We start from the raw sequence: 72,089 nt of genomic DNA on the forward strand, positions 1-72,089 counted from the left end.
TGTTTTGGGGCCATTTTTTATTGTCGCGGAAGTGAAATGGTCGTGTTTTTTCTGTAGATTTTCTTGATTTGATGGGTATATCCGAGTAAATTGCTTTTTCTCGACATATTTAGCACAGACTTATATATATTGTTAGAGAGTAACCTATTTTGGAGCTTTTTGATAGTTCAACTCTTTAATGTTCAGATGCCTGCCATTAAGGAGTGATCACTCACGAATGCATCACAGTTTTCATAGAGGGTTCATAATTGTTGGAGTTCATGGTATGTTTTTGGCATTATTACTTAACAATATATGCCTCGCTCTGTGTAAACCATTTCAAGATCACTGGGCTGCCTGACAGAGTGTGTACCCTCGTCACAACCCACCCTCTTCTCTCTCCTGCACCCCACAACAACCATCTCATCACATCCACCTCTTTCAGGACCCTCACACCTAGCCCGCCAGCCCATTTTGTACAGAAATTGTCAGTGTAAATCATTGCTGTGTGGACCGCCAGCACCTCAAGTAGCTTTCATCCAACTTCACTCTGGACCCCATCTCACCACCATCCTGGCCACCATCCAACAGTTCCATTTCATTATCACTCCACCTTACGTATTCCTCCTTACCAAAATTGCCAGTACTCTGAATTGCCAGTTCTGGATGTCGGGATACCCACTATACCTCACCCAAAACATTGTCACAATTCACTTTCCAATCCACCAACCACTTCAATTACACTTCAATTTCCACAGCATGATCTCCAAAACCACCTCTGGGAATATCCACACACAAATAAATTAAAGTGTAACCAGAATAATGGCTGCCAGGCTTTGCCAGTTATGGCAATAAATGAAATATATTGGTGGTCGGGTATCTCTTAAAGGGTCAAAGCTCTACTAGGCACCACCACAGAAATCACCCTTGACACACTCCACAATACATTGAATACGAGTAACATACGATCTTTGACGCTTTTAATGGTATTAGTGCCAATACATACATCATAATGATCTGACGCCAGTATCGGTTAAAGCTGCATTTAATATCCATTGCCAAAATGGTGAATCGCCAAACTGAATACTGCCAAAATTGAGATCCTACTGTATAAATGCAATTCAGGGTGTTGAAGCTAAACATGCAAATATAATGCTGTTTTTTTTTTTTTTTTTTTTTTTTTTTTTTTTTTTTGAACTGCAAAGAATTATGGTACAATGTTCCAAAATATTAATTTGCAGAGGTGGTAAATTCTGATTTAATCTCAGCATTTGCGAAAATTACCACTAATTATTCTAAGTAGAAGCCAAGCCTGTATCTTCTGGGCATAACATTGGTGTCTAAGGTTTTACCACACTTATTTACCCATTTACTTTTTTTTTTTATTATTATTATATAACCACATGTTTTCATTAAAGGATTTTAGTAGCTTTTAGTATAAAAGGTTGGAGGGTCTACTGCTGCAAATTTCACACACACATATTTTAAGCTTTTGTCGATGAAAACAGGAAATATGATGGTTATTGCAATACACTTGTCTATATACATCTTTCACTTCTTGAAAACTTATAGAACTTTGCAGCTTGCCTCTAGCTTTTCTTTACACTTTTAAATAAACATTTAATCACTTGTAGATTGTTATATCATAGCCATTTGCTTTAAAGTTTGCTGGTGGTGGTGTTACTGCAGCTGCTTTTATTGTTAAGCAATGTTAATGTATCCCCAGAAGATTTTGGGTGCATGCACATGGTGGAGGTGGTGCTTCCTGGCAGGCAGTGTTCTCGATCTGACCCTCAATAGCCTAATTCATTATTATGTGAAGAGTTAGATTTGCATGTACTATGCATATTGTTTCGATACATAGCTGAAAATAAATAGCAATTATGCCTCAGTAAGCTGTGACTTTTCTGCATAAAGGCAATAATTTTCATACTACTGAAAATTTATTGAGGCAAAATTTCAATTTATTGATGATCTTTCCAAAGATTGTTTACATGGGTAGAGGCAAGTTACTTCATGCAGAATTTTTTTAGTACAGTAAGAAATTATGTAAGTAACCTGGAAGGCAAAGGCTGCTCAAATTCTCCTCTTTCCCAAAATCTTTACTTCTAAACTGTTGAATATTCATAGGTGAAATACTTATCATTGCCTTAAGTCAAGATTGAGACATGTGAAGGCTATAACTAACACTTGTTTGTAATGCGGCAAAGAGATGCCATTAATACTTGCTCCTGTGGTCTCTGCAGAGCAACCCTGCCAGTGGGCATGGATGAAACCTCCCTCAGTGAAGCTAGTCAGGCACTTGATGAGGCCAATCATAACAGGTGGGTCAAGTTTATTCATGTGAGTGGCCTTCAGGGGGAAAGCATAGACACCACCAGTGATAAGAATTGACCATAATGTCCATGTTTCAAAGTTATTATGAAAGTGAACCTTCCTGCAGCAGATACTGCCAGGCATCACCAGGACGTGAACGAGGACATGCTAGAAGACATTCCAGTGCTGATGCACACCAGGAGGAGGGTGAAGAGCTAACGGACCAGACTGCTACCCTCACTCTGACTTCAGCCACAGCTCGGGCACGAGCCCAGAGTGACAGTCAACATGACCGCCGCAGCAGGGATGGTCTGTATCTCTTGTTGTGTCTGCCACAATCAGTTTGTAGATCAAGTACTGCTGCCATGTGGCATTAATTATGGCTGTGTAAATGTGTGTGTGTGTGTGTGTGTGTTTACCTAGCTGTAGTTTACAAGGCCTGAGCTAAACTCATGTGGTCCTGTCTCCATATCTATATTTGTCCAGTCTTTCCTTACACTGTTTGGTACTCTTTGCCATCACAGCATCTTCCCTTAAACCGTATAACTGCTAAATGGTTGCAGCGAGTGTGCGAGACACTTGGACCACCCTGCTAAATGATTGCTGCAAGCCACAATCAGTTGTGAATCTCCCACTCACTACTCTTGTTCCAGTACTGTTCCACACTCCATTGTAGCTTTACTTTAATTGGTCCACATCATATGATGAGCTGTCCATCCACCCCCATCACCCTCCTATACAATCACACCCCCATATGTGAAACAGCTGCCCTTCACATGTCTGAATATTTACTACAATGCATAGTTACAGAGATATGGAGGTGGAAAGAGACCTCTTGGTTTACTTGACTGAGTGTGCATAGCAGTATTGGTGCATCTGATCAACCATACATTTAAAGGGTGAATCTATTTCATGCATCTACTGCTCTATTCAGAAAGCTGAACTTCTTGACATTATTTAAGCACCTTCCTTTCTTTAACTTCAACTTCTCACTGTGTCCTCTTAGTTGTCTTGCTCATTGCTCTCATTAACAGCAGATCCTGTCTTATCTGTCTTTTCTTGACCATTCATTAATTTATATTTGGTAATTAGATCTCCTCTTACTCTTCTTTTTTTTAAAGTTGTCAAATACATTTCCCACAATCTGTCTTTATAAGTAAAATCTTTTAGTTCTGGAAACATTTGTTGTTATTCTTTATATTCTTTCTAATTTCTTTATATGTTTCTTTTTATGTGGTTGCCATACTACATATGCATATTTCAGTTTCAGTCTGACCAATAAGGTAATTAGCTTCATATCCTTGTACAGGTGATGGAATGATACTCATATTTCTTAATAACTCATATGTTTCTCCAAATATTTTGTTGATATGACTTTCAGGTATACTAAGTTTTCCTGTACGACAACTCCCAACTCTTTCTTTTTTCTCTCTTTTGTTAATTACTTATTGCCCAATTTATATCATCCTGTGGGTCTGATTTCACTCTTCACAATTTCCAGCACATGACACTTCTTTATATTAAAATCTGTTTCACATTTTTCACTCCATCTGTAAATAGTGGGGTTCCCAACTTTAGTAAAGTTCAATATTCAGTTCAAATTGTTGCAAAAGTTTAGTTTCTGGTATCATTTTGAGGGTTAGGGTATAAATAACAATTTTAGTCTGAGTGGACAACAATCCACTCCATGTGAAACAATTTTGGAGGGGGGGAAGAGGGGAGGGCTGATGACCCCTCATGAGCGAAATGGGAAAAGCTCAAACTGTTCTAACTTTTTTAATGAATGATCTGATTTGAACATATTTGACATCAGAAGCTTTGGTTTGAAGAGTAGCAACTACATTCCCAAGTACTTTTGGTGAGCACAGCCTCCGAAACATTGTTTTTTATATGCTGCACGGCATACTGTTTTTTTTAATACAGAATTGGACTAAGCTTTCCGAAGAATGTACCTATTGTGTATATATATATATATATATATATATATATATATATATATATATATATATATATATATATATATATATATATATATATATATATATATATATATATATATATATATATATATATATATATATATATATATATACTCTCTCTCTCTCTCTCTCTCTCTCTCTCTCTCTCTCTCTCTCTCTCTCTCTCTCTCTCTCTCTCTCTCTCTCTCTCTCTCTCTCTCTCTCTCTCTCTCTCTCTCTCTCTCTCTCTCTCTCTCTCTCTCTCTCTCCTACTCTCTCTCTCTCTCCTACTCTCTCTCTCTCTCTCTCTCTCTCTCTCTCTCTCTCTCTCTATACACATGCATCTATATCTATATATATATATATATATATATATATATATATATATATATATATATATATATATATATATATATATATATATATATATATATATATATATATATATATATATATATATATATATATAACATATACACAACCTCTCGAGTTTCGCGCTTTGCTCGTTCAAGGTATAGCCGCCAAACTTGAGGGATCAAGCAGAATTTCCTAGGTGGCTTGAAAACACTGAAAAGGGCTTATCTGTTCTGGACCAATGAAATTTTTTTTTTTTTTTTTTAACATGTGGGCAATGGCGCGGTAGACTATCCATCTGGGCCTGATGGTTGTCCCCGAGTCTGTAGTTTGAATTGCATGAGGCAACTGTTTATAGTGGCATGCTGCCCCCCGGAGCTCACTTTTTTCCTCCTTTACCCTCTTTGTTATCTCGCTAAAAATACGTACTCTTGAAAAGGAGGAAAACAGGAAGAGGGAACGTGGTTGTTTTAATGCCACAAGATGAAGTTTTACGATTGGCTGGAGCTTCCTGAAAACGGTTGCTTGTGATTCGCTGGGAGTCCGATGACGCTATCGCTGGCGCTTTCACCGTCAAAGCGTGACCTCGCTTCCCTTAAGGCAGTGTCACACTGGCCATTTTCCTCTAACTGTTGTGGCTATTGGTAACGCTGGTACGCCCGTCTGCACCCATCCGGGAGTAAGTTGTGGGTTATCCGTAACCTACAGTATCACACTGGGCCTTTTCTTCCACCGCATTATGGTAGCCATAAACCGCAAATCCAACTTTTTCCGGTAAAGGCCACACGGCCAAGGTCAAGCGTTCAGATCCACGCATTAAGCGGCAACGGGCAACACAACTAAATCCAACTTTTTCGAATTATGCGTCACTGACAGGTGGTTGCCGTATCATCCAGCAACGTAAACAAAGCACTTGCCTGTATGCGACGCTTAAATTGCGTTCTGCCAAAGTACTTGCCCAGAGCTCGCGGTTTGTGACTTCTTCCTTACCCATTTGTTATGGACTTGTTGCTGTAGCAGTTAAGCAATGGAAGAAGAAGCTGTTGTTGGTGTGGCGATGTCTCTGGTTGCTCCATGCCATTTCATTGTCACCATTGCTGCATTGAGCTGCCAACCTACTCCATCTAGAATTCCGTAATTACAAAACACGTGATCGAAAGTAACAGAAGATAATACACACACATTACGCACATTACATGCATGCACACACCAGACTCATCACGGGCGGTCCATAGCAGATGTTTCTCACAAACAAAATGGCTTCACATTTCCTAGAGTGGGTTAGGAACGATTTGTGAGTGGTTCATACAAAATCCAAACATACCCAATGGCAAAGAAGAGCAGTGTTAAGAGACGACTGTCGTTCTTTTCTTGCCAAGAGCTAGGATTTAATTCATGTGAGCCACTCTACCAAATACGGTTTTAACACACTCAAGAAATGGTAAAGTCGTTTCTGTTTGTCTGAAACATCTGCAATGGTTCCTAATGAGTCTGGTGTGTATTATTGACCGTGTGTGTGTGTGTGTGTGTGTTTGTTTGTTGTTGGTTGATCCATGGGTGGTTGGCTACATATGGGCAAGCAGAGGTGACAATGGGGAACTGGCATGGAGGGAACCACAGGCATGCCACACCCACAAATGTTTCTTCCTTCCGCTTAACTGGAGCAACAAGTCCATAACTTGGGTAATGGCAGCACAAGCCGCGAGCAGGCCTTACAGGGCAAAAGTGCTTTGTTTACGTTGGTGGATGTGGGATACGGGCAACCGACCTATGGCTGTGTGTAGCTGACGCCGCACCGGAAAAGTTGAGCGTTACGCCGTTGCCCTTGCTGGTTTCGATTTCGTGGGAAGAAAAAAGCCCTGTGTGACACCAGCTTCACGGATAACCGTGAACTCCGCTCCAGGGCGTGCGATACGCGCTGCCTGTAGCACCAATGGCTGGACTTAATCACGACCATGTGACACCGCTTAAGGCAGTGAAGCCGCTGATAGGGCCAGCGTCGGCAATGTCGAAGTCATCGGACTCCTGGCTTAATCACAAGCGTAGCTTTTCAGAACTGTCAGCCAACGCAAGGCAGGTGCCTTCAACTGTGGCTTTCCAAACGACCCGCTTCTTCTTCCTTCATAGCCACAATGTTGGAGGAAAACGCCCAGTGTGATAATACCTTTATATGTACCGCAGTACCGCTTGACAGGACTTGACCGTTTTCCTCTCTTGCCAGCCACAACAAGTGAGGAAACGCCCTAGGCAGATAATACTAATTTTATATGTACCGTATGCACGCTGATGCAGGCAGATCGATCAGACGTACAAAGCAGCGCAAACCTCGAGGTGATAATGTGCACAAAGTCGGATGGTATATATATATACTATATGTATATATATATATATATATATATATATATATATATATATATATATATATACTATATGTATATATATATATATATATATATATATATATATATATATATATACGTATACACACTATATATATATATATATATATATATATATATATATATATATATATATATATGTATTATATATATATATATATATATAATACATATATATATATATATATATATATATATATATATATATATATATATATATATATATATATATATATATATATATATATATATATATATATATATATATATATATATATATATATATATATATATATATATATATATATATATATATATATATATATATATATATATATATATATATATATATATATATATATATATATAGTACAGTACTCTCTTCTGGTATCTGGTTAATAGGAGCCACGTTAAAGCCAATTCGGATATGGTCAGGTGTAGGTTAGTTACAGACCCGAAAAACCCAACTTTCGATCATGGCCTGCCATAAAGGGCAATGTGATTGGAGTACTGCAGAGGTGCTTCTGTCCATACTCATAATATGGTATGCCCCATGGCTTTGTAGCAGTCAGTCTGGCACCAGGGAGTGAAATGCTGCCGCTGATTGGCGTGCTCGAGCGCTGAGAAAAGTGGTTCGAAAGCAGCATCATCACGGAGTTTAGCACTTGCGGCAATCTCTCCTGGCTTATCACAGTCCTGCTGCACCTTGGGGGATCTGTTACTTCAGGATTCAGCAATTAGATCGCGACAGCATCAGCCGCTAACCCATTGCTGCTGGGTGCTTAGCCCGGCCAGGCAGCAGCTAATATTCCTCTGCCAGGCCACAATCACAGCAGCGGGCCTGACCTGAACTCCAGAAAAGCCCAGGTATTTGTGTCAGCTTAACCGCCCAAGTCCTGCACCATCAGCGTTTACCATCGAGAGGGAAAACTTTCTAGCGCAGACCCAGCACTGCCACAAGAAACTTTTTATCGGGTCCAGTTTACAAAAACTGGAAGGCCGACGCCTGTGCTGTTCTTAGTGAAATTCTTTGGCGCACCAGCCGCTTTATCGCTGCATAGCTGTGTTAGCAACCTCATGGCTATGAGCACCGCGGGCTTTACCACCCTGGTCAACCAGAAGGCATACCAGAGCGATACCTGAAGCGGTCCGGGCCGGCAACGGTCGTCAAGTGCTCAAAGCAGGCTTCTATACGGACGCCCGGGCAGGCACCCCAGGGCACTACCCTTTTAAGCCCGGCAATGAGCCCGAAGGCCCACAGACGCTGGGCAAGTACTCCAGGCCGCCCCACTTTTGAGTGTGAGTGGGGAGGATAACCAAGGAGTCAATGACAACCTGGCGCATCCGCTTGCACGGTGATCTGTGGCTGTTTAGTTATACTGTGTTGCCCTTTCGAGCCAGGGGGGCGGGTACCCCCTGCACAGTGCATCCAGCGGGACCATGGGGAAGCCAGCCACAAGAAATAACCACGATATATGGCCAGCCCGCACCTCCAGATCGGGCTGGCCACGGGACTCCCAAACCCCTGCGACCCCTTTACTCGCCTTACCGTAAGCGTGGTAAAATCCTTCTTTCACATGTCGGACCGAGGGCGGTACTTATCCGCATTTCTTATTCCGCCCTCTCTCCCGCAGGAGTGCTAGCGGACCTGCACGCCTTCTCCACGGGTATGGAACCCTACTCACTTAGTCCAGTCTGGATTTAGGCAGTCATCAAGGCTTAAGCTAGGATTTGCACTGTGTGTTTCACTTAAACAGTCCTTTGACACTCCTGCCATTTAAAACTGCACTGCCTTGACTCTCATCATTTCAATATGGTTTGTAGCGCTCGGCAAGAATGTTTACATGCCAGTTGTACTGTGAAGCACACAGCTTTCCTGCGAACCTTCGCACCAGGACAGCAATATCATTGCTACGTGCAAGCTGAGGCGGGCCTTACGGGTGCGGTACGCCGCCCGGGCAGAGCTTAGAGGCATCGCGTGGGCAATTTGAACGACTTTTGGCAGCACACGACAATTTAAAAAAAATTTTTGGAAAAAATCAAATATTTTTGAAAACTCCCGGATACGGGCAAGGTCAGATATGGTGCACCCGGATAACTGAGTTTACTGTGTGTATATATATATATATATATATATATATATATATATATATATATATATACACATATACAGTTGTCCTTCAAATAGTACGGGGGTTAGGGACTCAGGACCCCCGTACTATTCGAGAATCCGTATAGAATTAGTGCTTCCCCTAAAAACACTACTGGGCTGCGTTTGAGAGAGGGAATCGGGACTCTCGGAACGTTCCGAGTGCTCTCAAATGCGTGACGCGGCAGCACGAGTTGCCAACTCGGCACGTCCGCTCCGCCCCCGGCTTTTAGAGGTGGAACGCCTCTGTGCTGTGATGACGTCATCAGCAAATATGGCGGCCCAAACAAACACATAAGTGCTTCCATTGCATCAGGAAGATCAGCGTACCCCATTTTACTGTGAGTGAGACGCCGTTACCATAGCAATGACGAGGCTATGTAAAAGGACGGCCTTTATCTTTACTCTTGCAGCACCCTTGGAGCATTGCCAGTTACTGCGGTAAGAATTTCTTTTACACTATGATAGATACAGTGAACACTGCTCTCATTCATTCAGTATGCCTCCTACTAACATAACTCATCCCAAACGTAACGTCCAAATCTGAATTCTTCTGCAGAACACTTTTCTAACACTTTCTTTGGGGTGTTTTCAGCAGGTGTTTTGGCAGAACAGTGTTGCTACCACGCCCATGGCTACTTGAAAGTGCGAAAGCGGAAATTTAAAATCCTAAAAATTCTTACATGACAATCCTCAAAGAGTAAAACTCGAAACTACTATTGGAAACTATATATATATATATATATATATATATATATATATATATATATATATATATATATATATATATATATATATATATATACATATACATATATACATATATTGTTGTGCTGGAAGCTTCCCCCGGGGTCTATGGGCCTCTGGAAGACTCCAAAAGGATCGAGCAGAGGGCGGGGAGCAATGGCTCTGCCCGTGCCCCGCGGGGCATGGTCAAGCACTAGGCGGGAAGTATTGCCAACTCACCCAGATTTTTGCTACATGTTCATTCTTGCATGATCGAACGTACTGTAACATTCTAGACTGTACTGTTCGGTATATATATAGGAGAAGAGGGCAAGAGGAGTCAGACACAGTCATTGTAAGTCATAGCCAGCTAGTAGTCAGTTAAGAGTCAGAGTGAATTGTACTAAAGAGGAATATTACACTACAGAAGCTGTGCAAGGTGTTTTACATAATCTCCCTCCCACTGAGTCTCCTGATGGCGACAGGGAACCCAAGTAACATGTCCAGCATTACATTTTGGCATCAGGAGTGTAGGCATTTGTTTTTTCGCCATGGAGACTCATTCCCAAGCTGCCCAGAGGGACGACATGTCGACTGAACTCTTGGAAGCCTTGAGACTACTGGGGGAGAAACAAGAAGAGCACACCAAGAACTCAAAGAACAACAAGAAAGAGCTCAACAGCAACAACAAGAAGGAACACTCCAAGAACTCAAAGAACAGCTAGAAGATCGCTTCACGGGACTACAGCAACAACTACAAGCAGTACAAGATGGAAGTGAGTCAGTGCGAAAAGAAATGACTGATTTGACCACGAAGTTGGGACAATGCCTGATAGAAGTGGAGAAAGAACACACAAATCTTCAACAAGAGATGGTGGTGGTATGGGAGATGACACACAAAGAAATATTAGAAGTAAGTGACATAGTGAAGGCCCTTGAAGACTCTTTGGCTGGAAACGGACAACCAGTGCCTGCAGGGGCTAGTTGTACCCAAGATGCTTCTCCTATGCAAGTCCGGGGTAGTTTGAGCCCTGTTACACCTGCGTTTACCCCCGCAAGAAGTTCCGTCAGCCCCATGAGTCTGCTGGGGTCGCCTGTTAGAAAGAAGCCTCAGGAGTTTGATGGCAAGGTCTCCTGGGAGGCTTACCGCGCTCAGTTTGAGCTGTTGGCAGCTCGGAATGGATGGGATGACCAAGAGTGCGCGGTTCAGCTGGCCAGTAGTCTGAAAGGGGCGGCGCTGGAGGTCCTTGCTCAGCTTGACAATGCGACAAAGGGCAGCTACAGCGGGCTGGCACAGGCGCTGCAGCAACGATATGGGACCAAGCATCAGAACGAGCTCTTCAGGGTTAGGTTCAGAACCTGCAACATGAGGCACGGCGAGTCTCTTCAGGAACTCGCTCAGGACCTTGAGAGCATGGCGCAAAAGGCATACCCAGGTGCCAGCCCTGACCTACTGACGGTTTTGCTGCGTGATCAATTCATCAATGCCCTGGACAGCCCTCAGCTGAAGATACAAGTGAACCAAGCTAAGCCAATATCAATGCAGGAAGCTCTGGCATGTGCCATGGAGTTTGAGTCCGTTGTTAGGTCTAGCTTTAGGGCACGAAAGGGCGCTGTCAGCGACACAGACAGGTTCCAAGGAACATGCTGGTACTGTGAGAAGGTTGGGCACAAGGAGCACGAATGCTATAAGAGGAAGAAGGAATATGAAGGTGGTGCTAGGAAGAAGCCCAGGGAAGGACCCAAGTGGAGAAAAGGGGCACTGGAAGAATGAGTGTCGGAAAAATGTGCCCCCGGCGAGGGACCACCACTAGGGCGAGGGAAATTAAGGAGGACTGGTTCATGGGGGCAACGACCAGTCTGTCCTGTACATACCCTGAAGATATCAATGTGCAGGAGAACCACCATGACAAACTGCCAAGTGAAGGGCAAGGTTGGTATTGTGGCCTGTGGTCGTCGACACAGGCTCGGAACGCACACTGGTGCAAACTGACGTGTTGAGTCATTGTCGGTTTCCTAAGACGTCGCATCGACTGTGCAGAGTCACTGGACACTATGCAGAGCTCAGAGGCCCAGTGGATGCGAAGTTTGAGCTCGGAGGAAGAGTTCCTCTATGTCTATGTGGCTGATATGGACGACCCCTGCATCCTAGGTATGGATTATCTGATCTCCCACAGGTGCGAGCTGGACTTCCGAGCTAAGCAGCTGACTGTAGGAGGGTCGTGACTGCCCATATGTATTTTTCCCCATAGGTTATTAAGTTTGCCATTTGCGCATTCACCATTTGTGCACCTTCAGACCGCTCATATGTGCGCAAATGGGGAGGTTTGACTGTAGGTACATTCTTCGGAAAGCAAAGTCCAATTCTGTATAAAAAAACAGTATGCTGTGCAGCATATAAAAAACAATGTTTCGGAGGCTGTGCTCACCAAAAGTACTTGGGAATGTAGTTGCTACTCTTCAAACCAAAGCTTCTGATGTCAAATATGTTCAAATCGGATCATTCATTAAAAAGTTAGAACAGTTTGAGCTTTTCCCATTTCGCTCATGAGGGGTCATCAGCCCTCCCCTCTTCCCCCCTCCAAAATTGTTTCACATGGAGTGGATTGTTGTCCACTCGGACTAAAATTGTTATTTATACCCTAACCTTCAAAATGATTCCAAAAACTAAACTTTTGCAAAAATTTGAAATGACTGATGGTCCTGGCCCCCACTAAAATTGTCCTATTGTTTACAGTACCCTCCCGAGTTTCACGATTGCTTTCTTCCTAAGGTATAGCACTAAACTCAAGGATCGCAAAACTTGGGGTATTGAAAACACTGAAAAAGCACTTATTTATTCTGGCCCATGGAGAAGCTGACTTTATTTTTTCTGACACTTTACTCCCTTGTTATCTCAAAATTCGTACCATGGAAAAGGAAGAAAATGGGAAGAAAGAACAGATCATTTTGAAGCCGCAGCTGAAGGCAGCTGCCTTACGATTGGCTGACAGTTCTGAAAACAAGTTTGTGATTCGCTGTGAGTCCAATGACGTCATCAATGCCGCACACCCAGTCTGCAGCCTCTCTGCCTTAGTGCGCCTCCAACTATGATGAAATGAAAGTTTTGTGAATCTGGTTAATGTTGATTGTTAAATCAATAGTACTAGCTTTAATAGTTTGCACTAGCTACTGGGTCAGAAGATGGGGCTGCTAGGAGGAGACGAAGGTTCTGGACATGCCAGCAATTGTAGCTAACCTTAAAATTATTATTAAATGCTACAGATCATTACTTGTGGAATGGCAGTACAACCACACTTGCAGACAACACAACATACACTCTACAAGGGAGTTGTAGGAATGCCCAGTCCAAGGCAGGCTCTGAGGTCTTCTCTGGCAGACAGCTTGATGAACAACTGTAGTGCGGCAACTATGCCTGATGAACAAGCCTCCCATAACCCACTTAGCCAGTAGGGTACCTCTTTGGCCGACTTGGTAGGGTGTGGCTCCCTCATCATGCTGGTCACGGGTTCAATCCCAGGTAGCCAGTGAATACCCTCTCCTTGTGATTAATTTCTCGAGTGTTTCGATACACGCATAGGACGTGTGGGACCAAGAGAGTAATAGGAAAAGAGAATAGAAAATCTCTTCATTAAAGTGATGCCATAGCAGTGGGCATCCTATCCTGTGGTTCTGTTGAGTTTCCCCGAAGGGGTAACAGGTAGGATGGCCCATGCTCTCCGAGGGTAATAGAAAATGGGAGAGTTGGAGGTATGTCTCTACGGGGACATTGTGGAATAGTGAACTGATAGTGGTCACTGTCTAAGGTCTCAACACACAGAAATTAATCTACATAGAGGGGAAAGTCGTGTAGTGCGGCGACTATGCCTGATGAACGAGCCTCCCATAACCCACTTAGCCAGTGGGGTACCTCTTTGGCCGACTCGGTAGGGAGTGGCTCTCGTCACGCTGGTCGCGGGTTCAATCCCAGGTAGCCGGCGAATACCCTCTCCTTGTTGTGATTAATTTCTCGTGTGTTTCGATACACGCAGAGGACGTGTGGGACCGAGAGAGTAATAGGAAAAGAGAATAGAAAATCTCTTCATTAAACAACTACAGTACCCTCTCGAGTTTCCCGCTTGCTTTGTTCCACAGGTATAGCACTAAACTCGTGGATCATGAAACTCAGGGTATTGAAAACACTGAAAAAGCGCTTATTTGTTCCGGCCCGTGGAGAAGCTGACTTTTTTTTCCCCACTTTACTTCCTTGTTATCTCAAAATACGTACTGTGTACAAAGGAAGAAAATGTGAAGAGAGAACGGGTCGTTTTGAAGCTACAGCTGAAGGCGGCTGGCTTCCTTACGATTGGCTGACAGTTCTGAAAACACGCTTGTGATTGGCCGAGTCCGATGACATCATAGACAGCGCTCATCCAATCAGTGGCCTCTAACTATGACGAAGCGAAAGCTTTGTGAATCTGAAGTCAACATTGATAGTTAAATCATTAGTTCGTACCTTTTACCGCGGGCCATTAGCACGCATCTCTGTGAATCCCACCCGGGTCACCCCAGCACGTGTGAACACGGTCACCCAACCGCTAGTTTCTTGAGAATTTTGTACACAGATTCAAAGTCGGCTGCATTTCAAGGGAAACTCATTGAAATTCTAGTCAGAAACTCAGTCACCAGCATGTCAGTTATTTTCTCGTGAGGTCGGTAAGTTGTGGTCACAAGAAGAAGAAGAGCGTGTCAGCCGATCGGTTCAGTAGCTATCCGCGTGTTTATTCCAGTACCACAATGAGTTCCATGAAGCTAGATAACTTTGGATTAACCAGGTTGAGCAGGTCTTGGACTTGTCTTGTCCAAGCGTAGCCACTGCCTAATTGCGTCTGGGTCCTCACTGCTAAGTTCTCGTAGCACTTAACAGTAGAAAGCTGTGGCAATCTCTCCCTTTGTCTCCAAGCTAACCACTCACGAACCAACAAATGCTTTCTTCTAATTTTTTTTCTATTTCTTCAGCAAACACCACCAAGCAAACTCTGCAATGTCTGGATCCATTGTTTGTCTTGCTTTTCAGCTGATACATCCCAGAATGCAACTGTCCTCTGTGTGACCAAACTTGAAGATAAATTCAAGGCAGAAAATTGTCGGGAGATAATTTCGGTGGGAAATTCCCGAGAAACCAGCTTGTGTGACCACGTATTTAAGCTTCTGGTGTCACACTGGGCCTTTTTCCTCCAACCGCGTTGGCGAGAGGGGCGACCGGTAACTCCAACTTTTCTGGGTGTGCGTCACACACAGCCAAGGTCGGTTGTCCGTATTCACAACGTAAACAAAGTGGTTGCCCTGTGTCAATTAAATAGTAAATAAAGCAGCTCTGCCAGTCTACTCTACGAGTTTCTTGGTTGGCCATTTTCCACTGCTCCTCACTCCTCAGCCACTGCCGTCGTCTGTTTGTTTACATACAGCCGCGCGGTTGCTCATACCCCTAACCATTTTCCATCCATACTGACAGCTGACAATGCGCTACCAAATGGGCGCACAGGCAACCGCGGTTGCCAGTAGCCCCAATGGTTGGAGGTAAAAGGCCAGTGTGACACGTCCTTAAGGAATCGTGCGTGATGCCGATGGTAGATAGAAGTGACCCGTACATGTCAAAGCAGCGTGAAACTCGGGGCAATAATGCGCGAAAGTCGGGATGGTAAGAATTTAGTATTGAGCGCGAAACTCGAGGATCGCGAAACTCGGGAGGGTACTGTAAAACAACAATTGATTGAATTCTCAACCGTCTGCTTGCATATTGAAGTCGCCCCCTGTTCACAATATCGTTTTGGTATGGGAGACTGCCATGCGGGGAAATGAAATAGTTCACAAAAGACCCTCAGATGTTCTCTGCAGTAGAAGAATACATATATTTGCCCCAATCTCTCAGTCATATCAGTGGGTTTGTTTACATCTGGGTGCGGTGGTGTTCATTATTGCTACACTTCCAGTTTTCAATGAAAATTATTTATCACCACACGTAAGAGACCTATATAATGTAAATACAGTGTAACCTCTGGTCACGATCAGACCGGTTCACAAACAAAATTTCTAAACAAAAAACGTCTCGGGTAACGAACGGTGTCTTGAGCTACAAACACTCAAGCCGGCAACATCGTGGGGTGACAGGCCGGGAGTATTGGCGGGAGAGCATCAATTGTTGTGTAGCTTTCGCTAAATACATAATATGGTAGGGGACTGTCCTTCCAAACAGTAACATCTCTTCCCTTTCCCTTCCTCACTACCTTAGACTTATTAAAGCTGGTGTCACACTGGGCCTTTTTCCTCCAACTGCATTGGCAGTAGATTTACCAGCAACTTCAACTTTTCCGGGTGTGTATCACACAAGGTCGGTTGCCCGTATCCACAACGTAAACATATCCGCCTGCTAAAGTAAGGGCTGTTACGGATTGTGCTATCGTTACCCAAGTTATTGACTTGTTGCTGCAGTTAAATAGAAGGAAGAAACAGTTGTGGTCACAATCATGGCTTCAATGACAGGAGAACAGGAGTGTTTACCCAAACCTCAACAGAGAACTGTGCTGTAAAGACCAGGAGTTCTACAATTTTCATAGAATTGAGAAAAAGAAAAAGATTTTGAACTGTGGTTCCACAGCACGGGATGTTCTCTTATCTTGTCAATTAAATAGTAAACAAAGCAGCCCTGCCAGTCCAGTTTACGGATCTCTTGGTAGGTCATCTTCCACTGAGCCTCACTCTTCAGCCACTGCCGTCATCCATTTGTTTACATACAGCCACGTGGTTCCTCGTACCCACAGCTGTTTTCCATTGGATGAAACCAACTGTTGGGGCGATGAGCAACCACGGTTGCCCATAGCCCCATGGTTGGAGGAAAACAGACAGTGTGACATTGACTATTGCGCCATCAACACTCCTCTGTATAGGTACGGTAAAATTAAATTAAGTTTTCATTATATTTTATCTGTTTAGTATTGTATTTATCTTTTTTTTTTGTTTTTTTTTGTTAGATGTATTGATTTCCATTGGTTTTGTTATGAACTTGTGCACAAAGTACTGTTGTAAAAGTTTAAATAAGCAATCATCTGGGGTCCAGGACTAATTAATCCATTTTACATTGATTCCTATGGTGAAAATAGCTTTACACACACACACACACACACACACACACATGATAATAATGTAACCCTATTGATATCAGTAAAAAAACTGATGCAGATTTTACATTACCTTCTCTTGTAGGAACCAAAGACAATGGACAAGCTGGGAGTGGTGGTGAAGAAGACGGGAGTGGTACACCCCCCATACCTCCCAGAAGGAAAGATAAACGAAGACACAACACGCCTCCCAGACCACAGTCAAATGGCCTGCCACCCACGCCTAAGGTTCACATGGGAGCATGCTTTTCAAAGGTAGAGCTCTCAACTTCACATTCCCCAGTTATACTGTGCTTCATTTTCAGCATTCATTATACAATAGGCATCAATGAAGCTGACAGCTTTTATAATGGAAGGTAGTCATAAAATCTATCATGTTTTAAAGTTTTTCATCAATGAATTATCAATGAAAAATTGATTCATGTGGCAATGATCAAAAGCTAGCTTCAAATGTGAATTATTTTTTTAGGAAGAAAGTGCATGCAAAATCATCTGCATCCACAGAGTTACATACAAGAGTGTGCTGAGGCCCTGCAGGTATTGCTTCTAGAACTGGGCCAGCAGCCATGAGTGTGCCCAGTTCGTCCAAAACCGATGACTTTAAACACCTCACTCCCACCCACTTTTCTAACCCCACCATTCATTAGTAAGAAAAACTGAGACCACCATCATCTTCCTGAGAAAATTCTGCATCACACTAGCATAAATTTGTAACAATAATATAAAAACAAATATAGGAAAATTTGGGGTAAATAAAGCAGTGCATACACAATTCTTGCACTTATTTCCCTTCAACTCCTTAATATTCAGCTATTTTTCAACGTATCACTTTTTAAGCATGGTTCCTGAATGTACATGCTTTTCTAATTCTGTTGATGTAGGTTGCATCCCAATGTATAAATATATAAGGGTCAAAACTGCCCTGAAACATAAGCTGTGCTGTGATGGCAGAGTGTCAATCCTTGCTCCTCTTCTCTAGCCTCTGCTGTCAAGAACGGTGGATCTTAGTAAACAAATGCCAAGGCAAATGAATTCCTTCACAGCACAGCTTATATTTCCAGGCAATTTTGACCTTCTATGTATTTTTTCATCGGGACATAACCTACACAAAAGAATCGGAAAAACATGTAGACTTAGCATCTGTAGTTAAAAAAATGATGTGATGAAAAATAGCTGAGTACTAAGGAGTTGAAGGGAAATGACTGCAAGAAAATGTTTATGCGCTATTTCATTTAACTCTGATTTTCCTATATTTGCTTTTACATTATTGTTACAAATTTATGCTAGTGTGATGCAGAATTTTCTCAAGGAGACAGCGGTGGTCTTAGTTTTTCTTAATAATGAATGATGGGGCCAGGAAACTGGGTGGAAGTGAGGTGTATGAAGTTGTCAGTTTTAGATGAACTGGGAACACCCATGGCTGCCACTTCGCGCTGCTGGCATCACTCATAACAATGCAGCGAAATAAAGGATGTGCGCTCTAGTATATAACTCTGTGTCTGCATTTGATTCACAGTTGGCTCTCAATTTTTTTGCATTTTTTGTAGAGTTGTATGATTTAAATCAAGTTGATTGAAATTAAGATTTACCGTATTTTGCGGTGTATAACGCGCACCTTTTTCACGTAAAAAATGCCTGAAAGTTTACCCCTGTGAGTTATACGCCGAAGGTACAAATTTTTATTGATTTGTTTTCTTTGGGGTGTTTTAAGGGTCTTTTTTTTCCATCTTGTCCAATAACAACTGCAAACTTATCTTTATTATTGTTTATGATCCTTCGTAGTCCATAGCTGTCTTATAATATGCTACCATAGAATGCAGGCCGATCAAATAACTACTATACAAAAATGAAATCGGTGGAGGATTGCCCATGCCTTGTTGTTATCCCGTTTTTCCGTCGGGCGCCGACACAACCTGGCCGCCATTTGCATTGTTTTGTATGACTTAAGGAGCACTGTTGCCAGTTCGAGCAGTACAAGCTACATAAAAAATCGTATTGGAAAAAAAATATCCATGTGTTCAGTATTAATTATTAGTATTAGTGAGAATAATGGGGTAAATATGATATCAGAAACTGTACATCATGAGTCTTGTACGAGGAGTTATTTCACGCAACACCAGCCCGGCCGCCAATTGCATTGTTTACAAACCACACAACCACACTCATACAACAAACAGCTGCATGCCACGTGTCACGAGAACTGCGTGAATTGTGTCTTGCCTGCTATGTACAGTACCCTCTCGAGTTTCGCACTTGCTTCATTCCGAAGGTATGGCGCTAAACTCAAGGATCGCGAAACTCGAGGTATTGAAATCCATGTAAAAGTGCTTATTGGTTACGACCCGTGGAAAATAATGACTTTTTCCGACTTACTGCCTTGTTATCACAATTTTTTCAACTTTACTCCCTTGTTATCTCAAAATACGTACCTTGTTAATAGGCAGAAAATGGGAAGTAAGATCAGATCGTTTTTAAGCCCCAGTTGAAGGCGGCTGCCTAACAATTGGCTGGCAGTTATGAATACATGCTTGTGATCCACGTGGTGTCATCTGCTAAAGTAAGGGTGGTAGCTTGCGGTCACCCGTGGGACAGTTGGACAAACCTATATTTTTCTGGTAGTTTTCTGTGTGTTATGAAATAATCTGCTAACTCTTTCTGTTAAAAATCATGAAATCCCTAATATCATGATTGACTTTTCAATGCCTTTTGAACATAAACTGCTGCCGCCGCCGCAAAATAGCTCGCAGAGAGATTCAACTTGCTTGCTGTTTCTATATTTCCCTCACCGCTCACAAAGATCACAAGCGGACAGACTAGACCAAAACCAGCCAAATTAATACTTTTAATGCTGTGTATTTCCACAGCGCGCATGCATGGTGGACAGCAGAATGACTAATTTCATCGGGGAGATATTTCTCGCTACACCGGCCAGTGTAGTGGACCTTCTTCTTCTCCTTTTGACCTGTAACGCTTTGTATCGCTTCTTAGGTCCTCCTTCTCCACACTTTTATACTTCACAACATGCACTTAGGGCCGCTTTCACAGTCATTTTGTTTGTTTTGATCGCTATGGTGGCGATCGCTGCTATAGTATTTCCACGTGAAACTGGCCGATGGGGTAGTGGCGGCTGTGGGGTTAGCCTAGCCCTGCACTTACCACTTACTCTTAACATCTCTCGCTTTGTATGTGAAACACTAAGTGGCGATCGCCGCCATTCGTAACGATCAAAACAAAGTGACTGTGAAAGCGGCCCTAGTTACTTAACAGTGCGCACTTATACACTTCACCCTGAACTTAGGTGTTTTTCTGTCCTTTTCTTTCCCTGATTTTGCTTTTCTATGCCCTTTTCCTATTTTCCACTGTTACTTTTCACCGTCGCTACCATGCATTACAGGTCAAAAGAATGAGAAGAAAAGGAAAACAACACTGGGAGATCTACAATTTTCATAGACTTGAGAAAAAGATTTTTGGACTGTGGTTCCACAGCACAGGGTGTTCTCTTATCTTCTTAATCAAGAAGCAAGCAAAGCAGCTCTGCCAGTCCACTTTACGAGTCAATTGGTGGGCCATCTTCCACTGCTCCTCACTCCTCAGCCACTGCCGTTGTCTGTTTGTTTACATGCAGCCGTTCGGTACCCAGGTACCCAGCGCTCATACTCACAACTGCTTTCCATTCATAAGGACAACCAACAACTCGCTCCTAGTTGGGCATATGGGCAACCGCAGTTGCCCATATGCCCAATGGTTGGACGCAGCAGCATGCATGACGCTGACGGTAGGTAGACGTGACCCAAACATGTCAAAGCAATGCGAAACTCGTGGCGGTAATACGCGAAAGTCGTGATGGTAAGAATTTTAAGAATTTAGGACTAAGCGCTAAACTGAAGGATCACGAAACTCGGATAACGCAAAACTTGTGGCGGTAATATGTGAAAGCTCATATACAATAGGAAATATTTATTTTGGTAATTCTTAACCATCAATTTCTTCCTGCAGGTGTTCAATGGGTGTCCACTACATATTCACTGCACAGCTTCTTGGATCCACCCAGAGACCCGTGATCAGCACATCCTTATTGGTGCAGAAGAGGGCATCTACACCTTGAATCTGAATGAGTTGCATGAAGCCACCATGGAACAGCTGCTTCCCACTAGAACCACATGGATGTTCGTCATTAAGGATGTGCTCATGACGATATCAGGTAATACCATCCAGAAGTAATAAGGTTTCATTCCAAGACAGAACTTTGGCAGCTTAGAACCCAATGTGCCTGCCATTTCAATTTTTATTTCCGAGGGAATTCTTGCAGAATATCTTGAGCAGGCATACAGTGAAACTTCAATGTCCATGGATTTAGATATTTGTTGGGTAGTCCATGGATATTATCAAGTTAAAGAATTGGATATTCCTGGGTTTTCTTGAGCATTTTTATGGCCAGCCAAAGCGCTCGCTGCTCACCGCACATCCTGCCAACACCCCATGCACCTTTATTCTTACAGTAACCATGCTAGTGGTTGCTGTAAATACTTCTTACCAGACTACTTGGTTGACTACTTGTAAGGGAGCATTCAAAAGGATGTTTATAATGAGAACTGTATAAATGATCATAAGTTTTCAATACATGTTCATGATATTGTTCTAATTACAGTTTTCCAAGCCTAAAATAAAATTATGTTGTATGGACAGACACGCACACTTCTCAGTTTCTGTTCATAGAAGTTTACACACACACGATGACTCGTTCGGCAACTGTCACCGCGGCCACTGCTAGTCTTGCACCCTGCACCCACTCCTCTGGGATGCGTGTAAGGACATCAGCATGGTTTTCGGAAGACCGGACGAGTGTCACAGACAGATCCAATTTGAGTTCAGTTGCCAGCTGCCGCATGACATTGACACGACGATGGATCAACATCTCTCCGTGCACCTTGGTTCTAAGACGCGCACGGCCATTCAGCGAGTCGTCGATCCAGCGATGGACAGTCACTGAGTCTGTCCTTAGCTCTATGGTCTGCATGCCCCACATGAGGGCCAGGTTGACGCCACGGACCGCTGCATCTAGCTCAGCCATGTTGATGTGGGAGCTTTCATCTTGTTGCAGCCAGCATGCATCCTCGATGGTGTCGCCTTGTGGTGTCTCCACAACAACACCGGCAGCTAGAGAGCTGCCGTCTGTCCACACAACTGCCCGGTCGCCACGCACGTACCAGAGGATTTGACACGGATCATCTCTGACCAGCTGCGTCGCCACACACTCCATCTGCCTACGCAGAGAGTCGTCTTGCACAACATCGTCCCAACCGCCAGTCACTGCATTCACCCGGCGTTTCAACCATGCGGCTGCTGGTCTAAGCCAGCCACCAACGGGCAGGTGTGCAATCAACTGTCCGCACCACACGAATACAGCCTGGCGTGTCACTCTTGTGGGTGAGGAGCAGATCGGGTTGTCACGGGTCCACAGCAACTGGCCACCGGCGGACTGCACGTGCAACCCCAGCAACCGTGCCCTGTCAACTGCACGGTTAGGCTGCTTGCACTCCAGCCCGAAGGACGCAAAATGCGCAGAAACCTTCTCTGCACTGACCTGGTCCTCATCCACCAGCAGGTTATCCACGTATGGCAGAACAGCTCGCTCGATCCCTGGGTCCTGAGCCAGAATGGTCTTGACAACGGCTTTCATGACCATCGGTGCTATGCTGAGCCCGAATCCAAGACGTGTCAGACAGTACCGTTGACCTCGTACTATCACTGTTTGAAACGGCCACAGCTGCCGATCAACACTTATTTGCAATAAGCCTTTCTGAGATCGAGTACAGCCACATTCACTCTGTGACGACGCCACTTCCGCAACTGATCGGCACACACGTCACTGTCAGCTGTGAAGGCGGTCACGTGGTCGTTGAGTTCACGATAGTCAAGGACAGGCTGCATCTTGCCGTTGTTGTTCTGGCGAACTGCCGTGAGTGGCACGAGCCCTCGTGATGCCCCATGTTGCTGTTCATCGTGAGGCACCAGCCAGCCGTTTCTGATCCATGCATCCAACTCGCCGTCGAACTCCTTACGCATGGATGGGGACACGTTGTACTGTGCTACCACATTGCGCAAGCAGTCGGGTGCTGCTCTGTTCGTCCACTTCCATGTCACTGTCCATGTCACACGCACCATGTTGAACCGCATGCTGAAGTCTGGCGCATCCACCACCAACGGCGCCGCAGACGCGGCCCCACACAGCTTCCTTGTGCCGCAGAACTGAACTTCTGACGAAGCCTTCACAATAACGCCACCAAGTGCCAAGATGCCTGCGATGCCAAGCACAGCGTCCATGTCCAGAGGCTTCTCGCCCGCCACCAGGGTACACACCTGAGCACGCTGGCCAGTATGGGTCTCCAACGTCACTCTGCCGACCCTGACGCATTGGAATGTGTCCCCACTAATGGTGGTGATGTTGGTTGTCTGTGGTTGCCACTGGGCACAACACTGAGCGTGCACGATGGTGTCAGTACACCCAGTGTCGACCAGGGCTCGGCACCACCGGCTGTCGACAAGCAGCTGTACCACCAGAAGAGCGCCACTTACTGGTGTCCGGGAGAGGACGCTGGCGCTGATGCGCCCCCTCCGGTGTCGTTTCCCTTCTGCGGGCATGTAGCTGCAAGATGTCCCGTCTGGCCACAGCTCCAGCAACGGCAAGGCCACCGTGCTCCCTGCGACGGTTGTGTGAGTGGCTGGGCTGGTGATGGTGTTGACGATTGGCCCTTCTGTGTTACCGGTGAGCAACCTTGTGCCGACACTCCAACCGCCACTGTACGCACTTCAATAAGAACAGCGTGAGCCTGGGCCACCACACTGGTCAGGTCAAGTCCTTTGGCTCTAGATCCAGCACAGAGAGTGCGACGAATATCTTCTGGCAACCCAGCCACAAACGCACACGTCAGGGCACGTTCAGGGATGCCTCCGAACAAGGTTGACAGCCGCCTGAGGTCAGCCAGGAAGACGTCTGCTGATTCACTTGGTCGAAGCCGGCGCGCTGTGAAGGCCTCGTATGCCACGAACTGATCCAATGCGAATGCCGCATACAGAGCACCGCGCACGGCTGCTAGTAAACCACGGCTGGAGGTCGGTTGTTGTGACCAGACGGCGAATGCCTCACCTGTCAGGCGCAGCGGCGGCACGGATTCGAGCACGACACCCCGAAGCTGGCACAACATCTCCACCCGCATCAGCCACTCCACAATGTTTGTTGTACCATCGTACTCTGGGATCAACCGGGTGTCAAACGGTATGGCTGGAGTCAGGGCAAGTGGCACCACAGGCTCCGGATCATCAGGCAGGGTCGTCTTCTCCTCCATGGTGCCTAGATAGCTTGGGGTTGTCAATCAAAGCTTCTCATGCTGTTAGCCTTTATTCCTTCCAAACACACTGGACGTCAGGGCGATTCACGGGTTGGAAGGCCACTGCCTCTCTGCCTCTGCGGGCGAACCACCTCACCTAGCCTCACCTTCCGCCCCTGACGTCACCAACAGTTAAACAAGTAGTCTGACCATCACCCTATACGTTGATGCACGTACATACACACGCACACACTAGTACAACCACTTACACACGTTAGATAGTTTACACATAATTACTCATTCACGCACACTCACACACAAGCTGGCGGACAGACACAGTTGAACTCCTGATGCGTCTTCAATACTATCATCAGGCTGCGCGGGAACTGAACCCTAGATGTGGAAATTAAGGTGGGAGCCGTGCTAGGTGGTAATCGTGCTGTCCCGAAGTATTAAAGGCTGAAAACTGTGAATAACACTGAATAATGAGCGAGGAGAAGGCGGGGGCGACGGCTTCGTTGCCACCGCTGGGTTTGTTTACACCGGTAAGCAGGGGAGCCAGGCCAAGGGACAATGATTTTGAAGGTTTCTCGGAAGATGTGGATAGGCACAGAGACCGAGACATTATGTTGAGAAGGAAACTTATTGACTTGGAAAGGGAGATGAAGGAAATGAAGGACAGAATGGGGACGTTGGAGAGAGAGGTTGACGTCCTAAAGATGGAGAAAAATGTATGGCAAAATGCATAAAATGACTTGCACAAGCAGGTAATGTTAAATGAGAAGAAGACAGAGGATACAGAGGAAGGAATTAAAGGAAACGCATAAAGTCTGGAAGGAGTAACAAGAAATGGAGAATGTTAGCTTTAAGAAAATTGTGGAGGAGCAAGTCAAGGCTAAGGATGAAGCTATAACTGAAAAGGTGATCCAGGTGATAAAAGAAAAAACAGAAATAGTGAGGGACACAGTTGAAAAAAAGAAGTCTGTTGCAGTGGTGGGCATTAATGAAGAGCACATGCCGATCAAACATACAAGGGAAAAGAAAGAAAGGAAGGCAGTGGAGCAAGTAATTGAAGCAATTCAGGAAGAAGGTCATGAGCTGGTAGGGGAGATCAAAGAAGTATGCAGGCTTGGAAAGTATGAAGAAGGAGCCCAACAACCAGTAAAAGTTAGATTTGGGTCTCAAGCTGCTGCAGAAGAAGTGGTGGGAAAGTCATGGAAGTTATCAAGAACAGAGACCTACAAAAAAGTCTGGGTAAGAAAGGACAGAAGTGTGGAGGAAAGAAACATGATTAGAGAATTGAAGAATCAAGCCAACGAAAAGAATGAAGCAAGGTCAGAAGAGGAAAAAAAAGAAGTTTTTCTGGAGAGTGATAGACATGGACCTAAGGAAGTGGTACAGAAGGGAAGAGGAAACAGCTTGAAGGTGGCATACACTAATGTGGACGGGTTAATATCGTCAATGTTAGAAATAGGAGATTACCTGAGCAAGGAAAAACCAGATGTTATGGGGATTACGAAAACCAAATTGACTGGTAGTATAGATGCATTTAACTTAGGGGATGGTAAATATAATGTATGGATGAGAAATAGAGAAAATAAACAAGGAGGAGGAGTGATGCTATTGTTGTGATGTGTGGGGGGATATCTCTCTCTCTCTCTCTCCACTGAATGAAGTGAATATTTATTTTTCGATAGAAACCTACCTCTTGTTTGATTTACATTATTTTTGATTTACGCGACCTCTTCAAGGACATAATACTCGCGTAAATCAAGAGTTACCTGTATTTTGACATAACAAGGGAGTAAAGTAAAAAAAAATTGAAATAACAAGGGAGTAAAGTAAGAATAAGTAATTTTTTCCACGGGTCGGAACCAATAAGTGCTTTTTCATGGATTTCAATACCCCGAGTTTCGCGATCCTCGAGTTTAGCGCTATACCTTCGGAATGAAGCAAATGTGAAACTCGAGAGGGTACTGTATAGATTAGGAAGGATTTAATTAACCCCTTCAACACAAGGACGCGTATACTGCGTCCTTGCGTGCTCCATACCATATCCGGGCACACGAGTTATTTCATCCCGGATATTGTACAATTGTTTTTAGGATGTAGGTCGGATATGATACAGTGTCTTATTTGACTTTCAATGTTGCTGTTGTGTAATATCATAAGTGTGTCGTGCACTCATTTGTACTTGACAGGAACAATCAATTCTAACAGAAAATAACAAAAATAATGAGAAAGAAATGATATATGTGTGTGTGTGTGTGTGTGTGTGTGTGTGTGTGTAGTTCCTCTTTCCTGGAGTTGCCAAGTGGCTGATTAGTGAGTGCATTGTCTCACCACCCCCTCGGTTCTGGGATGCGGCGTGAGGCTCATGCATGAGCTCCGGCCTCCTCCTCACATCCATCCCGCTGTCTGTTCTTTCTTTCTTTCTTCCTTCCTTCCTTATACCTCCTCTCTGCAGTGTGTGTGTGTGTGTGTGTGTGTGTGTGTGTGTGTGTGTGTGAGACGCGGCATGAGGCTCACGCGCGAGCTCCGGCCTCCCCCTCATACCCATCCCGCTGTCTGTTCTTTCTTTCTTTCTTTCTTTCTTTCTTTCTTCCTTCGGAACTTCGAGTGTAAAACGCCAGACGTGATGCTATCCTTGTATAATTCCATGGTAAGACCGCACCTCGAGTATGCAGTACAGTTCTGGTCTCCTAATTACAGAAAGGACATTGATTTACTGGAAAGGATTCAACGACGTGCCACGAAAATGATACCAACCTTAAGGGCTCAACTGTACGAGGAACGACTCAAGCGACTCAATCTCTTTACATTGGAAAAAAGACGCCTACAAGGGGATATGATTCAAGTCTTCAAGTACCTGAAAAAGTTCAATAACGTCAATTGCTCCAAATTCTTTGAACTGCAAACCAACTCAAGAATTAGAAATAACGGTTTATCCATTCAGTCGAGTCGATGTAACACAGACATTGGAAGGAGTTTCTTTTCAAACTGAGTCATCCGTCACTGGAACAATCTTCCCTCAGAAGTAGTAAATGCGAATACCATCAGCTCCTTCAAATATAGAATCGACCGTCATTTCGCTGCGTCGGGAGTAAACTGAATAACGAGGTGCTTTCATCAGCTCTTCAATATCAAAGTGCTTTCATCTGCTCCTCAAGCCCCAAGAGCCAATAGGCTTTCTGTTGCCTGCATTTCCATTTCCATGTTTCTTTCCTTCCTTCCTTCCTTCTTTCCCTCCTTCCTTCCCTCCCTCCTTCCTTCCTTCCTTCCTTCCTTCCTTCCCTCCTTCCTTCCTTCCTTCTACCTCCTTTCTGCAGTGTGTGCGTGGGTGTGTGCGTGTAAGGCAGCGTGAGGCTCACGCACAAGCTCTGACCTCCCCTCACATCCATCCCGCTGTTTGTTCTTTCTTCTTTCCTTCCTTCCTTCCTTCCTTCCTTATACCTCCTCTCTGCAGTGTGTGTGGATGTGTGTGTCTGAGAGAGAGAGAGAGAGAGAGAGAGAGAGAGAGAGAGAGATATGGGAGGCACCTCTTCAACAAGTTTCAGCTTGCTGTTCCTCGACCCTTCCCTCCCTTTCTCACCATCTAATCTATGTGTGTGTGTGTGTGTGTCTGTGTGTGTATTTACCTAGTTGCCTAGTTGTATTTACCTAGTTATGAAATACAGGAAAAGAGCCGTACTAGGTTCATGCTGTCCCATTTGCATAACACTTATCATCCAGTTTGGCTTTAATTTCATGAATCGTTTTTGCACACACAGTCTCCTCATCAAGTCCGTTCCATGTTGTTATGCTTCTGTATGGAAAACTGTATTTCTTGATGTCTCTCCTACAGTCGCTCTTCTTCAATTTCTTACCATTGCCTCTTGTTACACTTGTCACGTACTACTAGGTCTTCCCTGTCCAATTTCTCCAATCCCTCTTGTATCCTGTACAATGCTATTAGGTCCCCTCTCTCTCATCTTCTCTCCAGTGTTGTTAGTCCCAATTTCTCCAGTCTTTCTTCATAAGTATGTTCTCTCAGAGTTTCCGGTAATATAGTCGCTGCTCTTTGTATTCTTTCCTACTTTCTAATTTCTTTCTTCAATCTAGGTGACCACACTAATGCTGCATATTCCAGTCTTGGACGTATCATCGATGTTATTAGTTTCTTCACCATTTCTTCATCTAAATATGTAAATGTATGTATATGTAAATGTGTGAGAGAGAGAGAGAGAGAGAGAGAGAGAGAGAGAGAGAGAGAGAGAGAGAGAGAGAGAGAATGTTAATCTCTTGCAAATTTCTCTGTATATTTATGCATACATCTCAAAATTATAAAATAATTTGTTTCTTTATGTGCACCATTTAATTTTGCATGTTTTTATATATAATACATGATGATTATGTTGAGATTATGGCTGAAAACTTGTTATAATCAGAAGCGATGTTTGAAATTTGATGCATGCAGCCATCCCGGATACAGGGCGGGGCGCTGTTTTCACCTGGCCATAGTGAAGGGGTTAAATGAGGAAGAGAGGGCTAAAATGAAGGAACTGGGGGAAGAACCCAAGGTGGTAAAGATTTATAACTCATACTAATCTACCCATCACCATATTAAACATTTACTGCCAGCTGTGGTAATATTAATCTACCCATTACCATATTTACATTAATAATATGTCTAAATTTACATTTTCTGGATTAATTTCCACAAAGGGTATAATATTGAATATATTTAACTGCATGAAGGCAATAGGCAAGAACTGGTTCACAAACAGGGTGGTGAATGATTGAAACAAACCAAGCTGGTACAGTAAAACCTCACCATTTGCACACTCACCATTTGCGCCCTCGCCATTTGCGCGGCCTTAATTTGCGGCCATCATCCCACCATTGGCGCACTTCGCCGCTATGGTAATGGCGTCTCACTGGCAGAAAAATGGCGGTGGAAGTGATTAAGAAGGTGGACAGTGGAAGAAAAAAGCGAGAGATTGGCCGTGAGTATGGCGTGTTTCCTGCCAGCAAACCTTTTTTTATTAATTTTTTTTTTTTTTTTTTTTTGGTTGGGGGAGTTTTGGGCCGTGACCGCCCATATGTATTTTTCCACATAGGTTATTATATTCGCCATTTGCGCATTCGCCATTTGCGCACCTTCAGACCGCCCATATGTGTGCAAATGGTGAGGTTTGACTGTATGTAGTTAACCCAGTAGCAGCGGGGATCATGTTTCTTAATGATCCCTCCAAGCGAGAAAAATGAGAAAAAATCAACCCTCACTCAAACCATTTCATAATATATATCAAAGCATTTGTGATCAGATTATGTATCATCTATTTTGGGGGGTTTATATCATGGCACAAATTTGTCCCGTCGCTGCTACACGGTAAAGCCACAAATTTGGTCCATCGCTGCTACCGGGTTAAGGCAAATATAATTAAAAGCTTAAAATGGATGTTAGATGTATTTATGGATGGGAAGAGAATTAAGTGAATAACACACTCAGGAGCTGCCTTGTGCAGGTTGTCTGGCCTCATGTATACTCCTTATATCCATGTGTATCCTAGTGTATTCATATAACATTCACCTATGCACAAATGTACAAACACACTTGTACCCTTGGCTGATGAGTCCGAAATGTATCTAAGCACTTACACTCCCCCTTTGTTTTCTACAGGTAAAGGGCCATACCTTTATCGTCATGAACTTATTGGCCTCCACAATCGGCATCTCCACAAGTTCTCTCTTCCTATGAACAAAATCCCAGAAAAGTTTTTGCCACGAAAATATGCAATCACTAACAAGGTATGTAAGACCCCACAATAGTTAAGGAATGAATAATATGAACACATTATGGTGTCTCTTTGTAGGTACTTGCCTTCACCTCTTTCCTCTCCATTTGAGATAGTCCATTTAGGGTTCAGCCTTCTAGATATCTGCCCTCATTTGCACTGGCTCCTCCAGGTGCCCGACACCAAGGGAACGCTGCGATGTTGTGTGGGTCGCAACCCTTACAATGGCTACAAGTACCTGTGTGGGGCCACCAACTCCTCTCTGTACCTGATGCAGTGGTATGATCCACTCAATAAGTTCATGCTACTGAAGGTGAGGTGTGTGTGTTTATGGTGTATGTAGTAATAATCATCATAGACTTTATTAAAAGGGAAAGGCAGCCATGCAGCTGAAATGATACAAATATATAAAATAAACAAACATTCACAAGGTTAACAGCAGTCAGGGAAAAATTATGAGCAAAAAGTAGTATAGACTGTGGTTAGCAGAAGTCATGAGACAACTTATATTGCTATACAGAAAATAACAAATCAAGAAAGAGAGGACATGTTAATAAGATTTACAATGGGTAAATAGAATTTTTTATATTTGTCCATCCTTGCCCTGATGGGGTTTAGATGGTTTACATTCCTCAATGAGCTGGGTGACTCACGAGTGTCGACATAGGTGCTGAATTTGATATGGTGCACCGCCTTGATCTATTTTTCAGTATTTTTGATTTTTTTTCCCGTGATTTTTCTCAATGTTACCCAAAAAAGCTAAAATTGGTGCTTGACTGAAAATTTTGAACCATTGAGATTTCCAGATTATTGTACTCCGGATTACTGGACTCTTGCTGTATAACAGTGCTTGTTCATTATATTAGATGAAAGTTTGTATGTTCATGTATATGTTGTCATCACAAATACTACACCCATTTTTTCACATAAAAAATGCCTGAAAGTTTAGCCCTGCGTGTTATATGCTGAATGTACAAATTTTTAATAATTTTTTTCTTCTTTGGGATGTTTTTAAGGGTTTGTTTTTTGTCTTATTCAATAACAACGCCAAGTTACCTTTATTATTGTTTATAATCCTTCATAGTCCGTAGCTGTCCTATAATATGTTACCATAGAATACAGGGCAATCTAATAACTACTATACAAAGACTAAATCGGTGGAAGATCGTCCATGCCTTGCTGTTATCCCGTTTTTCCGTCAGGCGCCATTTGTATGATCTTGATCTTGATGTCACAGGTGGCTTAAGATTGTATGACTAAGGAGCAGTACAAGCTACATAAAAAATCATATTGAAAAAAATGTCCATGTGTTCATTATTAATTATTAATATTAGTGGGAATAATGGGGTGAATATGATATCAGAAACTGTACATCATGAGTCTTGTACGAGGAGTTATTTCACGCAATCCCAGCCCGGCCGCCATTTGCATTATTTACAAACCACACAACCACACCCACACAACAAACAGCTGCATGCCGCGTGTCACCAGAACCGAGATATCCACTCGGGCACTCATTCTCAGCCTCTCTCGTGTGAGGAAGAAATGAGGGACACCATGAGGGGCTGGCTAGTATTGGTACCGGTACCGAGCAGTCTGGTACCAGTACCGTACCATATTGCTGGTACCGTTAGTACCGGTACTGGTACCGGTATCTGCCCATCCCTATTGTTGAGTAGCGTGGCAGCGTAGGTACTGTATTGTTGTTCAAGTAGCGTGCGGGAAGAACTGAGCTCAGCTGTGTGGCCGTGTGAGTCCAGTTGCATGAGACATCTGGTGGCCACTCCATAAAATATCGCGTATAAGTGAAAAAAAATGCCCAAATTAAACATTTATTTGGATTTTGGACCCCGGGTTATTTCAAAAACGCGTAAACCAAACTCGCGTAAATCGAGAGTTTCCTGTACTTCAAAACAAAACTAGGTAGTTTGAGTAAAAGAGAGTAAACTTTAATTTTCTATCATTACTCAGTGTATACTGTACTTGAAAGGTTATACATAGTATTTCCTTATGTACAGTCTAATTTGGAAGCTAACATCCATATTTAAGGAGGGATTACTGTGCATAGTAATCCCTCCTAATACACGAATGTTAGGTTCCAAATTAGACAGTGCATGAGAAAAAAACTGTACATTTCAAGTACAGTATACACTGGGTTATGGCAGAAAATTAAAGTTTACCCCCTTTTGCTCAAATTAGCTAGTTTCTTTCTGCCATACAATGTGTCGGTTTTATTCTTACAATTTTGAATGAAGACATTACCAAAGTTATCCAAAGCAATTGATAAACCATCGTTTCATAAAGTCATTACATACCTTACACAGAATTAACAAAAGTCTGAACATACATTGAATTCTTTCTCCTGATCAATATCCACAACAACCACTAGGTGGCTGCATGTGCACCGGCAGACCTACTTGTTTATTCTTGTCTTGTGCTATTAAGCGGCCGAGCTGTGACCTTACATTTGTATGTAAATACACTCAGCCCTCGATTTAATGGACCCCAATTTAACGGATTTTGGATTTAACGAACCACAAAATCTCAACGGACAAATACCCAGCAACGGACATTCTGTCTGTTGCTGGGTAGATTTGTCCGGTGTGACACTGGCTTTAGAAACATTAAAACCATAAAATAACAAATAAACACATATAAAATCCTATTAAAATAAATTTAAAAATAATATTACGTATATCATAAAATCATTAAAAAAAAAAAAAGAAAAAAAAAGAATTGTTCCGAGCTTGAAGGGAGGCAGGTATAGAGGCTGACGTAATATTTGATAATGTGGTGCAATCTACCACTCCTCGGCCCTGGTGTTTGTTTTGTGCCAAGATGCCTCCCAAACAAGAAAAACGTAAACGTGTGAATCTTAGTGATGCAGAAACTTGATTTGATAAAGAAACTAGAATGTGGATTGAGTGTAGCAAGTGTATGTGATGAGTATGGTGTTAAGAAACAAACAGTTTCCGATATTCGTAAAAGTAAACAAAAGCTGCGGCAGTATGCTGCGAGTTATTATGTCGATGCGTCCTCTAGTAAAAGTGGAAAAGTAATCCCAAGAAAAGGCATGAAAAGTGGTAAAGATAATTTTATTTTATTTTATACTGGTATTACCATATAAATGACTTACCCTATATAGCTGGCAGTAAGTACTACATGAATACTTAGATTTCAAGGACTAGTTCATTATATAATAGGGAACTAGAAATGAACAGCATAATATACATGTGGTCTAACTAGGTATACAGACTTAAAGATTATTTTCAACTTACCTTCTCACCTTTAACCCCCAGCAAAATGAGTGCTACCTACCACACCCGTTGAGAGTCTTTGAGATGGTTATAACACCAGACCTTGAGTACCCACTCATGTGTGTGGATGTGAACCGCAGCTATGGGTCAGAAGATGAGCTGCGGCACAATCTCATTGACCTTAACACTGGCACAACTTGGACTCCAGACGAAGATGAGGACATGGATGGCATGGCAACTGTTGTGCCACGCCACAACCTCAATGTAAAGAATGTCACCCAAATTGAGAAGGATGCAATCCTTGTGTGCTATGAGAGTGAGTAGCCATGTATTTGCCATAGAGTAGCCATGTATTTGCCATATTGCAGTCACTTGGTGTTAGTGTCAGTACACAAGATTTGAGCCTGATATTATATTCTGTCTAGTGCACCAAATATTTTTCCAGATTTTTTAAGACACTTATTTTTACTCTTGCAGATATAGTAAGAGTGGTTAATCTGCAAGGAAGACTCAAGGAGAGGAAAAAGCAAACATCTGAGCTCACATTTGATTTCAATATAGACTCTATAGGTGAGTACTTTTTTTTTTTTTTGAGAAAACATGCACTGTTTACTATCAACTATTTTGTTTGTTTGTTTGTTCTAAGTAATGCCTGTAACACCGGTTGGCTCTCTTGAGGGGCCTCGTGGACAGCCCCAGGCCATTAGTTGTGTATTCATCATCATCATCATCGTTTAACGTCTATTTATTCCCTATGGTGGGGTTGGATGGTATATGAGCCTCCTCCACTGTTGCTGGTCCATAGCCATTTCTTCCGTGATGTTCAGCATCCTCATATCTTCCTCCACCACCCTTCTCCATGTCTTCCTTGGCCTTCCTGGTGGTCTTCTGCCCCCTATCTCAATGTTCAGTGCTCGTCTCAGGATGTGTTCTCTTCTCCTTACATGTCCAAACTACCTTAATCTGGTCTTACTCAGTAACTCCTCCAGGCCCTCCAGGCCACTCCTCCTCACCACTTCTTCATTTGAAATTCCATCTTGCCCTCTGATTGCCATAAAATATCTAAGCATTCTCACATCACACCGTATCAATAATGCTTCCAGCTGTTTCGTCACAGCCCAAGTCTCTGCCCCATACAGGAGCACCTATCTCACACGCGCCCTGTATACCTGTGCTCTGCTGCCAAGCAGGATATTCTGGTTCACTAATAAGTTTGCCAGTTCCTCCCACCTCTTTGAAGCACAAGCTATCTTCCTTTTCACTGCAGCTTCTGCTCCTCCTTCACACCGTATGACATCCCCAAGGTAGCAGAAGCTGTCCACTACCTCTACAGGGGCTTCATGCATCCGCACTTGCCTCACTTTCATCTCTATCCGTCCTCCTCCAACACAAGTTGGACAACGGAAGTCGACACCAGCTCTACACACATCTCTTACACCCGAACATCTCTGATGACACAACCTTTCACATCCTGCACACCACACCGAATTCTCTCTCACCCCTCTTCCACAGCAACCGCTCGGAACCTCCCACTCTCCATTCTTATCATCGGCTCCTGACCAGATATCAAGACCTTTGTCTTTTCCATGTTCACCCTCAGCCCTCTTCTCTCCATTGCCCTCTTCCACGCCCTGAACTTTTCCACTGCCTCCTCCGATTCTGCCATTAACATCAGGTCATCCGCATACAACAGCTCCTTCAGGCCCTCTCTTCTAGCTTCTTTCATAGCCTCCTGCATCACTACTATAAATAGCAGTGGGCTGAGTGCTGTCCCTTGATGGACACCAACTCTGATGCTAAACTCCTCTGATATTCCAGCTGGAGCCTTCACTTTACTCATTGAGTTTTCATAAAATGCCATCACCAATTTGATCAATCTCTCAGGAACCATCTGCCTTCTCAGAGCCCATGCTATCACTTCTCTTGGAACTCTGTCAAAAGCCTTCTTCAAATCCACAAAAACGTGATACAACATATTTTTCTTCTCCTTATATCTCTCCTGCAATTGCCTCATCACAAAGATAGCATCAGTAGTTGACCTGCCTTGCTGGAAACCAAACTGGATGTCCTCTATTTTAACTATGTCTCTCAACCTTCTCTCCAGAATCTCCTCACACAACTTCATTCCATGCTCTAGCAACCTCACTCCTCTGTACTTTCCACACAAAAGTGCATCTCCCTTTCCTATATAAATAGGGATAGTGTGTAGGTGAATTTTATTTAAAGTGGTTGCCATGATATATGACTTGCATGGCCCATGCTGCCCCCTCCAGTGTTACTCTTGACTGAAGTCAATGAAGTTAGGGTTGATTGAAAATCTGGACAGCATGTGATTGCAGCATGTGGGTAATCTTCTGACACTCAGTGATGGTTGAAAATTGTCAGCATCATACAGTGTGGCTTGAACCTAGGTCATTGTGATTACCACATCCACATGCTGACCACTTGGCCACTGCCTCCCCTAATAGCTCATGATACAGTTGAGGACTCTTAGGGCATTTAGCTGTTGGGTACCCTGTGGTTTGACATTTGAATGTCCGCTTGCATCTTGCAGGCCTAGGTTCAGTTCCCAGGCAGATTGTTGGAAAAAATATTAAGTCTTGAATTGATTAATTTCTCGTGTGTTTTGAGAGGTGGCAATTTCTCCCAAACAAATGGACTCTGTATTAACAGACATCAGAATCAGCAGATGAAAGTTAACAGTTGAGATTTCGGTCTGGAGTCTGAAATAGTTTCTTTTGGACCATGAACATTAATTAATTGGCAAAAAGTCTGCTTTTTTTCCTTGCAGTGTTTGTTTTGCAAACATGGTAAAACTAAATATAAATTTATTAACAAATACAGTATGATCTTGCATCTAACAACTAGTAGGCACTAAAAAACACTTGGATGCAAAATCATTAGATGCTAGGACATAAACAAATAAGGAAAATTATAATAGGTAAAAAAAAGAAGTGAACCAAATCCCTAATTTGACCCTATTTTCACTCATGTAAGATATTGACGTATAATCATACGTTGTGATCTAAAAAGTAAAGAAGAAATAACGTTGATAACTGTGAGTGATGAATGAGGTTCGTAGGTAAGATGAAAGGTGGTATTTGGTGGTATTTGAGGCAGGAAGGAAGGCTACTTATCCGCTTCTCCTTCCTCCTCCTTTGGAATTTAGGTTAAGAACAGCATTAAGTGGCTATACAGCATGACAGTATGTATGTATGATAAGGGCTGAGGTAGCAGACTGGGGAGAGGTGGTGTGAGTGAAGGGTGGACAACAATGACGTTACACGCTCAGGCAAGGCGGTGGTTGATTTGAGCGTTGTGCCTGGAATTTTTTAAGTAAGATTCAAAATTTCCTCTGTAAAAACGAATATGGGTAGAGGTCCATTGATTTCATTAGATGTGAATTTGATAAATTTGAGCTTATTAGATAAGAAAAAACATGGAAAGGATTGAAAAGGGGCCATCTGAGAATGAAGAAATAAGGGAATTACGTAGCATTGATTAACCCTTAAACTGCGTCATCATCATCATCATCATCATTTCATCGACGCCTGCTCCTAGGAGCTCCCACCAGGGGATGGCCACGGCACAAGAGCTTCCATCTTTCTCTATCCAGACACTCCCTCCTTGCCTGCTCAAAGTTTCTCAAAGATCTTTCCCCCCTCTCCCTAACGTACTCTTGCACCCTATCCCTCCATTTCACTGGAAGTCGTCCTCTAGCATTCCCTCCCTCTATCTCACTCACATACACCCTTCTGGTCATCTTACTCTCCTCCATTCGCTCCATGTGGCCAAACCGCTTTAAAGTCTGTCGCTTCACTTCTTCCCTTCACCCCTGTGACACATTCCAAAATGCTCGTACACACTTTCATTACTCATTCCATCCATTCTACTCACACCACAAGCACTCCTCAAGTAACTCATTTCCACTGCCTGCACTCTAGGCCTCTGACTTTCATTCCAGGCCCACGTTTCACTTGCGTATGTGAGGGTTGGTACTATTATTGTATTTCTCAAATCCCTCTTTACCTCCATGCTCACATTTCTACCATTCATGATTCGTCCCAAAGACCCTACCACCCTTCTTCCTCGCAATGCCCTTTCTCTTATCTCTCCCTCCGTACCACCATGCTTACACATAACTGATCCAAGGTACTTAAACTCATACTTTCCATACGTGATGCAGACGTCGGCGTCACAGTATAGAAAGGGTTAAGAGGAAATGGAAGAGGATTAATCCTCTTCTAAACCTCTTAATCCTCTTCCATTTCCTCTTAAGAGGTTTAGAAGAGGATTAAGAGGAAATGGAAAAGGATTAAGAGGTTTAGAAGAGGATTAACCCTTTCCATACGGTGTCGCCGACGTTGCCGTCACCATATTGAAGGGGTTAAGATGGCTATGAGGGAGACTGCGCCAGACATCTTAAGATGACGTGTTCCAAGCTGCATATAAAAAATTCCAGCAATGCCAGGGTAAAATTCAATGAACCTCGTGTTGCTACATCATCCCTCTCTCACACCATAATCTATCATAAGGTCAATCGGCCTGTGGCAGTCATGGAGGGTTTTACTTTGTCATCAACTTTTGATGCTAGCCAGCCCCCTGGCTCCTGCAGTTGTGGCTGTGGGGGAGGCATTGGAGGTGGTAAAAAGGTGTTAGTGAAGTGAAAGATTGTACTAGACTGTGTTCAAAGTGACATGATTTGAATTATACAACCATCAACTTGTGCTGGTGTGAGGAAGCGTGACAAGTGTAAACATGCTCCTGGCACTCAAGGTCACAGACATGCTCTCAAATGTAAATTTAGTTACCAACAAACTTAGTATGTAAGTCATTGACACCTTCAGAAACCTGAACATTGATTCTAGACTCTGAGCAACCACTGTCATCATTCTTCAATGGTCCACAGTGACAGGAAGACCAAGAAAACAACAGTGGGCATATGGAAGACTCAGCTGATGAACTGAGTGAGGGAGGGTTGCCACCTGCATAGATATAGGGGAATGGGGAGGCAGAGTTAGAACAGGAACCTCAGATACGTGAGACAATGCATACTCTGTGAATAATAAGTTGTAAGATAATGTTCACACATGAATGTGAAGTGTATTATCCTCCCTCTGCCACCCACCCAACTCCCTCATCACTGGGCCCACTCCCAAGAACACCTCATCTCCTCCACCTTCATCCAGCCAGCATTGCCACATAAAGTATATATATATATATATATATATATATATATATATATATATATATATATATATATATATATATATATATATATATATATATATATATATATATATATATATATATATATCATCATTTGGTGCTCTACATGTTTCCCTTGGGTTTTATAAGACTAAAAGTTGTTTTCCAGCAAGTTGATTTTTTGCCATTTATTGTGCACTCAGGAGCTGTCCAAAAATCTTAATTGTGCAGTTGCCAGGTTAACAGAGGATGATAAGTTGTTGCTAGATACTGCATGGTTGCTGCAAGGATTCCATTGCACTAATTGTCAGAGCTACCAACAGCATTCCACACACCCAAAAAAGGTCAATTTTTATAAACATTGGTTCTTAATGTATTATTAATGTACTATGGTGCTGACACCAAAGCAGCCACCTGAAAAGTGAAGGCACTTAAAAAAACTACAATGAGGAAAACATTCTGCAACAATTCCATTTTTTAATAAACTGAGAAAGAGATAAAGGTAAAAAGTATTCATCCAATTATGAATTGATAGATACTGAAGTATATTAGATACTAGATGACAGGGTCAAGAAAGTAGAGGAAATGTCATCAAGATTTATAAGGAAATATAATATAAGTGAAAAAAAAAATATATAAAAACTAGAATGATGAGCTTATAAGAAAAGTCAAGAACAAAAAAATCATATGTGAAACAACTGCAGAGGTAAATGATTTGAAAAGAAAGGAAAATAAATTAAAATTGAAATGGTTAACCACCAGTAAAGGTTTAAGAGAAAAGATGATGATGAAGATGTAATTAACCCTTTCAGTATGGTGACGCCGACGTCGGCGTTGCCTTTTCCATTTCCTCTTAATCCTTTTCTAAACCTCTTAAGAGGAAATGGAAGAGGATTAAAAGGTTTAGAAGAGGATTAACCCCCTTCACTACGGCCGGGCCAAAACAGCGCCCCGCACCACATCCGGGATCGCTGCGCGTGCCAAATTTCAAATGTCGCTATTGAATATAACAAGTTTTCAGCCATAAACTCAACACAATCATCAGGTATTATATATGAAAACATGCAGAATTAAATGGTGCACATAAAGAAACATAAATTAACTGATAATTTTGAGATGTAAGCATAAATATAAAGATAAAATAACTTGTAAATTGGCTAAAGCGAGCCAGGACGCAGTATGTGCGTCCACGGATATGGTACGGGGCATGCAAGGACACAGTATACGCGTCCTCGTGTTGAAGGGGTTAATCCTCTTCCAATTCCTCTTAACCCTCTCGCGCACGATGACGCGTTTCGCGTCATCAAAGGGTAAAAGGTCCTGGTGCATGATGACGCGAAACGCGTCATAAAAGATAAAAAAATTGATTAAAAATTAAGTTTTCGGTGAAAGTGCATCAAATTTGGGAGCGTCATTTGCTGGGATAAGTTTCTTAATGGTAACATATGGCAACCTTTCTAAGGAGCGTAGATGAGGAGCTTTGAGCGATTTTCATTTGTTAGCCTACCCAGACGGGAGAGGAAAAAAATACAGTTTTCTCGGTGTAACTCAGGAACTAATAGGTGTGTGAGAAATTTGAGGATACCACAAGAATCCTTATTAAATTCCGCTTCGAAACATATATTTGGCTAAAAAAGTTGGCCCACAAAATTTCAAGCTAGCGAGTGGGGAAGAGTTGGTACTTCGGATTTATTGTCTACAATGCTCTATAGGGAGACTTTGAACAAGTTTGTATTGTTTATATATATGTATATTTTCCTCTATTTTTATTTGCGCATGTTCTAGTACAAGGCTTTATGAAGCCATTGATACCAAATTTATTGGGGTACAATATATCTGTGAGGGTAAAATACGTCCGGGAATGTAGAGTATCGCGGCGGCAAAAAAAAAGGCCGGTTGGGCCTGAGAAATGTATGATGAGCAGAACAGAAACTTATTGGAAACTTATGGTGCGCGAGAGGGTTAACCCTTTCCATACTGTGACGCCGATGTCTGCGTCACCGTATTGAAAGGGTTATGCATGCAAATAACATATTAGAAAAGAACAAGGTGTTTGAGGAATCTGTTGATGCAGTCTGCTAAGTTAGAGATGAGATGGAGGGAAATAACAAGAGATTTGCAGGGATCAGTGTTGAGGTCTGTAATATTCCCGATAATATATGATGGACAGAACACATATTTATACAAACCTGTTTGCAGATGATGCAGAAATTGCGAGGAAAGAAGAAACTAAGAAATTTGTGTTTGTTGCAAGAAAATCTAGACAGGTTTTTCAAAAGGAACCAGGTATGAGAAGTGAAATTCAATGCCCAAAAATGCAAATTATTATAAATGGGTAAAAGTACGGTACTATGTTGCCATCATGCTCAGCTCTTCAAAGAAAAAATCAAATATAAAGAGAAAAAAAGGAGACAATGCATTGACCCAAGAGTGTCTCAAAAAGTAAATATCAAGGAAGAAATAAGGAGAAATCCAAAGTTGCTTAGGGAGACAGCTAGTATGAACAAATCAGTAAAGTAATAAGCAAGAAAAAGGAAGAAATGAGGAATTAAATAATCTGAGACAGCTGAAATGAGTACTATCTTGAAAATCATAAATAAAGGAATAGACAAAACCCAACTATCACCTTCCTCAACACTAAACATCCTCGGTCTATCCTTAACTCAAAATCTCAACTGGAAACTTCATATCTCATCTCTTACTAAATCAGCTTCCTCGAGGCTGGGCGTTCTGTACCGTCTCCGCCAGTTCTTCTCCCCTTTGACAGTTGCTGTCCATATACAGGGCCTTGTCTGCCCCTCGATGGAGTATGCATCTTATGTGGGGGGCTCCACCACACAGCTCTTCTGAACAGAGTGGAGGCTAAGGCTCTTCGTCTCATCAGCTCTCCTCCTCATACTGATAGTCTTCACCTCTTAAATTCACCACAATGTTGCCTCTCTTTCTATCTTCTATCGATATTTCCACGCTGACTGCTCTTCTGAACTTGCTAACTGCATGCCTCCCCCCCTCCTGCGGCCCCGCTGCACTCGACTTTCTACTCATGCTCATCCCTATACTGTCCAAACCCCTTATGCAAGAGTTAACCAGCATCTTCACTCTTTCATCCCTCACGCTGGTAAACTCTGGAACAATCTTCCTTCATCTGTATTTTCTCCTGCCTACGACTTGAACTCTTTCAAGAGGAGGGTATCAGGACATCTCTCCTCTCGTATTTGACCTTGCTTTCGGCCACCTCTTTTGTTTCTTTTTTAGGAGCAGCGAGTAGCGGGCTTTTTTTTTTATTATTGTTTTCTTTTTTTGTGTGCCCTTGAGCTGCCTCCTTTGTTGTAAAAAAAAAAAAGGGGGGGGGGGGGAGCATCAGAAAAAGGTTAAAAAATTTTACAGCATATGAAAATGTCAATATGGTAAACAGAGTAACACAAGGTTACTGTCAAACTGTTCTCTCCGTTGGGCTCCTCCAATCACAACCTTATTTCTGTATCCTGTCCTATCGCTCCTGTACATCCTCTGGACCCACCGAAGAGGCGATGCTTCTGGCATTTTGCCTCAGCTTGGTGGGACGACCTGAGGATCTACTTTTCCGATTTCCCGTGGAATGATTACTGCTTCCAGGAGAGAGATCCCTCTGTGTGTGCCCAGCGCATCACAGAGGTGATTGTCTCTGGAATGGAGGCATACATTCCACGTTCTTTTTCTACTCCTCATGCTAAAAAGCCTTGGTTTAATCATGCTTGTTCTCGTGCTATTAAAGATAGAGAAGCAGCTCACAAAAGGTTCCAGAGCCTTCGCACTCCTTCTAACTATGAACTTTACATTTCAGCCCGAAATCGTGCCTAATCTATTCTCCGACTTACCAAAACCTCTTTCATTAATAGAAAATGTCAATGGACGATTCTTAAGAATGATGTCTTCTATGCCCTCTCTGGCCTCAACTCTCAGAAGGCTTATGGACCTGATGGAGTGCCTCCTATTATCCTTAAAAACTGTGCTTCCATGCTGACACCCTGCTTGGTCAAACTCTTTCGTCTCTGCCTATCAACATCTACCTTTCCTTCCTGCTGGAAGTATGACTTTGTACAGCCTGTGCCTAAGAAGGGTGACCGTTCCAATCCCTCAAACTACCGCCCTATAGCTTTACTTTCCTGTCTATCTAAAGCTTTTGAATCAATCCTTAACAGGAAGATTCAAAAGCACCTTTCCACTTCTTACCTTCTATCTGATCGCCAGTATGGGTTCCGCAAGGGGCGTTCTACTGTCGATCTTCTTGCTCTCTTAACTGACTCTTGGTCATCCTCTCAGCCGTTTCGGTGAAACTTTCTCAGTTGCGCTAGACATATTGAAAGCCTTCGATAGAGTCTGGCACAAGTCTTTGCTCTTTCGGAATGTATCCCTCTCTCTGTTCCTTTATCTCCAGTTTCCTTTCCGGCTGTTCTATCTCTGCGGTGGTAGACGGTCACTGTTCTTCCCCTAAACCTATTAACAGTGGTGTTCCACAGGGCTCTGTCCTATCACCCACTCTCTTCCTGTTATTCATCAATGATCTTCTTTCCATAACAAACTGTCCTGTCCACTCATATGTCGATGACTCCACTCTGCATTATTCAACTTCTTTCAAAAGAAGGCCATCCCAACAGGGAGTACACGACTCCAGACTGGAAGCTGCAGAATCCTTAACCTCAGACCTTGCTATCAATTCCGATTGGGGCAGAAGGAACCTTGTGTCCTTCAATGCCTCAAAAACTCAATTTCTCCACCTATCAGCTCGACACAATCTTCCAAACACCTATCCCCTATTCAACACTTAGCTGTTACCTTCTTCAACACTAAACATCCTCGGTCTATCCTTAACTCAAAATCTCAACTGGAAACTTCATATCTCCTCCCTCGCTAAATCAGCTTCCTCGAGGTTGGGCGTTCTGTATCGTCTCCACCAGTTTAAAGGTTTTGACGCGATTCGAGTCAAAAGCTCATGTAGACGATTCCGTTTTGACGCAAATTGTGCCACGGTGTATGAAAGGGTCAATAATGGCTCCAGGGCCAGGAAAAAGCACCATTTATCATTTGCTATCATCATATATTTTTACACTTTTGTGTTCCTTAATATATTTTTTATTTGACTCAATAGGCATTGTCTTTCTCTTGATACTTTTTATAATGTACCTTCCATTAATTGTTGTTCTTTTGCAGTGTGCTTGACAGACAGTGTGCTGGCCTTTCATGAGCATGGTATGCAAGGCCGGAGCTTTAAAAATGGAGAGATAACTCAAGAGATCATAGACAACTCCCGAGTCTTCAGGTTACTTGGCTCAGACAGGTATGTGATGACAAGAGTTTTTAAGCATCCTTGCTGCAAGAGCTGCTGTTGAGAACATAACTTTTATGAGTTTTATCCTAATTATTGTGTTATGAAAAGAACTGAGGTCTTGAATTTTATCAATCCTAGAAGCTGATCTAAATTAGAGCTTCCAATCCTGGCTGCTTCACCATCATTATCATCAGCCATTGTTAGTCCACTGCAGAAGAAGGCCTTTCCCAATGTTCTCTACCTGTATGATGACAGTCCTGCTCCAGTAAATGTCACATTTCATCTCTCCACCTGGCTCTCTGTTTGCCCTGAATTCTGCAATTTCTAGGTTGCCACTCTCTTACTTTGATTGTCTATTTTTGTCAGTTTTATGCATGATATGATATGTTCAAGCCTATTTCCTAATCATCATTAAGATATCCTCATTTTTTTTGCTTCCTAATCCATGGTTTCTACTAATTTATTTTTCATGGGTTGCCCTTAGTAGATTTATTCTTCTACTGTCTCATGTGTTTCATTGCCAATCAGCATTTGTTTTCCTATTGTCAGTTTTTATCCTTATTTATACACACATACATGTGATTATACATCCTTCAATAAATTAATATATATATATATATATATATACATACATATATACATATATATATATATATATATATATATATATATATACATATATACATACATATATACACACATATATATGTGTGTGTGCAGTACCCTCCCGAGTTTCGTGATCCTCGAATTTCGTGCTTGGTCCTAAATTCTTACCATACCGACTTTCCCGCTGCTTTGACATGTATGGGTCACTTCTACCTGCTGCTGGTGTCACACGCGCAGCCTTATAGGCAGTGTCAAACTGGCCGTTTTCCTCCAAACATTAAGGCTACGGGCAACTGCAGTTGCCCGTATGCCCAACCGGGAGCGAGTTGATGTTTATCTGTACTTGAACTTTGGTTGGAAAACGGTTGTGGGTATGAGCAATGCCACGGCTGTATGTAAACAAACAGATGACGGCAGTGGCTGAGGAGTGAGGAGCAGTGGAAGATGGTTCACCAAGAGACTCGTAAAGTGGACTGGCAGAGCTGCTTTGTTTACTATTTGTTTGACAAAATAAGAGAACACCCCGTGCTGTGGAACCACAGTTCAAAAAACTTTTTTTTCTCCATCTATGAAGATTGTAGGACTCCCGGTGTTGTGTTCCTGACTGTCCTCCTGCGAACTACACATGCTCAGAAGCGAATGTAACAAAAAATGACTCGTTGACAAATGAAGCTGTTCTCACGCATCCCCTGACAGCATGGCTATGCTCTCTTCGCTTGCCAGCTCCCACCACCTCATGAACCTATGATGCTCTCTAGCCCCCCAAAAAAATCTGCCAAAATTACTGGCCTGCATATGCATATCAAGACAGTTTTGTTTTTGAAAATAGCAAGATGCTATTTCCCGTAAATTTACCCATGAATCACTGCATGAAGGCTGTTTATTGGCTCAGGAACACAACACCGGTGTGGCGTCTCTCATTCCCGTATTGTGAGGCATCCCATCCTGATTGGGCATGCGCAGACTTTTACATACACAGGGTGGATTAATTTTGACACGGTAACGTGTCTTTTGTCGACTGCCTTTTGTGATCTGTCCCACCCAAGTATATTTTTATTTTCATTAAAGTAAATGAGGACATATGTTTTGAATTTGAAAATGCATGAAATATGAAAGCTTGTTCCTGCACCCCTCGTATGTCGGCAAATGTGATAAGTGAGATAACTTACACCCCTTGTACAGTAAAGTCATGAATCTCGATCAATCTCATCTCGATATTTCGCATCTCGATTGCACCATCAAGAACCCACGATTCACATATCTTGATCAATTTACACGAATCTCGATCACTGATTTTTTCGATTGCTCTCCCACCTTTTGAAAAAGGAGAGATGGAAGAAAAGAAAGAAGTCTTATACAACATGTGGAAAATAAGAATTAGCAAATTGAAAAGCCGGCACTCCTACGGAATCCAGGTCCCACCTGGCCAGCGCCTGGCTCAGCTGCTACCCGCAGGCCAAAGTTGCCAGTTAGGCATTTTCTGCTGCAGTGTTGTTAGCACGCTGGGTGAGCGAGCCCCTTGGTAGTGCTCCCTTCCACATTATCATACATTTACACACTCTAAGTCTCTACCATACTTTCTATTGTACTCTTAGTCATGCACTCAGGCACTTGGAGGCAGAGCCATTAATCAGTCAGTCTCCTGCTACACCCCCGCTGCCCTGTCATCAATATCGTTATAGATAATATAGAAGTTGGTATAGTCTTTGTGTATTCTTACATATGAGGCGCCGCGTGCAATATTGGGGTAAGCGCCAACCACGTGGGTTTGGAGTTACGATTATATACTACTATTTTGACCCTTCCTCTTTTATCCGAGCAAGTCATTTACCCCAAATCAACACTGGAAATAGGGTAAAAAGTCTCAGGAAAAACATATCTCGCTCAAACGTATGGTCCGCGCGAGGTAGGGTGGGCATGCTGGCGTGGAGTAATGGTGTAAGTCCCCAGCGGGCTCTGGGAGGAAGTGACGCAGTTGCCATGTCTAGCTGATCTAATTGTTTTTTCGTACAATTTCTAACTATGTTTGATATTCAATAGCTGACTTAATGTACTTTTGTTTGTTGTACTTTTTATAATTGACTAGTGACAATTTTTAACTAGTTCTTTCTGAGTGAACATGACTAGCTACATTAATTACAACAATTTGCATTTTCTTCCGACTTCCGACTGCTCTAAAACCCAGTAAATCACAATACGAGTAAAAAAAAAAATACTTCTGGTGGATTTTCTTCTTCTTTCAAAACCCAGGGTGGGTTTTTTTTCTTTTTTTTTTTTCGCTTTGTACATAACACGGGCAGTTTTGTCTTTACATAAGCTTCATTTTGGTATAAAATTGATGATTCTAGCTTTAAAACCAACAAAAAAATTGCAATCTGAAGTTGCAAAAACTTCAACTGCGATTTCTGAGGTTTTTAAAAACTGGCGCTTACCCCAATATTGCACGCGGTGCCTCATATACATTGAGCCCTTTATACATTATTTATATTAACCATTGGATATAATTTTCCTGATCCAACAGTAATACTTCGATTAATATATATCTGTATTAGCTATTTTGATGACAGGATTAGTCACCCCTGCAAAGTTGTAGAAAATGAATGTAAATGAAACTTGAGAAAACGTAAGCATCGATATATGGTAGACAGCAATATTTCTTAGTACCTTTTTAATAACATGTTTCTCAAATATTTATATTACTGTATACTATTTGCCAACTGAACAGCTGCCTAATTTAATTCATATCCTTAGCAATCAAAAAAGTGCAAAATCTGACTCTGAATGAGTGACAAGATTAATAAGTAATGGTTTTCTAATACATTTTATATGGAGAGTGAACCAGATTGTATACGCAGTGCATTGTGGGTAAAACAAATGCTTAGTAAGCTATCCTTATTAAATAGGTTGAGCCACTGCAACACCCATATACAGCACAAATCACCATTTTCACTGAGCACGCTGCGGTGAGAACACAGTGAAGTGAATCAGTTTCCCGCCCAGAACCATTTGTATACATGTGTGACGTCATCTGCGGTGCATTGTGGGTAAAACAAATGCTTAGTGAGCTATGCTTATAGTATATAACCCTTGGGCAGGACCTGGATTCCGTAGGAGTACCGAAAAGCCTAAACCCATAATAAACACAGCCACACACACACAAGCCCTAATAAAAATACTGTTTATGTGGCGCCGATACAAAGGCTATGCCACCGACACTCACCATCATCATCATCAGCCACCTGTCAGCTGTTCAAACCCAGCGTGTGGTCAAGGTTGTTTGACTTCCTGGATCCCATTCACCATGTTTCCCACGGCCAATGGAAAGCCCCAGGGGGTGGGTAAGAGCGAGAATGGAAGTCAAGGACCACAACAAGGTGTGAAAAACCCGGAAGTGAGAAACGTTGATATAGGTTAGTTGGCAAGGCTTTGGTCCCAATTTCATTTTTCCTCATAAGAAGTTAACTTTGCATCTTGATATTTCAAATCTCGATCAGTATTTTCGGTCCCAATTATGATCGAGATTCGAGATTCTACTGTATGTCGGTAAATGTGATAAATAAGATAACCTACACTTGTATGTTGGTAAATGTAATAAATGAGATAACTTACACCCATTGTCTGTCAGTAAATGTGATAAATGAAATGACCTGCACCCCTTGTATGTCAGTAAATGTGATAAATGTGATGACCTGCACCCTTTGTGTGTCTATTACGGGGTCCATTTCATCCTAGAGTTTGGCCACCTTGCCTGGACATTCTGCAATATCAACACTTTAATAGTAAACATTGGGTTTTGCGCATGCGCAATCAGGATGGGATGCCTCACAAAATGGGGATGACAATAGTTGCCACACCAGTTACCACAGCACAGTTCTCTGACGAAGTTTGGGTCTACACTCCTGTCCTCCTGTCTTTGAAGCCAAAATCGTGCACACAACCGCTTCCTCCTTCCATGTAACTGCAGCAACAAGTCCATAACTTGGGTATTGGCAGTACAAGCCACGACATCCCTTATTTTAGCAGACGATGCTATGTCGATACAGGGCGACTGCTTTGTTTATGTTGTGGGTACCAGCAACCAACCTTGGCCATGTGTGTGATGCACACCCGGAAAAATTGGAGTTCTCGTTTTTGGTGGAACATACAACATACCAAAGTCTCTATTTCTTCTTCCTTCTTGCTGTACTCCAACTTTCATCAGTTCGGCACATCCCTTTCCATAGTTCATGTTATCAACTCCCAGGTCTTTCTTAACCAACATCATCACACCTCTTCCCTATTTTTCCCTTCTGTCCTTTCTCCACACATTGTACTTTCCTTCACCAATACCTAGGGACATGACAGCATTGCCCAACTTTGTTTAGACTATTCCCATGATGCCTGGTTCATTCTCCCTCAAGTAAACATTTGACCCTTTCAATACGATGATGCAGATGTCGGCGTCACAGTATGGAAAGGGTTAAGAGGAATTGGAATAGAATTAATCCACTTCTAAACCTCTTAATCTTCTTCCATTTCCTCATAAGAGGTTTAGATGAGGATTAAGAGGAAATGGAAGAGGATTAAGAGGTTTAGAAGAGGATTAACCCTTTCTCTCCACTTTTCCAGCCAGGTCATGCACCATTTTCTCTGGCACCAACATTTTTCTATATGCCATCCTGCTGGGAATTGCACTCTCACCCTCACCAAAGCCAGAAAAGTCCCTCGTGGGATGAAGTAGGCCTTTTCTCAGCTGGGCAACAAGCGTAAACTAAAAAATCATGTATGTAAACACAGCGCCAACCTCCGGTGTGGCCAGACTTTCCTCCATTTTCATGTTATTTACGTGTCTTAACTGCACTAGTATGAGATGGAACAGCACTCACACATTGCCCTCAACCCAGAACCACATCCTAGGCCTGAAGGCCATCAGTAAACCCGCATCCTCTTGAGAATCCAGGAGCACCTACGCTGACGTCTGCTGCTTGTGATGGCTATTCACTACTGTGTGTGTGCATTCATTTGTGTATGTGTGTGTGTGTGTAATTCACTCATGATTTGATAATGAACTAGACTTATCATCAATCAGTGCCCTCCCAGAGTGAGCTTTAGATCTCATTTAATTTAATGGGCATAGCGAGACCTTACACACACCCATCCCTCAGTAAATGCTCCTTATCAGGGGAAAAATTTTCAGCCTGAGCTGGGCTCAAACCTCACTCTTCTGATATGGCAGACTGAGATTAACAATCACACCATATGAGCTTTGTGCATGTGTGTGTGGGTGTGAGTGTATGCGTGGTTGTGTTTACTCGGTGTAATTTGCCCACGGCCTGATCACAAGCTGGGCTTGTCATCGCCAGCAAGTACCCTCCCGACCCAAGCAAGCTCATTATATGGTCAATTTCTGGGTACTGCTAGGACCTTAACACACCACACACCCATCCCCCTTGCTCAATGGGGGACAGTAACTGCTCCTTGTCAGTGGAAAAATCCTGGGCCTGAGCAGGGCTCGAACCTTCGCCTGTCAGACCATGAAGCCTAGCAGCACAGAGCTCTACCACTTAACTACTGAAGTCGTGTAGCATTGTATTTACCTAGTTGTGATATACAGGAACTGAGGTACACTCATGGGGTTTCATCCCCCAATCTTATCTAATCAAGCCTAGCTTTAAATTTATTAATAGTTTTGGCTTGAACCATCTCCTTTACGAAGTCATTCCAGGTGACAATGGCCTGATAAGGAAAGCTTTCTTTCTTGATATCTCTCAGGTACATGGTCCTCCTCAATTTATTTACATGACCTCTTGTATTTCTAGTATCCCAAACAAACAGGCCATCCCTGTCAATTGTTTCCATTTCCTTCATAGCCCTGTACATTAAAATGCTAGCTGCTAGATGGCAAATTTCCCCACTAGATCATTACCCAAAATCTCCAGATCTAGTGGGAAAATCACTAGAATGGCAACACTGGTTGTTTATGCCAGGGCTGCCAAAGCAGAGTTGGCAACTATGCGGCATCGCCGAAGTGTTTACCTGCCATAGACCCGAGTTTTGTGCCGCTGTATCATGGCATGCCTTTCACCATTATTACTGGACCATTGAGCTTGTATTCAGTAGCAACATGCCTAAGATTACTGAGAAGAGGAAGCACAAGGTGCTTACCTTGAAGCAGAAGTTGGAGATCTGCCAGAGACTTGAGAAACACGAGTCCCATCATAGTCTCATGGAGGAATTTGGCTGTTCAGCCTCCTCTATGTATGAGTTTTGGCAATTCTATAGGAGTAAGTTTAAAAAAATGGCAAAATGGGCTATCTAGCACAAGCTTCCCCGCGTTCGTGCCAGATAAATGAGGTTCTACTGTATTAATTTATCGCTTGTTTGTACTTCACCCAAAGGCCCAATCTTTTCCTGCTCCTCTACCTGTTCCATGCTACATCTCTTTCACCCTTTGCTATTTCACATCTATTGAACCAAATTTTAATTCTAACCTCCCTATTCCCCATTTTTGGCACCTTTTTTTTCTGCCTGTAGCGTTGGTAGTCTTTCTTGAGGGGACTTAGGGTCAGCCCCAGCCTGTTGGTGGTGCAGGCTAATTTTATTTATAGTGGCTGCTGTGATGTATGACTCTTGCTTGGCCCATCCTGCCCTCAGGTGCTCCTCTTGACCAAAGTCACTGAAGTTAAGATTGATTTAAGATCTGTCCATGGACAGCATGTGGGTAATCTCCTGCCACTTGGCGATGACTTGAAAAATCAGCGTGTTTCAGTGGGGACTCGAACCTAGTCCACGCTGGGTCCTCAGGCTTCACCACGCTTGCACGCTAACCATTCGGCCACTGCCTTACTCCCTCATTGTAAATCTCGAGTAAAGACAGCCACTTCTTTTCCACCGTTCCAGCTCTGTAGAACTTACTCCAGTCCACTTCTTCAAAGTGCTTTCTCAACTATGCAAAGTTCGCCTTGCTATAATTGTATCTCCCAATTTTGTGGTCCTTTCCTCTCCTCACTTCTCCTCTATCATTCATCGTAAACTCAATTACCACATGATCACTTCGTCCTAGTAGACCGATTTTGTACGACACTTTTCCGTCTATTTAAGGCTCCTTTGTAAACACTAGGTCCAGCCTTGAAGGTTCATCATTCCCCTGAAATCTTGTGTTCTTCTTGATCCATTGCATTAGAGTGTTGTCTGTTGCCATCCTCAACAGTGTATTTCCCCAAGATCCCTCACCTCCCTTTGATGTCCACTCCTCCCAACACACCTCTTTGCAGTTTAAGTCCCCCATCATGGTTAGGTTGTCACTCCCACTTATCATTTTCTCCACCCATTCAATTATGTCTTTCATCATTTTTTCATATTCTTCACCCCAAAATTTTATTATTATTATTATTATTATTATTATTATTATTTTTTTTTTTTGTGTGTGTGTGTGTGTGTAACATACACCACACCAAAGTTTCTATTTCTTCATCCTTCCCATTGTACTTCAACTTTCATCATGTCGGAACATCCCCTACCATAGTTTATGTTATCAACTCCCAGGTCTTTCTTAATCAACATCATCACTCCCCCTCCCTGCTCTTCCCGTCTGTTTTTCTCCGCACATTATACTTTCCTTCGCCAATTTCTAGGGACACCATAGCTTCGTCCAACTTGGTTTCGACTATTCCCATGATGTCCGGTTCGTTCTCCCTCAGGTAATCATTTAATTCTGCCAGTGCTGATGTTAGCCCATTCATGTTTGTGTATGCCACCTTTAGTTTAATGTGTTTCTGTGTGTTTGTGAGTGCAGCTGTGTGTAAGTACTATATTTGACGGCTTATAAGACGCACCTATTTTTCCAAAAAAAATGTCTCAGAAAATCACCCTGCATCTTATAAGGTCAAGGGTCAGGTTTGGGTTACTGACTAGTGGAGTTTTAGTGCTGCAGTGGCCCTTAAATTGAATCGCAAACATATCCGTATATGTAAGCAAGGTGGCGATCGCTTCTACACCAACAACGGCAACTCTTTTCTAAAGTAACAATGTAAATTTATTTTTGCACTGCCTTATGTTTTAAAAATATACTAAAATATTATAATGAGAGTTATGATGTAGAATGATAATAAAGAAATATGATGTACAAACTTTATACCCGTTACCCCTCTGACAGTGTCGCTGTGTACAATATATTTGTTCACGTCTCAAAGCAGGACTCTTGAGTCATTAAGAAGGACCAGTTCTGGTAGGTCCAAGCAAATAGTAAGTTTTTTTAAATGTAAAATATTGGGATTTAATAAGAATCTGAATACATATGAAACTTTAAAAATGCCCTTAGAGTGGAGAGGGCTACGAATGTCAGGCAAAAACCCTTCACCTGACATTTGTAATTTATTCCTGTTTATATATAGTCATACCTTGGTTTACGAGTGCCTTAGTTTACGAGTGTTTTGATTTACGAGCAAAATAAATCACAAAAATCCCTTTGTTTATGAGCAGTTACTTGGTATACAAGTATCCTGTTTGTATATATACAGGTAACTCTTGATTTACACGAGTTTGGTTTACGCGTTTTTTAAATAAAGCGGGGTCAAAAATCCAAATAAATGTTTAATTTACACGTTTTTTAAATAAAGCGGGGTCATAAATCCAAATAAATGTTTAATTTACACGTTTTTTCACTATACGCAATATTTTATGGAGTGGACACCAGATGTCTCCCGCAACTGGACTCACACAGCGCCGCGGCCACACAGCTGAGCTCAGTTCTTCCCGCGTGCCACTTGAACAACAATATAGTACCCATGCTGCCACGCTACTCAATAATAGGGGTGGGCTGGTACTGGTACCAGTACCGATACTAACAGTACCAGCTATACGGTACGGTACCGGCACCAGACTGCTCGGTATCGGTATCAATACTAGCCAGTCGCTCATGGTGTCCCTCATTTCTTCCTCACATGAGTGAGGCTGAGACTGAGTGCCTGAGTGGATATCTCGGTGATATGGATATTCTCTCTCTCTCTCTCTCTCTCTCTCTCTCTCTCTCTCTCTCTCTCTCTCTCTCTCTCTCTCTCTCTCTCTCTCCACTGAATGAAGTGAATATTTATTTTTCGATAGAAACCTACCTCTTGTCTGATTTACATTGTTTTTGATTTACGCGACCTCTTCAAGGACACAATACTCGTGTAAATCGAGTTACCTGTGTATATATATATATATATATATATATATATATATATATATATATATATATATATATATATATATATACAGTAAATCCTCAGTTATCCGGGTGCACCGTATCCGACCTCGCCTGTATCTGGGAGTTTTAAAAAATATTTGATTTAAAAAAAAAAAAGTCGCGCCGTCAAAAGTCGTTCAAATTTCCCGCGTGATGCCTCTAAGGCCTAAGCTCTGCCCAGGCAGCGTACCGCACCCATAAGGCGTGCCCCAGCTTGCACGTAGCAATGATATTGACGTCCTGGTGCGAAGGTTCACAGGAAAGCTGTGTGCTTCACAGTACAACTGGCACGGAAACGTTCTTGCCGAGCGCTATAGACCATATCGAGGTGACGAGAGTCAAGGCAGTGCAGGTTTAAATGGCGGGAGTGTCAGAGGACTCTAAATGAAACACACAGTGCGAACCCTAGCTTAAGCCTTGATGACTGCCTAAATCCAGACTGGACTAGGTGAGGAGGGCTCTGTCCCCGTGGAGAAGGCATGTGGGTCCGCTAGTAGTCTTGCGGGAGAGAGGGCGGAATAAGAAATGTGGATAAGTGCCACCCTCGGTCCGACATGTGAAAGAAGGATTTAACCATACTTACGCTAAGGCGAGTAAAGGGGCCGCAGGGGTTCGGGAGTCCCGTGGGCCAGCCCGATCTGAAGGTGCGGGCTGGCCGTAAATCGTGGTTATTTCTTGTGGCTGGCCTCCCTGTGGTCCCGCTGGATGCACTGTGCAGGAGGTACCCGCCCCCCTGACTCGCAAGAGCAACACAGTGTAACTAAACAGCCACAGATCACTGCGTAAGCAGATGCGCCAGGTTGTCATTGACTCCTTGGTTATCCTCCCCACTCGACCTCAGAGTGGGGCAGCCTGGCGTACTTGCCCAGCGTCTGTGGGCCTTCGGGCTCATTGCCGGGCTTAAAAGGGTAGTGCCCTGGGGTGCCTGCCCGGGCGTCCGTATAGAAGCCTGCTTTGAGCACTTGATGCCCGTTGCTGGCCCGGACCGCTTCGGGTATTGCTCTGGTATGCCTTCTGGTTGACCCGGGTGGTAAAGCCCGCGGTGCTCATAGCCACGAGGTTGCTAACGCAGCTACACAGCGATAAAGCCGCGCGCGCACATCTAAGAACAGCACAGAGCGTCGGCCTTCCAGTTTTGTAAAACTGGACCTGTGAAAAGTTTTTTGTGGCAGTGCTGGGTCTGCTAGAAAGCCTACGTGGTAAACACGATGGTGCAGACTTGGGCGGTTAAGCTGACACAAATACCTGGGCTTTTCTGGATTGGGTCCAGGCCCCACTGCTGTGATTGGCCTGGCAGGGGAATATTAGCTGCTGCCTGTGAACGCAGGGGGTCATCCCTCAAATAATATGGGGGTTAGGGACCCAGGAGCCCCGTACTATTCGAAAATCCGTATAAAATTAGTGCCCTACGGGATCCGGGTCCCGCCGGGCTCAGCTGTTACCCGCGGGCCCAAGTTGACTGTTATGCATTTTCTGCTGCTGTCACAGTGCAGTGTCTATATAATATGGAGGCGTAATGTCGTATTTTGGAGGCGCGGAGTCAATCTCCACAATTACCATTTCGTATCTTATTTCAAGTATGATTTAGAGAGCAATAGAAACTGTGGTAGAGAGTAAGATAGAGTGTGAGTGTATGACAAGGCTCGTTCGCCGACCCCTGCAACAATAAACTATCAATCAATCAGGGAGCACTGCCAGGATGGCTCCGTTGCCAAGCGTGGTAACACTACAGCAGAAAATGCATAACTGGCAACTTTGGCCGGCGAGTAGAAGCTGAGCCAGGCGGAACTCTGATTCACATGGTATGCTCTCCCTACTGTAACCGAACTCATACCAAAATGTAACTTCTCCTAAATCTGAATTCTTCTGCAAGGTGAATACCTTTCTCGAACGCTTTTGGGTGCTTTCAGCAAGTGTTTTGGCTTGACTCTTGGGTCCCATGTTCATGTTATGTGGTACAGGTAACTCGAATTGCGCGAGTATTGTGTCCTTGAAGAGGTCGCGTAAATAAAAAACAATGTAAATCAAACAAGAGGTAGGTTTCTATCGAAAAATAAATATTCACTTCATTCAGTGGAGAGAGAGAGAGAGAGAGAGAGAATATCCATATCACCGAGATATTCACTAAGGCACTCAGTCTCAGCCTCACTCATGTGAGGAAGAAATGAGGGACACCATGAGCGACCGGCTAGTATTGGTACTGGGAATGAGCAGTCTGGTACCGGTACTATACCGTATAGCTGGTACCGTTAGTACCGGTACCTGCCCACCCCTTATGTTGAGTAGCATGTTCAGTGGCGCGCAGGAAGAACTGTGCTCAGCTGTGTGAGTCCAGTTGCGTGAGACATCTGGTGGCCACTCCATAAAATATCGTGAATAAGTGAAAAAACGTGTAAATTAAACATTTATTAGGATTTTGGACCCCGCGTTATTTAAAAAACGCGTAAATCGAGAGTTACCTGTAATGGAGAAGCGCAGCTCAGGTTATGCACACACACGGACTTAGGGAAAGCGGACAAGTTTCAGTCTGGCAAAACGAGTGTTCCTGATGTTGTGCACACACATGGACTTACATTAATTTCAATGGGGAAATTCGTTTTGGTATACGAGTGTTTTGGTGTCCGAGCAATATTCCGAAACGAATTAAACTCGTAAACTGAGGTATGACTGTACATATATATTTTTAAATGCCTGCCCAAATTGAAGTGCATCTTATAAGCCCATGTGTCTTATAAGCCGTCAAATATAGTATTTACCTAGTTGTTGTAGACGGGAAAGGAGGTGCACTCATACTGTCCCGTCTCTATATCAACTATAATCCAACTTTGCCTTATATTCATGAATCATCTTTGCATGGATCACATCTTTTTCCAGGCCGTTCCAGGCCTCCACTTCTCTTTGTGGAAAGTTGATCTTCTTTATGTCTCTTCTACAGGCTTCCCTTTTCATCTACCTTCCATGACCCCTTGATTTTCTTGTATCCCATATTATTAGATTTTCCTTGTTCACTTTCTTCATCCCATTCAGCACCTTATACACCACAGTCAGATCTCTCTCCCTCCTCTGTTCCAATGTCAGTAAGTTCAACTGCTTCAATCTCTCTTCGTATGTTAAAATTTTAGTCCTGGGACCAACTGTGTTGCTGCCCTCTGAATCCTCTACTTTCCCTATATTCAACTTTGTGCTCGGCGACCATACTGTTGCTGCGTATTCCAACCTTGAGTGTATCACTGTCACAATCAATTTCTTCATCATTTCCTCATTCAGATAATGTAAAGCAACTTTTATGTTCCTCACCAGGCTGCATGTCTCACCTACAATTCCATTTGTGTGTATCTCTGGCAACAAATTATTCAAAACAGTTACTCCTAGATCCTTTTCTATTGATGTTTTCTTAATTCTTTAATTTCCCATTGTATAGTTACCTGAAATCCTCTTTTTGCTTTTTCCGAATTCCTCACACTACACTTTCTGTTGTTTAATTCCATTTCCCGTGTGTGTGTGTGTGTGTGTGTGTGTGTGTGTGTGTGTTTACCTATTTGTAGTATTCAGGGCCTGAGCTCAAGCTCGGGCAGTCCTGTCTCCCAATCTATATTTGTCCAGCTGTTCTTTCATTTTATGGACACTGCCTGCTTCAACCATGTCTTTGCTAAGTCCATTCCATGTATCCACACTCCTGTATGGAAAACTGAACTTTTTTAGGTCTTTCAAACAAGTCCCCTTTCTGAATTTCTTACTGTGTCCTATTAGTTGCCTCCTCCCTTCCATCTCGATTATATAATTTCTGTCTTTCACTTCCATTCCACTCGTATTCCTGTACAACGCTATCAGGTCTCCTCTTTCTCTTCTTTCCTCCAGTGTTGGTAAGGCCAATTCCTCTAATCTAGTCTCTTATGGCAGGCTTGTTAGTTCTGGTAACATTTTAGTCATAATCCTTTAAAGTCTTTCAAGTTTCCTTATGTCATTTTTCTTGTATGGTGACTAGACAACTGCCACATACTCTAGCCTTGGTCTTATCAGTGTTGTAATTATTTTCTTCATCATGTCCCCATCCAAGCTGTGAAATGTGTGTGTGTGTGTGTGTGTGTGTGTGTGTATTTACCTAGTTGTGACATACGGGAAAAGAGTTACGCTCGCGCTGTCCCGTCTCCATATCCGCTCTTATCCAACTTTTCCTTAAAGTCATGAATGTTTCTTGCACAAACCACCTCCTCCTCCAGTCCATTCCACAGCTCAATGCTTCTGTTTGGGAAGCTAAACTTTTTCACATCTCGCCTACACATGGTCGCCCTCAATTTCTTCCCATGTCCTCTTGTTTCTCTCTCGCTCCACACACACAGGTCCTCTCTGTCCAGATTCTCCACCCCACTCGCCACCCTGTACACTGCTATCAGGTCTCCTCTTGCTCTTCTTCTCTCCAGGGTTGTGAGCCCCATGCTATTGAGTCTCTTCTCGTAAGTCCGATTCCTAAGTTCCGGTACCATCTTAGTTGCCATTCTCTGTACTCTTTCCAGCTTTCTTATATTCTTCTTTTTGTGAGGAGACCAGACCACTGCTGCATACTCCAACCTTGGCCTTATCATTGTAACTATTATTTTCATCATCTCTTCGTCCAAATACACAAATGCCGTCCTTATGTTCTTCAGCAAATTTATAGTTTGTCCCATTATCCTGTTGATGTGTTTGTCCGGTGACATGTTCTCTGAGATAGTTACTCCCAAATCTTTTTCTTCCATTCCTCTGCATATTATCTCACATCCCATCTTATAATCATATTCACATTTTCTACCACTCCTACCAAACTCTATTTTTTTACATTTCCCAAGGTTGAATTCCATCTGCCATGTACCACTCCACTTCCATATTTTGTCCAGATCCCTCTGCAGTGCCTCATAGTCTTTCACATCATTGACTTGTCTCAATAGCTTTGCATCATCTGCAAACAAGCTCATATAGCTGGTCACTCCGTCCACCATATCATTTATATAAACAGCAAACATTATTGGCGCCAGCACCAAACCTTGTGGGACCCCACTCCTCACTGGGCACCAGTTGGAAACCCTGTCCCTGATTATTGTCCTCATTTCCCTGTTAGTTAGGAAGTCTTCCAGCCACTTAATCAGTCCATCACCCACTCTACCCCTATTTTTAATTTTCCAAATTAGTCTTCTGTGTGGTACTTTGTCGAATGCCTTATTCAAATGTGTGTGTGTGTGTGTGTGTGGGTGTGTATATATGCATATTGATCAAACTTCTATATGGAATTTCCTAATGTCTTGACCAGAGTTGAAAACTCAAGTAAAGGACATTATTGCATGTCTAGTCAAATATATATTATTTTAAAAAAGATGCACAAAACCTTATTAGGCAGATATAGATATGCTTTAGTTGTGTAGCAAGTGTAGCCTAACCCATCATTGGCATGGCTTCAGCCAAGAGATTCACATTTAAATACCTATTCTTATAGCTTGTCATTATCAGAGATCTGCTGAAGTCAGTCAAAATAAAGCTAATGAAGCAAAAATTGTTCATGCAAGGTCACACCGTGGTATGACCTTCATGACCATAATAGCCCTCACTCATCCAGATTGATTTTTAGTGTTTCATAGTTTTTATATAGAATCGGGTATGGGCAGTCTGTAGTTACAATGCATATGTCTGAGGTCTGCATTATCATGCTCTCACAACCTGTTGTCACACCACGTGCTTGATTTCATGGATAATATGATACACATATTAAACAGTTGTCAGATTTGTAAACAAAGGAGACATCATAATTATACGAGTGTGGCCAGTGTTACCTCTTCTGTATCTCTGTATTCCCGCTGCTGTGGGAGTATTGTGAGGGAGCTGTTGTTGTGGGACACCATTTTTGTTGCACTCAGATGAGCGACTGTCCAGTTTGACTCACCATCCCGCTTGCAAGGAGTAGTGTGGCTAACAAGTAAACTAAATGCAGCTGAAACTTGTAAACAGTAGAGATGGCTGGGTAGATTCACTCCATCTTTGCTCAGCTCATGTGCTTGCCAACTAGTAACTTCTTAATCTAGTGGTATGTTTGTATAGCAGACTGTAGAAATATAAACTGATGAAGTAGCAAAAGTAGTTTGAGCAGCACTTACAGCTTGAGTTCCACAGGCAACTAAAGGGGAAGTGTGGGTGGCTGGGATAAGGCAAAAATGTGAGGGCAGCAGCAGGGTAAAGGGGGGGAGGGAGTAGGAGGAATGGGAACACTGTGTAAACAAACACCTGCACTATCCACGGTGGACTATATGAAATATCGACTCATTACTTAACCAGTATTACTAATATTATTGGCCTGATCATAAGTGCAAGTGGTTGTAAGTTGCATACATTGTAACTTGAGAAGGAGACATCATAGTTATATGAGTGACCAGTGTCACCTCTGTTGCATCTCCCTGCATTCATAAAACATAAAAGTTGCTTTTCAATATCTGGATGAGGAAATGAGGAAGAAACTAATTGTAACCATGATATGCCCAAGATTGGAGTATGCAGCAATAGTATGGTCACCGAATACAAAGACAAATATAAGGAAAATAGAAAGGATTCAGAGGGCAGCAACAAAGCTGGTTCCAGGACTAAGAGATTTATAATATGAAGAGAGATTGAAGCAGCTGAACCTACCGACGCTGGAACAGAGGAGGGAGAGAGGAGATCTGATTGCAGTATATAGAGTGCTGATGGGATGGAAAAAGTGGACAAAGCTCTAATAATGTGGGATACAAGAAAATCAAGAGGCCATGGAAGGAAGATGAAGAAGGAAGGGTGCTACTTTTGTATGCAGTCTACTGCAGTATACACCAAGTGTTGTGCTACTTCAGCGTATGGTCTGCCAGTCTGGCCTGTCACCCAAGACCTCGTCTGATGTTGTATTGCTACCTGAGTGCTCCTCACCTGACACCTGAATAACCTGACCTGTCTCCAGAGACCTTAGCTTAACCAGAGTAATGACCTGACCACAGTCAGGTCATTACTTCATGTTACTTGAGTGCTCCTGACTGGACAATCACCAAACAACCACATCATTACCCTCCTTGCATTGAAGCCAATAGCATTAGTTCAACTCATTCTGCTAACAGTTACTGCATTGCTGTTAAAAGACTTCTACAGATGTGTCATTTTCACAGAAACAAAGAAATGAAACAGCAGTTTCTTTTCTATGAGAAAACCATCTTCTGGACACACCACAAGCAGCAGACCCTTGTCATCGATGTGGTACTGTTGTGCAAGAAAAACAAAACCGTGACAGAGGTGGAGAATTCCCGGCCTGTACTTCACTGTCCTCGAAAGGGATGCCAAACTTCACGGTCTGTTCAGCAAGGAAACCCAATTTTCCAGACATCAACAACAGATTAAATTGCAAACTGGATATGCGTGAAATTTTAGAACTGGTGTTCTTCTTTGTACTGAAAATACTCCTGAATATCGCAGTGACTCTAACAGGAAAGTCTTCCAGTACCTTAAATGACTGATATAACATATGCCGAAAGGTATGTGGAGCCATTGTTTCTCATGAAAGAGGCAAGATGATTGGAACAAATGATAACCCCATTCAGATTGACGAGGGAAGATTTTCCATTGATAATTAATCAGCACTTTTCAACTTGTTTTTCATTATCCTGCAGTATAAGATTCCTGTGAGTGAGGTAGACTGCACACTGAATTGTAAATATGGTGGTAGACCGCACGCTAAAGTCGAAATGGCTCGGTAGATGGCTTATTAAAGTAGCACCAAAGGAAGTCTGTAGAAGAGACATAAAGAAAAACAACTTTCCACAAAGAGTGGTGAAGGCCTGGAATGGCCTGGAAAAAGATGTGGTCCATGCAAAGACAATTCATGAATTTAAGGCTAAGTTGGATTATAGTAGATGTAGAGATGGGACAGTACAAGCGTAGCTCCTCTCCCGTGTACCACAACTAGATAAATACATACACACAAGCACACTGAGAAACACTATAATGGGAGAAGGAGGCATAGGAGGATGAAGAGGATGAGGAGCAGCAGTAGGATGAGAAAAGTAGGTAGAGGAATAGGGAAAAGGGTGAGGCAATGGTGATAGTGTAGGCGGGGGAATAGGGGAGGAGTGGGAGGAGGTGCAGAAAGGAGGGAGGGAGTGAAAATCGGAGAGATATGTTGACCATATACCCTTTAATATATGTTTTTAATATTTTTTACTCTGAAAGTTCCTACTCTGCAACATTATTTGTCAACCACATTCTCACAAAGTAGGAAAACTACCTGTACTTTATATAGTATTCAACTAATGAATTCCCAGACCTTGATTTTCCAGGTATCAGATTTCCCAAACAAAATTTGGGCTCTGGCAATTGCCAGACAAATACCCAGTCAAGTCTGTGGTCCAGCTATGTCTGGCAGTTGCCAGACATGTACCTGACCAAGTCCAGATATCAAAACAGAAGTCCTGACACGTGTCAGATTCCATTCCCCAGTCAATGTGCTCAACACCAACTAGGTGGCCGCATGTGTGCTAGACATACTTGGTTATTGTTGTCTTGTGCTGGTAAATGGCCGAGCTGTGACCTTCATTAGCTTGTAAATACAGTATGTATTTTAATCAAGCACATAAATAATTTGAGGAATAAAATATTTGTGGTTCTGAGTGAAAGTTGTATCGCCACCGCCGACAGTGCGTCTGTTTGTTTACATGTATCAGCTGAGCAGACGCTTGTAATTATGTATGATCTAGTTTTTATTACCCATTTGATATTTTCAATACAGGTAACTCTCGATTTACGCGAGTATTGCGTTCTTGGAGAGGTCGCGTAAATCAAAAACAATGTAAATCAAACAAGAGGTAGGTTTCTGTCGAAAAATAAATACCGTATTTTTCAGCGTATAGCGCACACCTTTTTCTCAAAAAAATGCCTGAAAGTTTAGCCCTGCGCCTTGTACTCCGAGTGTACAAATTTTTTATGATTTTTTTCTTCTTTGGGGTGTTTTTAAGGGTCTGTTTTTTGTCTTATCCAATAACAACGGCAAACTTTCCTTTATCATTGTATATAATCCTTCATAGTCCGTAGCTGTCTTATATTACGTTACCATAGAATACAGGGCGATCTAATAACTACTATACAAAATTGAAATCGATGGAGGATTGCCCATGCCTTGCTGTTATTCCGTTTTTCCGTCGGGCGCCATTTGTATGATCTTGATCTTGATGTCACAGGTGGCTTGATTGTATGACTAAGGAGCAGTACAAGGTACATAAAAAATCATATTGGAAAAAATATCCATGTGTCCATTATTAATTATTAATATTAGTGAGAATAATGGGGTAAATATGATATCAGAAACTGTACATCACGAGTCTTGTACGAGGAGATATTTCGCACAATACCATTTGCCATTTGCATTGTTTACAAACCACACAACCACACCCATACAACAAACAGCTGCATGGCGCGTGTCACCAGAAACGTGTGAATTGTGTCTTGCCTAGTTCTCTGTCATAACCTACGAGTGATGGTGGGAATAATATGCTTATTCACTTCATTCAGTGGAGAGAGAGAGAGAGAGAGAGAGAGAGAGAGAGAGAGAGAGAGAGAGAGAGAGAGAGAATATCCATATCACCAAGATATCCACTCAGGCACTCAGTCTCAGCCTCACTCGTGTGAGGAAGAAATGAGGGACACCATGAGTGGCTAGCTAGTATTGGTACCGGTACCGAGCAGTCTGGTACCGGTACTGTACCATATAGCTAGTACCGTTAGTACCGGTAACTGCCCACCTTTATTGTTGAGTAGCGTGGCAGCGTGGGTACTGTATTGTTGTTCAAGTGGCGCGCGGGAAGAACTGAACTCTGCTGTGTGGCCGCGGCGCTATGTGAGTCCAGTTGTGTGAGACATCTGGTGGCCACTCCATAAAATATCGCGTATAAGTGGAAAAAACGTGTAATTTTTTTTTTTTTTTTTTTTTTTTGACCCCGCATTATTTCAAAAACGCGTAAACCAAACTCGCGTAAATCGAGAGTTACCTGTACCTGATTTTTATAAACAGATATCATACATTCATTAGTAAATAATTTTGCAGTATCGTGATATGCTTTAGCACCTGGAGTCAAATAAGAAAATGGCTTACACTTACACTGCCTGTGGTGCATCCTTTATTGAAATATAATGCAAGTCTTCAAGTAACTTGTTTTAGTTAATCTTTCTTAAATGTGCTGCTAAAATGGACTGGACAAAGTGTAGTAAAAGTCTGCGGCAAGTACTGGATATAGGTGGCGCGCGTGAGAGTAGCTGTTCGCCATCGCAACGGGGCTACTATCGGGTTGGAGGTAGCTGGTAGTCTTTAAAACAACTTTTCAGGGAACTTGTTCGCTTTATTGCCGTACCCCATCACTGCATAAGTGGATGTCATTTCGGCAGAAAGTCTGTCTTGTGGCACCAATGCGGAACAGATCAAAAGAAGATCTCAGCCCCGAGCTTGAACTTGATGAGTAGTGCATGCAACCTATAGGTGATTGCCAGACCAAGTATGGTACACTTTCAGGAATGAGCTTTGTCCCCTGGTTGCTAACTTTCTAATTCCCAGACTTTTATGGTTCCTGGACAGTTGCTGCCCCCCTACTAGTCCAGGAAAATGAGGGTTGGGTGTACAGTCAAACCTCGGTTTACGAGTTTAATTCGTTCCGGAATATTGCTTGCACATCAAAACACTCATAAACCAAAACGAATTTCCCCATTGAAATTAATGTAAAACCATGCGTCTCATATCAAAAAAATATTTATATAAAAATCATTTTACATGTTATTTTTTACAGAATTTAGTAATTTTACCAATAAATAGCGATGATAAATAACATGAAACACAAATCAATGTGTTACGGTTGTTACTGAGACTCCCACAACTGCTAGCCATGCTCGAGGGGTAGGCTTCGCCCCAGGGTTTAGCAGCCACAGTTTCCCTATTCTCGAGGCACCAGATCTACGTTCGACCACCAACTTGAAGCTAACCCGACGTATCGTCCAAGATGGAAGGTGAACGGGAGTCAGTCACGTCCAGGAGGCTCGCCCCCTGTTCTTGTTGCGAGCATAGTGTCCACCGTTCCTGTTTTCTTCTTTGCAGCACCATCCCTTTTAACCATCTTTCTGGGGGACATTGTTAACCCCTTCACTACGGCCGGGCCAAAACAGCGCCCCGTGTCATATCCGAGATTGCCGCGCACATCAAATTTCAGATGTCGCTATTGAATATAACAAGTTTTCAGCCATAATCTCAACATAATAATCATGTATTATATATGAAAACATGCAGAATTAAATGGTGCACATAAAGAAACTCACTATGGCCGGGCCAAAACAGCGTCCTGCGCCGTATCCAGGATCGCCGCGCGCGCCAAATTTCAAACATCACTATTGAATATAACAAGTTTTCAGCCATAAACTCGACATAATCATCATGTATTATATATGAAAACATGCAGAATTAAATGGTGCACATAAAGAAACATAAATTAATTGATGATTTTGAGATGTAAGCATAAATATAGAGATAAAATAACTCATATTGGCTAAAGCGAGCCAGGACGCAGTATGCACATCCTCGGATATGGTATGGGGCACACAAGAACGCAGTATACGTGTCCTCGTGTTGAAGGAATTAAAGCACAAAGAACTCACACTGTAGTGCTGAAAACATGACACAAGAGCACGGATGCTATTTCTATGAATTTTTAATGTGGACCGAGACTAGAGCCGTCATCTGGCGGTCAAGCATTACCCTAGACCGAGCAAGAATTAACCCCAAGTCTTGGGAAATTCTTGCGTTTCTTGTTCTGGTGTGTCAGATTTTAAGGAATTCCCCCCAATTCTTTGCAAGAATCAGGGGTCCTGCGCAAGCCGCGGCGGGGCTTGGTACGGCCACTGTTTTCTGGCCGCACCTCCATTGGCCTTTGGCGATGACCATTTCCAGAGCTTCCTATGGGTAACCCTGCCAGGTGGGGGTGGACATAGAGTTCACGAGGTTACTGTTGTGTTACTGTTGCACCACAAACCATTTTAAAGCATCACTATGATAAGTAAGAACTTCCTGGTATGAAAACATCGTCATCATTAGAAAACAAAATTGAAACGATGCCATTTGTCAATATTTTGTAGAGAAAAAGGATGTTTTAAGAAACTCCGCCACATGCAGTGAGTCTTAGTAGCTACTAAAATACGTACTCCTAATGAACTGTAGATCCCGTAACTGACTAAATTAATGCCTCTTGTCCTTGATGAGTGACAAAGTGGGAAATAGTGTTGGTTCATCCAATCACATGGACAAGATAGAGTGCTTTACCCAGCTGGCTGCCTGTTACACCATTGTCTTCCGAATTCAGTTCGTTTTATCTGTATTCTTCCACCATAATGACTCTTACTACATCACCTTCTGCAGGAAGAAGATGAGGTATGAACCAATTAACACTGCGCAGTGGCAGTAACGTGACAAATGAGGTTCATCCGAGGTGCGTTTTGCTGCCTATGCGTACAGCTCCCTTGTTTAGGGTATTGGGAAAGGAGCAATATAGCTACCCTCTGACTGGGAAGGTAGCCTACCCCATCCTCACCTTTACGTGGTGCGCACTGTTAGTATTCCCTGTGGAGTAGAACCAACGGGGAGGGGGGCAGCGATCATCAGCTGCTTTGTTTTAATCCTTTTAGTCTTAACAAGGAGCAAGTCTCCATAACACTACATTGGACTGGCCACCCATTGGTGGCCTCTAATACTTTTACCGAGTCTTTAGAGGCAGGAGCGATGGCCAGAGGGCGGCAGAAGAGAAAGGAATGTGTGAGACCGGTGTCTATAAATGTGAATAGTTTATGTGGTGAGGAAAAGAGGAGAGTGATGATTGAAAATTTTGTAAATGGTAGAGGGGATGTGTTGGGAGTGAATGAAACACATATTCAAGGAACTGGTGTGAGTGATGGTAGAGAGGGTACGTGGGAGGGTGCGCCTGTGGGGGTTGTATGGACGGGGATAGATGAGAAGTATAGAGGCAGGAGTAAGGAAGGATGTGCTATTGTGATGTCTGAAAGAGTGTGAAATGGTGTGACTGATTATGGTTGGAAGGGATCAAAAATTGTATGGGTGAAAGGAAAAGTAGGTTTAGTAAAGTATGCATGGGTTTGTACTTATGCACCAGCTATATGGACACATGGCACACCTCCCAGACATCAATCCTGGTCACAGGGTTGTTTCTGTGTGAAACAACCCTGAGTGGAGGACACCAAGGGGACACCTATGTAACTCATGGCTGGGGCAAGTCAGCCAATCCTGCCAGGAGGGGCTTGGGATGGACAGGGTAGCTGCATGGGAGTTTGCTCAGGAAGACCACCAGGAGTATAGGCAGTGAGTGAGTGAAGCAACACACCACTGGGCGTATGCTCCCCATTAGTTTAATAATTAATTACGAAGATCAGACACACTGTGTGACACTGGGTTATGAGATCATGATAATGTACATCTCAGCCTCCTGTGCTGTGACTATAGCACCCCTTAAGTCAAGCATTGGTTTTTCAGCACTACCTATAATTTGGGTGAATGAGTACATTTGTTAACTCTCTCGCGCACGATGACGCGAAACGCGTCATAAAAGTTAAAAAATTGATTAAAAATTAAGTTTTCGGTGGAAGTGCGTCAAATTTGGAGTGTCATTTGTTGGGATAAGTTTCTTAATGGTAACATATGGCAACCTTTCTAAGGAGCGTAAATGAGGAACTTGAGCGATTTTTAGTTGTTAGCCTACTCTGACAGGAGAGGAAAAAATACAGTTTTCTTGGTGTAACTCAGGAACTAATAGGCGTATGAAGATTTTGAGGATACCATAAGAATCCTCACTAAATTCCGCTTCGAAACATATATTCGGCTAAAAAAGTTGGCCCACAAAATTTCGAGATAGCAAGTGGGGAAGAGTTGGTACTTAGGATTTATTGTCTACAATACTCTATACGGAGACTTGAAACGAGTTTCTATTGTTTATATATATTTTTCCTCTATTTTTATTCGTGCATGTTCTAGTATAAGTCTTTATGAAGCCATTGATACCAAATTTATTGAGGTACGATATATCTGTAATGGTAAAATACGTATTGGAATATAGAGTTTCGCGGCGGGAAAAAAACACTGGTCGGGCCTGAGAGATGCATGGTGAGTGGAAGAGAAACTTGCTGGAAACTTACTGTGCGCGAGAGGGTTAAAGCACCAAGCAAATATTGAATGTTTATTCATTTTGTTAAATCTCTGAAAAAAAAGGGATCAAAGATGTCATTAATACTCAAAGCCAATCAGAAAAAATGGTAATTCATTAGCTGTATAGTACAGAAAGTCTCTCCTGAAAAAATGCCAGATGTGTAGTCTAGCTGTTTTAGCATATTGCATTGTACTTACCAGAAGCCAATTTCCAGCACTCCCTAAAAGTAGTTTCAACACCCCTGGGGGTTCTAGAACCCCAGCTTAGAAAATGCTGGACTATAAATGTTTGACTTTGTATGTTTAAATGTCAAGCATATATATATATATATATATATATATATATATATATATATATATATATATATATATATATATATATATATATATATATATATATATATATATATATATATTATATATATATATATATATATATATATATATATATATATATATATATATATATATATATATATATATATATATATATATATATATATATATATATATATATATATATATATATATGTCTTCACACTAAACAAAACACTTACCATGCGAGGACCTAAAAGTATAACCCAGAAACTCAAAGTGCATGAATTAAACTTACAGTACACGACGATAAGGCAAGGAAAGAAGGAACTATGAAATTCCACACCCAAACCAACACTCCAGTGAGTCAAACAAAACAAAATTAGACACAAAAACAGAAACAAGTGATAAAAATTTAAAATAATGTGCGAAAGGGCACTGGAATGCGCATGCCGCACCTCATACTTTTGCTTGTTTACAAGTGGCACCACCTGCCCCAACACTGCCACCACCATGCCACACTTTCATTTCAGTTGCCAGACAAAACAAAACAAAAAAAATCAGGCAATGAAAATTTAGAGTAAACACAATAACATGTGTAAGGTCACTGTGGAAAGCACATGACACACCTCACACTTTACTTTGTTTAGCAGCGCCACCGCTCAGTGCCTCATCGCCACCACCTTACCTTCAGCATCTCGTTGCCATATTCATTTTAAAATTATTTACAACATTATGTCTGGTTCCCAGGGCCAGGGAGAGCCATCACTGGGCCCTGGTACTATGAGTGTCATTGGGCCCCTACCATTTACTCTCCCATTTTTTTCCCTCCTGGTCGGGTGACTGGCCCCCTTTGAGGCCGGGCCCCCTTTGAGACCGGGCCCTGGTGTAAAGATACCAGCTTCACCCCCCTCTCACGGGCCCTGCTGGTTCCTGTCAATATAGTATATGTGTATAGTCTATAAGTATGTGCGCCTTCTTGATGTCCTGCGGCGTGGTTGTGCAATGCTTGGCAATGGAGGCAGTCAGGGCAGTACCGACAATATACCATTTTTCCCATAAGAATATGTATTCATACTACCCGAACTCATACTACACAAGCTCGTTTGTTGCCCATATACGTAGTCGCATAGTAGGTGTGCCTTCTGTATATATATATATATATATATATATATATATATATATATATATATATATATATATATATATATATATATATATATATATATATATATGAGTGTGTATATACATATACATGTATATATATAATATTTATATATATGCACAGTAAAAGTCCAGTAATCCTAATGGCAGTGGACCAAAGTTTTTTCAGATTATCAAATTGTTGTGATTATTGAGAGGGACTCGTGAAAATGAAAATATTTGCACAAAATCTGAAAAGAAGGACCTTACATATTGTTTTATTACTCACTAGTAATTCACAAAAGTGCTGAACAGCCATTTTAGATAGGTGACTGCATGTAGATCCAGAGGCAATAAAGCAGGTTCACAAAAACACCAAGCAACAAGGATTGTTGGAAAGGCAAACCCTGCTGACAATCACGGAGTCAATTCAAGGCTGCCTGAGTATTCAATTTTCACTATAATTGTACTGTGCAAAATTCCTACCGTACATGTCATTCAGCGTCACTTTCACTCAGTGTCCTTGAGTATCGGTTCAGGACTGTCACCTTTTAAAGCCATGGGAGCCAGCTTTCTGGTAATATGGGGCACTATATAGACCTAAATTAAAGCAAATATTTGGCTGTCAACACCTATACTAAATTTAAATTTCCCTGAGACTCTTGTTTCTTGTCCACACTGCTTGATGCCACTCAGCGCCTTTTGCGTTTTATATATATATATATATATATATATATATATATATATATATATATATATATATATATATATATATATATATATATAAATGGATTATTGGGATTTTCAGATGATCTCTGTTCAGATTGTTGGACTTTTCCTGTATATATACTATTTTAGGTTAAAATATGCATCTGAAAGCTATAGTTGTAAATTCTGATGGTGAATTACAAAACAAATATGAAGATCAGCATATAAATTCTTACCTCTTGTCATGACCAGGTCTCATTCAGATCTGTAGTTTTTGTTTTCTGTTTAAACATGCTTCATTAAAAATTCCAAATTAGTCTTGTAATTATCAAAGTAGTCCATAAAAAATAAGCACATGATTATATTGAAAAGACAAGGGATTATTTGGTAGGATGGACTAATGAGAAAACTTTTATAATTGGAGCTAGAATTTGAATTGAGCTTAGGATTTTTTTTGTTTAAAACTCAAAGGCAAATTAAAAGTTTAAATAATTGTTGACCAGTGATCCCTTTAAAAGACATAGCCCCTTGCCTCAGTGGTTGGCTTCATGCCCACTACCAACTTTGCCTTCTCCTAATATTAAAAAAAGCTTATAATTTTTAAAAAGCTTGACAGTGCTTTGTAGGTGTGGCCTGAATTGCTAACCTTTACATGTCTTGCTAACTACCATGCTGCCTGACTCACAAACATCACCATGGCTGGCCTCTCTTGGACCCCGTGCAGCGTTGTTATAGTGTCCAGCAGAAACACAGAAGTTCGGGATAGTGATCAGGGCGTCAACTTGTATGTCCTTGCTGGGCATGAAAATAGTTACTGAGACTCCTGGAGACATGCTAAGGCTCCTCTTGGCTACTGTAAGCCCTGCAATCAGGTTCATCCATTGGTTTATCCATTTAATGTTGAGTTTTTACTTTATTTTCCAACATCAGCATGTTCCATCTGTCAAACAATATGATGAGCCCTCATTAGCATGATTTAACACTTATTTGTTTAAATTGAGGTAGGACATTCACAGTTTATATTTTTTTGTGTGTGTGGATTGAAAATATTGAAACCTCGTAGTTTTTGTACCAATACATAATACAACATTTTCTTTGTCATAAACAGATTTTAGTTTTGCCCTTTTATTCTTTTATCAGCCAATGACTGCTAGTAAAGGCCTTGAGTAACAGCATGCTTACATGTTATGTGATTATGTCTGTTTTCTCAGCAGTCCAGTGTGTAACAATGTGATTTATCATTTTTACATTTAAACTCCCAGCCCATTAAAGAATGTGCCATGTTCTTGTTATCCTGTGTAGTTGATAACTCATTAGAACTTTAGTTAACAGAACCAGTACAGTAGACCCCCAATTTAACTCAAAATATGTACCTAAATGGATATCATGCTATATTGAGAGGTTATTTCAAGGTTATTTCAATGGAATTTATTGATAGACTGATGAAAATACAAATATATATTGACAAAAATTGTTGAAAAAATTCAGCGAAGGCCATAATGAACAAAAATCTGGGAATGAATAAGCAAGGATTAATTGAGAGAAAATGTTTCTACATTCTACATGCCAGTTGGCCTACACTGGCCAAGCCCCACACTGGAGGGTTACCAACTACCCATAGCTTTCCTTACAGTTGCTATAGTTGCATCATGCAGACACATGCTTGCTTGCCCTCTAAGGTTTTGTTGACACTAATGCTCATAAGTTAACATACATAAAATTATGGAACATGAAGTTATCCGCTTTCACTCAGTCAGCTGAAGCAGCATGGTTGTGCTACACGTGACTCATACACAAAACATAAGCTTGCGGTGTGGCCAACAAGGGTTTTTAGAGAACTTTAAATTCCTTTGTTGCAATTGGTTTTGACAAAGACCGGTGATTTTGTCATATTGGTCATTATATTTTAAACTTTGAATGTGGATCATGGAATTTCAGGTGATCAGGGTGCATATGGCTGGATCATTGATGTGTATGA

At 42.3% G+C, this 72,089-nt stretch overlaps 1 protein-coding gene across 1 annotated transcript; it reads left to right on the plus strand.

The window, feature by feature from the left end:
* Positions 1-2,225: 2,225 nt before the first annotated feature.
* LOC126996675 (mitogen-activated protein kinase kinase kinase kinase 3-like) lies at positions 2,226-52,530 on the plus strand (the record flags this gene model as incomplete). Its single annotated transcript, XM_050857409.1, is given in 10 exon segments — positions 2,226-2,303; positions 2,423-2,604; positions 17,124-17,293; positions 21,035-21,239; positions 30,029-30,156; positions 30,316-30,456; positions 33,443-33,716; positions 33,878-33,970; positions 43,799-43,925; positions 52,136-52,530. Coding segments are annotated over 10 exon segments (1,468 nt in total), but the record flags the coding sequence as incomplete, so codon positions are not given.
* Positions 52,531-72,089: the final 19,559 nt, after the last annotated feature.

Source organism: Eriocheir sinensis, chromosome 10 (genome assembly GCF_024679095.1).
Source record: "Eriocheir sinensis breed Jianghai 21 chromosome 10, ASM2467909v1, whole genome shotgun sequence".
Classification (NCBI taxonomy): Eukaryota; Metazoa; Arthropoda; class Malacostraca; order Decapoda; family Varunidae; genus Eriocheir; species Eriocheir sinensis.